This window comes from Oncorhynchus nerka, linkage group LG6, assembly GCF_034236695.1.
Source record: "Oncorhynchus nerka isolate Pitt River linkage group LG6, Oner_Uvic_2.0, whole genome shotgun sequence".
Taxonomy (NCBI): Eukaryota; Metazoa; Chordata; class Actinopteri; order Salmoniformes; family Salmonidae; genus Oncorhynchus; species Oncorhynchus nerka.
In genome coordinates this window covers 59,590,834-59,662,922 of record NC_088401.1, presented here as the reverse complement: position 1 = coordinate 59,662,922, position 72,089 = coordinate 59,590,834, and the positions used below count along the sequence as shown (strand labels likewise).

The following is a 72,089-nucleotide window of genomic DNA, read 5'->3' as shown; positions in this document are numbered from 1 at the left end:
TGCGACATTCAGGCCCCTTCCCTACCCAAGCCAGATTGCTTCTCCCAAATTTAAAGCCCGGCCCTGCCCGATACCCGCAATCAGAAATAACTTTCTCTGTTAATAAATTCATTAGCTGCTCCTCTCTATCTGTCACTCAATCCCTGCTCATGGTCGGCTCTGAGTCGTTGAGTATCCATCGCAACGGCTCTGCTTGGGCTGTTCTACTCAATGACGAGACACTCTAAACTCCGACAAAACTTAAGGAGCATTATTATTTTCTGTGAAATAATCTCTCCTGTCTTATATTTGACGAGGTTGAAGCACTTTTGACAATGTTATGATCTTAGTCAGATATGACTGTAATACGCAACAGAGCACGAGCAAATGGCTCAGCTTCAAAATGTTGGTGATCGGGTTTCCCGGGTGGCGCAGTGGTCTAGGGCTGTGCCACCAGAGACTCTGGGTTCACGCCCAGGCTCTGTCGCAGCCGGCCGCGACCGGGAGTTCTGTGGGGCGAAGCACAATTGGCATAGCGTCGTCCGGCTTAGGGAGGGTTTGGCCGGTAGGGATATCCTTGTCTCATTGTGCACTAGCGACTCCTGTGGCAGGCCAGGCGCAGTGCATGCTAACCAGGTCACCAGATGCATTGTGTTTCCTCCGACACATTGGTTGCGGCTGGCTTCTGGGTTGGATATGCGCTGTGTTAAGAAGCAGTGCGGCTTGGTTGGGTTGTGTTTCGGAGGACGCATGACCTTTGTCTCTCCTGAGCCCGTACGGGAGTTGTAGCGATGAAACAAGATAGTAACTACTAACAATTGGATACCATGTAAAGGGAGCAAAAATAAAATACACATGTTGGTGATCAATATAGTGATAGCTGAGCCCTACCCGTACCTTAGTTATTGATGAAAACATAGACCCTAACCCTATGTATAATGTTCGGCCCGTTGGGTGGCAAAGCTCTAACCATTTACAAAGCCTCTGTAGTCAGCTATAGCCTTGGGTGAGAAACTGAGCTAGAATACATGTAATTGAATGCATGATATGAATGTTACATTTTTTATATTTTGCCACCAAATTATGCTTCAGTGCTCCAACACATTATCAGCCTTGCGATATTGTAACGGTTTTCTTTAGGTGAAGTAGAGGCGGACCAAAATGCAGCGTGGTGGTTATTCATGTTCTTTCATTTATAAAGAAACTACACATGAGATAACTAACAAAAACCGTGAGAAAACCTAAAACAGTCCCATCTGGTGCAGGTACAAAGACAGGAACAATCACCCACAAACACACAGTGAAACCCAGGCTACCTAAATATGGTTCCCAATCAGAGACAATGATTAACACCTGCCTCTGATTGAGAACCATATCAGGCCAGACATAGAAATAGACAAACAAGACATCCAACATAGAATGCCCACTCAGATCACACCCTGACCAACCAAAACATACAAACATACAAAGCAAACTATGGTCAGGGTGTGACAGATATCTACATATAATGCACTAATTTATTTTCTTAAAACCTAGAACTTGATCTTTGTACTGGATGAAATTAGCTCCCACATGGCATTCCAACAGGGTAAAACAAATGAACATTCTAAGGAATGAACAGTGGTCTATGGGCGACCGCCTTTTTGGTCCATTCGTACTTCATTCCATTCTTGAAGTGGCAGCATAGCTCAGCTAATGCTGACCTCAAACCCGACTCCACAGCCAGGTCACCTGCAGTAGAGTTGTAGATGGGGATGGCAGACAGGCGTAAGCATCTGCCTCTGATTCCAAAGGTTTCAACTTTGAATCCAGCAATGGAAAGTTGTTTTTGATATTTTTGTTTTAAGCCTATCCCAAACCTTAACCCTTACCTTAACTATTCAGAGTTAATGCCTAACCTTAAGAATTTGGAGTCAATTCCTAAACTTAACATTAAACACTTAGAAATTCAAGTTCAAAATTTGACGTTTGAGAAACATGGATGAAGGTTTAATTCTGACATGAGACTGTGAGAGCTGGTAGGACTCCAAACCCCCTGGCTTGTGTGTCTCAGAGATCAACAGTCAATCATGTGTTTTTTTTGTTGAATAAAGTGAAGCTTAGGTTAGACCCCTTTGCCATTAGCTGGCTAATTGGAACCAGGGTCTGTAAAAATGGGAACTTTAGTAAAACATGCTGTATAATTCTTAAGGCTAACCATAAACTAACCGATTTCTTTCATTCCTTTAAAGGGAGCTCTAACTGAAACCTCTGTGTAAACTTTTACGAGGACCCCTGGGGTCACCAGTAAACCCGTTAATAGAGATGAGATATGAGTGGGGTACCTGGGACTCCCATTTCATTAGCATTTTTTTTTTTTTTTTGCGTTCTTTGGAGGGGTCAAGTGCTGTTCTGAGGCAAATGCAGCCTCATCCCGGATGTCATTTATATGAAAGAGCGAAACTAAAATGTTACTATTTAGACAGGACTTACCAGATAAGTGTCAACACACTAAAATAGTCCCTCAATTTCGTCAGATTTCTCTAATACCAAGTTTGTGGTGACAGCTATAGGATCCACAAACAACCATGATGGTCCTTTAAGAGGTAAGACTCACTGTTTTAGTGACCTCCATGTGGTGAGGCTATCTTTATGTTCTTCTTGAGAAGAGAGAACATGGTGGCTAAGACCCACATCTTTGTTTACATTTTAAACATTTTAAATGTTTAAACATTTCATAAGGTTTCTTGTCTTTTTTAAGTACGATAATACTGAAAGATTTGACATGGTACATGCTAATGCTGAGATGAGTTAAGGTCTAGAGGATCCATTTCTAATTGATGTAGTAAAGGCTGAGGTCACTACCCTAAAGACATAATCATGCCGTCCCAGAGTGCAATGCCTTATACATAAGCAGACACGTTGACCGAAGTAGGACACGACACCATACCTCAAAATACATGGGCAGAAATGTATCCCACCCAAAGTAAAACAAAGTTCACCTCTCTGTGATCTCAACTTTTCTATGCAGCCTCAAACAAAAAAATGGAAATATGTGTTCACAATTGCATGCCTAATTTACTTCATTCACACAGTGAGCAAAGAAATGTTTCATATCAGGGAGGACTTTAATACTTCTAGGCATTTTGTAGACTTTGACAAAGTGCATCTCAGATTTGTTACTCCCTCGTTCATTTTCGCCTGCCTTACAGTTGAGTCTTCAGCCTTTGAAGGAAACTGTCGTCTCGGCTCAGCAAGAATTAAGTGGCCGCTGAGTCATAGCAAATCTATTAGCACAGGAATGATGATGGTGCTGAAAATCCTGACAAAACAATTTGTTAATTTTACAAATGGTAATGATTTTTTGGTCAGTTGGCCCTGGGCAGCTAAAATATTAGGCCTGGTAAATCATTATGTTTTAAGAGTTCATGTGTCTGTGATGGTGTGGTCGGCCAGGGCAGCCATCTACATTGTTAAGTGTGACGTTAACAATCTCAGGTTACCTTGAAGCCTGCGCCCCAGCGAGTCCGAGACCACCCTTAGATTAATCTTCTTGTAGCGCCTTATAATTTGCCATTACAAAAGCCATTAAACCTGGAGCCTGATTCTGGACCCAGGGGACTCCTTGTGAGGAGGGTGCGAGGCTCGGATAGGCCTCCAGAAAACAGACAGGTACTTAAAACAGGGTGAAAAGATCACTTTAAAGAAAACAAGAATGATTAATGGGGGAAAATGAGGGCCCTTTAGGTTCCTTTCATCTGGGACTGATTCAGGTCTTCAGTGGGCCATTAACCCATAGGACAACTCTCCGCTGCATACGAGAGAAATGAAGTCCCAGTGCTGGGTTCAGACAAATGTTTATGCCTCAGAATGAAAGTAGAACGGGAGGGACTTTGGAGAGTTATTTCAACAGAACAAGGTCTAGTATTGACCAGTTGGAGGAAAAGTTCCACTGATATTATTAGTAATGCTGTACATGGTACAAGTTAATAAAGATAAGATTTGAACTACATCTTGGTTGTAATCATGCAGTGGATGGCTACTGATTACGTACCGTTCCTAAAATAGTTGCGCACAGCATTTTTTTTATATACGGCAACAGATTAATTTATTCATGTATTAATCCACAAAGTGTCGAATTTCGTGATTAAAATAGACAGAACATTCAAATAATATTACTATACCTTATATTGATTTCAATCTCAGACTTGGCGCAAACTTGGTTCATTTATCAACTGGACAAGATTCCCCACCTATACAATTCTATTTGGAACGTCAATCTTCATTGTGTACGTAGAGTGATGCATCGTGGAGTATTCCTATTCCTGTCATTATCATACCTAGGAACCATCACACTGTGTTCCATGCACATCTCCTTTATAGGTTCATGGGTGAACATAGGAAACATTTTGCATCTCCAAAAATGTTACGCAAGAAAAAAATTATACCACAGCATGAAGACATCACCCCGACGTCGAAACGTCACTCATCTGCTCGCATCTTGTTCAATGGATTAAAATGAGCAAAAATAAATACATCTCAGCCTTTTTTGACGAGGTCTCCAACACCTTTTTACCTTGAATTAGTCCTTTTGGAAGTTATTCTTGGTAAGCAACCTTCCTTCCCTTTTTTTTTGATGAAGTGCAAAGGCCAACCTCAACACTTATAAACGTTTGTTGAATACTTGCATATTCTGACTGGCTCATAACTTGCTAAAAATATTTCTGAAAAATTAATCTTACTTAAAATTAACACTCATGTTGCACATTTATTACATAATTCATGTTAGGTGGATGTATAGCTAAATCATTATTTCGGTACATATTTTTATTGAGCTTGTGTGGAAAAAATTGTGGTTCTGGTTAGCGACTGAATTTTCACATCCAACGTTTCCATTAAAACTGTTGTGACAAAGAGCCCAGGTATGGGTGTAAATAACCAGCTTTTGGATGGAAAAGCCAGAGCATTGGTATGGTTCGTGGCAAGTACAAAGCCCACACCTGGCTAGAAGTGAAATCAAATCTATCCTGAACTCTGCCTCTCTCACTTTGCTCTGGCAGTTTTCTTCAAGCAGAGTTCTGGGTGAACAGGCAGTCAAGTGATTTCAGTCCAGGTCACACTCAGAGACAGATTCACACAATAATGCATTTTAAAGCTGTGGCTTTGCCATGACTAAGCACTATACCAAACTGGGTTACATTGTATCTGTTTATTAGAGACTTTCCCTCTGTGTATCAGACCGTTTTTCTTTCTTTATAAAATATCACTAGTAATTGTATTTATCTTTTTAGACATTTAATTTGTATATTTTAGTAATTTAGCAGATGCTCGATTGCCACCCTTACCCTTTACATAAAGTATATAATGAGCATTAAACCACATGTTAATCATTAAATACATCCTGTAATCTGTAAGTCAGTGACTATGGTTATGTTCTGTCGTCTCCAATGATGACGTTGCTCCTGATTAAATCAAGGCCCTGATTCAATTATGGCCCTGAGATTTATCTCCCTAAATCTAGTTCCTTTCACACGGCTGGTCCCGGGAGAGAAGGCATCTCCTGCTGGGAAGGAGGAATAACCATTCATTAACCTTTGAACTGGAAGGAGTGTCAATTGAGTCACCAGAGTGTGCCTTTTCACTGTCAGCAGTGCCCACCACCAGTCAAAGCAAATTGACAATTTACACTGCGGACCCAAACTTTATTAAGCTCCGTGCTTTAATGCAGTCACTTGATCATCCAATAAAGCACGTCCAAGCTAAGCTCAGATCTGAATTACATGTGTTATGTTAGCTTGTAGGGAATCGTTGAATGCCTGTTTTTATAGTAGATTTTAGGGTAATGTGGAGAAAAACTAAGAGGAAGAGGGAAAGAGTTCACATGAATACATAAATTGTGCTCAACTTCTATGGGGTGTGCCGATCTCAAATAAATACAAAAACAAACCAAATGTCATGTCCAGTGCCAAAGCGCGTCCATGGCCCCTGTTTTGGAGAACAGCATGCATAACAAAGGCCTGGTCTGGTCTGTTAGTACTTGGCTGACCTTTAGTACGTTTACAGTTCTCCTGACATTTCTCCTGATGGAAAGAAAAATACGAGGCAAAGCTGCTAAAAGAGAAATCAGGACTTTCAGCTCTGTTTCCCCAGTTAGAGAAGGACTTTTATTGATCCAAATGTTTTGGTTTTTATAGAGGGTCGATGTTCCATGTTTGTTAACACTAACTTGTGACTGTTTTCATTTCAAAACATGACCCAGCTTTTATTCGTTTTCATGACTGGTGGCATGGCTGTGAGGAATGGACGGAATGGAAGATTATGACTGGTGGCATGGCTGTGAGGAACGGACGGAATGGAAGATCATGACTGGTGGCATGGCTGTGAGGAACGGACGGAATGGAAGATCATGACTGGTGGCATGGCTGTGAGGAACGGACGGAATGGAAGATCATGACTGGTGGCATGGCTGTGAGGAACGGACGGAATGGATGATCATGACTGGTGGCATGGCCGTGAGGAACAGACAGAATGGAAGATCATGACTGGTGGCATGGCTGTGAGGAACGGACGGAATGGAAGATCATGACTGGTGGCATGGCTGTGAGGAACGGACGGAATGGAAGATCATGAAGTGGACATGTCTACATCGCCTTTCCACAGAGAGTACTGCATGGAACCCGAAAAGGTTCAACCTGGAACAAAAAGGGTTCTACCTGGAATTGGTTCTTCAAATGGTTCTCCTATTGGGAGAGCTGAAGAACCCTTTTGGAACTCTTGTTTCTAAGAGTGTACATATCCTCTAGTTCAAACCTTTTAAAAGAAAAACCTATCAATCAAAATGATTCAAGTAAATAAATACTTTTTTCATCTCTTTTTACAGATTATTTCCCTGTCCGTATCTATAAATCTAACAATGTATTGCATTAGGATTATTATGGCTCCAATGCCACCATATCCTTGTAAGGCCTATTCTCTTCCCTCCAATCAATTCTGTGTGAGGGGGAAACCTGTGATCCAAAGATGGGGCGGGGACAGCTGCTTAATAATTCAGGAGAGCGAGATTAAAAAGTGAATTCGGACGGCACTTTATTAAAAGCCATGGTAATTACTTCAGAACGCGCTGTCACTGCCTCAATAAGAGAGACTTAATTTGGTTACAGGCGCCTTGCATGTAATTGCTGAAAATGAACAATGCCGTCTCTTACAGAATCCTATCCACATGGAATCCCCATCCCACACCTGATTCAATAAGGGGCCTTATGAAATGATGACTGCGATTTCACATAGTCTTTGACACAGCATTGTCTTTGGAAAAGATCTCATTGTATTACTGAAATGTTCGTTTGCCTACTTCATGTTTTATCATGCATCTTTCCATTCTGAAATCTGACTCATACAAATTATACAAACATTTGCTGTGGTCTGCATAATTACAACACATTGTTACACAGTACTTACACATTTAATACTGGTTTGCTATTTCGATTTGTGTAATTACAAATGCAGATATTTACATGCTTTATATTACAATGTTGTTGGACTTTTTTTTAAATAGATTTTAGTGGCACTCAATGTAAAGTCGTACTGGAATGGTAATCATTTTCATCTACACTGAGTATCAAACATTAGGAACACCCTCTTCCCCCTCAGAACAGCCTCAATTCGTCGGGGTATGAACTCTACACGGTGTCAAAAGCGTTCCACAGGGATGCTGGCCCATGAGTCCAATGCGTCCCACAGTTGTGCCAAGTTGGCTGGATGTCCTTTGTGTGGTGGATCATTCTTGATACACACGGGAAACTGTTGAGCGTGAATAATCCAGCATCGTTGCAGTTCTTGACACAAACCAGTGCGCCTGCCACCTACTACCACACCCCGATCAAAGGCACTTAAATATTTTGTCTTGCCCATTCAGCCTCTGCATGGCACACATAAACAATTAATGTCTCAATTGACTCAAGGCTGAAAAATCCTTCTTTAACCTGTCTCCTCCCCTTCATCTACACTGATTGAAGTGGATTTAACAAGTGACATCAATCAGGGATCATAGTTTTCACCTGGATTCACCTGGTCAGTCCATGTTATGGAAAGAGCAGGTGTTCTTAATGTTTTGATGCTCTTGAAATTTAATATTGATATGTTGTAAGCTAGCATGCTCATTTTCATGAAACACATGACCAAAAGTCTACATGACCAAAAGTATGTGGACACCTGCTCGTCGAACATCTCATTCCAAAATCATGGGCATTAATATGGAGTTGGTCCCCTCTTTGCCGCTACAACAGCCTCCACTCTTCTGGGAAGGCTTTCCACTAGATGTTGGAACATTGCGGCTGGGACTTGCTTCCATTCAGCTACAAGAGCATTAGTGAGGTCGGGCACTGATGTTGGGCGATTAGGCTTGGCTCGCAGTCGGCATTAAAATTCATACCAAACAAAAGTGTTCAATGGGGTTATGGTCAAGGCTTTGTGTAGGCCGGTCAAGTTCTTCCACACCAATCTCGACAAACCATTTCTGTATGGACCTCGCTTTGTACACGAGGGCATTGTCATGCTGAAACAGGAAAGGGCCTTCCTCAAACTGTTGCCACAAAGTTGGAAAAACAGAACCGTCTAGAATATCATTGTATGCTATAGCTTTGAGATTTCCTTTACAGTTGGCACTACGCATTTGGGCAGGTAGCGTTCTACTGGCATCTGTCAAACACAGATTCATCCATCGGACTGCCAGATGGTGAAGCTTGATTCATCACTGCAGAGAACGCGTTTCCTCTGCTCCAGAGTCCAATGGCGGCAAGCTTTACACCACTCCAGCCCATATGCTTGGCATTGCACATGGTGATCTTAGGCTTGTGTGCTGCTGCTCGGTCATGGAAACCCATTTCATGAAGCTCTCGATGAACAGGGTAGTGAGTGCTGCAACCGAGGAATGACGATTTTTTTACGCTCTAAGCGCTTTAGCACTGTGTGGCCTACCACTTTACTCCTAGACATTGACCAGGACAGCTCTAGCAGGGCAGAAATTTGACAAACTGACTTGTTGGAAAGGTGGCATCCTATGACGATGTCATGTTGAAAGTCACTGAGCTCGTCAGTAAGGCCATTCTACATCCAATGTTTGTCTATGGAGATTGCATGGCTGTCTGCTCAATTTTATACACCTGTCAGCAATGGGTGTGGCTGAATCCACAAATTTGAAGGGGTGTTCACATACTTTCGTATATAAAGTGTATTTCTCATTCTTGTTTTTTCAACACATTTTTCTGGAGGTCCCTGGTGATGTCACTCATTCAGTGTTCCAATCTTTTTCTGATTTAAACGTGAGCTGTAATATGAATCAATGAACCCAGTTGCTCGTTGTGTGACCACCCATCGTGTCATAAATGGCATATTAGGCACTGGGCTTTTTCCCTCTACAGACACTACATCACAAAACTGAGGGAGTTGCTACCAGATGGTTAAACAAACACATCGCCCAACTGCCCATTACTCAAATCCACTTAGCACCCCTTGTCAACATATCTTTCCCTCATCTGCTACTTCTCCTATCTTCTGTACATGGAGGGAGGGAACTAGAGAAAAAAAAAGAAGAATATTAAGTATGTGGAATAAATTCTTGCTTGGTTTGTTTAATTTTAATCAGCAAGCCCACCCATCCCCAGCTGTCTCTCTCTTTCTGTCTCCCTCTCTACTTGTCTCCCTCTCTCTCTCTACCTCTCTCTCTCTCTCTACCTCTCTCTCTCCCCCCCAGGTGTGTTGAAATGTGAGGGCGAGCTGCGAGACACCAGGCGCGTGTGAGGGTCACGGAGACAAAGCCCAAATGGGCTGTCCAACCGGGGCCTTTTTGTGAGAGCGCTCTGGAAGTCGCCCTGGACTCGGGGAAGAGGTTAAGAGTTGGGAGGTCGCGGGGTCATCCCATTTTCCTTTCCTTCTGCTTCAACCTCATGCTTAAAGCCTAAACGTCGTACTTGAGAGGGTGATTTATTATACATCATCTTCTCCAGCTTGTCTGAAGGGAATTGCTCTTCTCACTTTAAAAGAACTCACAGGCATTTTTAATTGGGTTAAGATGCTTCGTTCGGGTTTCTCATCCTTTAACTGTTTGTGTGAGAGAGCTATCTTAATCAAGACCATTCCAATGAGCTGAGTGAAAGATTGCGGAGGGAACGTTTGATATGGAATCTTTGCCATTCCTCTGCGTCTGTTAGCGGCAGTGTAGTGCGGGTGAAAAGTTGAGAGATAACTATTATCTCAGGCCCATAATAGTCAAAGGCATGGACACTTAAAGGGAATGCCACTGGTGACAGCCCAAATTGCATTTGGCTCTTGGAATGTGTAAAAGATGATTTTCAGACAGCAGAACATCAAACCCAGTTTAACTCCACCACTCCTGGGGGATGATGGGCATTGGGAAGGATTGAGGGCTGACAGGCGTTAAAAGTAGAACCAGATTTTCTGTCCTTAAAACTTTCACTTAAAGGCACAATCTGTAATCTCAACAGCCTGATCCTGCCACTTTGTGCTCATGAGTGAGCAAATGTTTTGTGTGGTTATGTGAGTAGGCCTATATTATTGTGTGAATTTCTGAGTACAGTATGTGTGAGTACAATAATGCATGTTTAAGTGTTAAATATGTTGTGTTTCAATATGCAAGCATATTTCCATTCTCACTTTCAACCACGAAAAATACTTTGTGTTTCAGTTCCCTGATAAGCTTATACGTGTAGAGTGGGTAACACCATTGCCGGCACCGCTGAGATATATTTTCATTTGAGCACTGACACATTGTGCAAGAGCATCAGACGAGTGAGAGACATCAGAAGAAATGCTAGCTGGCTAATCTAGCTCTCTTGCCATTGACTTCACTGTCATTGTTGCAAACATTATGGCATAAGAGGGAGTGCTATATAATATGAGTTGAGGAGAGAGGGAAGCGTTCTTGGATGAAATTGAAGAGTTCACCCGACTGAGGTTGTGACTTAGACCATGTAATGACAATGAAATGTTTACTGTTATTGTAAAGACAAACATTTGGCAGAACCCGCTGCCTTATTCCGTGCATTCTGATTTCATAAAGTTGTCCTGAAACGCGGGGGGGGGGTGGAGATGGGCCAGAAGAAGTGGCTAGAAAAGCCAAAGCAACAAGGACATGGCCCGAACCTGTCGTACTCCGGAGTGATACAGCAGAGGTTCTCACAGAGTAGGATGTAATTTAAAGAGCGGGTATTTATCTCAAAGCCCAAATGCTGTCGCTGCTTAGATAGCACTGCCAATGTGCAATGAGGTAATTCCCTTGGCGTGTGGTTGATTGATTCATCCTGGCTGCAGTTCTTAACGGAGGCCTGCTGGACTGGTGGGGATGCAAGGGGTGAAAAAGAAAAGTTTCCACAGATATAGACATCCAAATGGGAGAAGGACCCAGCATGGGGTTCATACCGCTGGCCCATACACTGCATACCTGTGGGCCAAGGAGTGCTGCACACTTTTAAGTCTCAGACTCCCTACAGTCAGTTTTGATGTTTCCAAAACCAGCATGTGAAGGTTTGGTGTGTGCATGCATTAGTGTGTGTGTGTGTGTGTGTGTGTGTGTGTGTGTGTGTGTGTGTGTGTGTGTGTGTGTGTGTGTGTGTGTGTGCGTGTAGTCAGAGTATGTTTACAGACATCCACTCCATCTGATGGTTCTGTTACATATCAGGGACAAGGGGAAGGGAAGGCCGAACGCTGTGATTGGAAGAGTAAGTGTCTCACAGACGGAGTCAGGGAAGCATGCTGAGATGAGCTCAATGGGGGCCCCATTCCCTGTGATGACTCAGAGTTGGGTCTACTTTACTTTAATGTCTTTATCTATGATTAGACACTGTATTAATTAAGGGGGGGTTGTATTGGTGTGCTTCTCTGAACTGGTCAGCCTCCATTGTAAGCTAATACCTTGTAAGAAATATCTAAATTGGCACAAATTCAATATTGTTTCATTTGTACATTCAAACTGGTTAATACGATCTCACATTATTCACATCAATATTGACAGGATCAAGATTAATTAGTTGTTGTTTTCCCCTACGACATTACTTGAAAGCAAATGCTTACTTACAGGGTAAATGTAAAGATTTTAAAGCCTTGCAGCACTATCCCATGTTTTAGCCAGATATTGATTAAGCTGTTACTGTGTTGTATTCAACCTAAATTAAATAATTGTGGGTAATTACACTATGGCTAATATGCTACTATTAAACTGAATGATCACTATCAACAACACCTCAAACCCCAAACGAATAGGTGGCGGAGAATACAAAATCAAAGAACAGGATTGTGACGGATTTGGAAAAGCTTTGTCTGACTTAGGGAGGGTGAAAACGCCTCTCTCCCAGAGTTTCTCCTTAGGGACATATATACACATGTCACAGTCTGACATTGCATCAATAAGCCGTCATGTTATACCTAAAATAATTTAAGAGTTCCAATACAGAAGCTGAAGTATTGAGTCGGTCCTGAGCTGCTGTGATCAATGAGTCACGCTGAGAGACACCGCCATTAATGGAATGTGATTTCCTGAATCTAGTTAAAAATCTGTGGTTGTTTTACAGTATACTGCAGTTCTGACTTTGTAGTATCCCTGGAAATGTCACGACTTCCGCCGAAGTCGGTCCCTCTCCTTGTTCGGGCAACATTCGGCGGTCGACGTCACCGGTCTTCTAGCCATCGCTGATGCACCTTTCATTTTCCATTTGTTTTGTCTTGTCTTCCATCACAGCTGGTTTCAATCCCATCAATTATATGCTGTGTATTTAACCCTCTGTTCCCCACATGTCCTTGTCCGGTATTGTTGATTGTAAGAGTTTGTGCATGTTATGTCTGACGTGCGAAGGGTTTTGTCCCATTGTATTTATTTATTTGTGTTTGTTCTCGGTGATTTTATTATTAAACTGCACCGTTGTAACATAGTTTTTGCTCTCCTGCACCTGACTTCTCTGCCGCCAGTATGCACACATTACAGGAAAGCAAATCGCCTTTAAGTTATGCAATTGTTATGGTGCAGTGCTGATGCGTTTGTTTGGCAAAAAGTGCATTACAGAGTACAAGCCTGCCTGAATTAAAACATTAGGCATGGTCAGGAAGAATGGAGGATAGCGACTAATTCAGAAAACAAAAAGTTGGCCAATTACACCCTGCCTTCAATGGTGTGACATCAATAGGATCATGTAAGAGCATATTGGCCGTTTTATCTAATCTCTTACGTGTCTAAGTAAAGCTTCATTTACGAGTGCTTTCCCAAGTAAGGGGGTGACATTGCATGCACATAGTGTGTGTGTGTGTGTGTGTGTGTGTGCGTGCGTGCGTGCGTGCGTGCGTGCGTGCGTGCGTGCGTGCGTGCGTGTGTGTGTGTGTGTGTGCAAGCGTGCAAGTGTATATATTGAGAACAAGGGAGAGAGCGGACAGGGAGAAGGGCCAGGCAGTGCTTTCACCGCAGCCCCGGCTAGTAAGACAGAACACGAGGGGCGGGAAATTGAGGTGCATTGATCTGTCCCCTGCCGTTTCTCCCTGAGCTCGTGAAATCATTAACCCCGCTGACACGAACAGTGGAAGCAACAACAGATTATCTTTTAGAGGTTAATTAAAAATAAAACCACAAGGAGCTAGGGCGGGGACGTCGCACACCAGGGACAAGCCCACAGACTTCCAAATGAGCTCCAGTGTTGGCTCAGGCTCATACCCTCTTACCCAGGAGGAGGATACCCCATAGGAGAGATGGAGGTGTCTCCAAGATTCCCTCAACCTCTGCTCCATTTAGGATGTGGACTAAGCCCTAAAACCAATATGTTACTCCTACTCATGTCTTCTTCTGCAGATATGGAAGAAAGGTTCACTGAGTTTTTCCATACAAAAAGTGATTTTCTGATACTTTTAGACTTAATAATAAATGATTAACTGGAGATGAAGAAATTAAATTGTTCTTTGATGAAGATATTGCATTTCACAGCACATCTCTCTGTCACTTTATACCTAACCAATACTTTGGATGTGGTCTATATTACAGTATGACATTAACTCGGGAGAAATTATGATGACGGAGACATTAGAAAAGCTCATATTGTTTGAAACGCAGTCAAAATGTCAATAGGATGGCAGACCAGTCTTTGCAATTAGATTTAAGAGCCATCTTCTGAATGAAACCTAAAAGTCTTCAAGCAATAACAGCAATATAATTTGTTCTGTGATTTAAAGGCATGAATCAAAGTGAATGGAACGTTCTGGAACCGTGTCATTGGAACTCTTTGCCATATCTCTTTGACCAATCTATTGAAAATACTGATTATGTCCCCTCTTAAAGACATTTAACACCACAAAGTTTCCTAACACTTAATAATCTGTCATATGTATGACTAAGACATCATTTACGAAGGCTCTGATATGATTGCTTCAATGCGCTAGCATAAATCGTTTTATTAGATTGCTGCTGTTTGTACAGCGTAAACAGGTTACTTGTTTTCGGTATTCTAAAAATGTGGCATGACTCTCCTTTATTGTTCTGTATTGAGTAGCTTTATTGCTTTCTCTGGTCCTGGGTTACAGGGGAAATGATGCTCCCCCTGTCAGATTTCTGCAGTGCTGCACAGCCCTCAACTAGCAGGCCTCAAGGTAATTACAACTAGTCTGCTGACTCAGGCCACACACACAGACACTCACACACACGTGCATGCCCACCCTTACACACACACACACACACACACACACAAAGCTCTGGTTAAACTAATTGGATAATCTATCCTCCATTACTTTTTATTCTACTAATTAGTTGTTATAAAAAATGCAACTCCTGTAATATCCAAAGAATATATAATCAATCTCCTACTGTATTAGTTGGTAAGATCGGTTAGATACTAGGTCAACTATAGGAGCCAAAGGATTTTTCTACTTTGCCATAAGGTTTCACTCTGAACGATCCCCCTAGGCTGAGTGCCTTGAGGAAATTGCCTTGTGCAAAGAGAAAAAAACAAATCATTTGTATACATCCTCCGCTGCCCTTAATGCTCATCTCAGAGTTGTCACTTAGGGCAGGGATAGATGGGGTGCATTGTGGCTCTGACAGCGCTGGCTTTGTACATGATGAATGGGACCGTCAGACACGTTGACAGCTCTGTGTTCAATACATGTGGATACAATACTGTCTACTGTCTGCATCCCTTGACAAGCTGATGGGGTTTTGTCCTGATAATCTCCATTGCATGTATTCTCTCAGCTTCCTTATGGTGAGTGTGGTCACTGATGGATATATCACAGCCCTTGAGCACACTGTCAAGAAGAAGAAAAAATGAAAGGGCAGTTTGCGATATCTGTCCAGAACTCAAAGTACCGGTTGACAATGAGAAATAGGCATAGTGCTGCAGGCCAATAGTGCCACAATGTTCACACCTACCTTTACTTTTGCAGGGCTACTCCATTCTGGATGAATTGATTCAATTGCTTGTAATTAAAAGCTGTCCTGGGTGCAGACCTGGGTGCTGCTTTGGTTCTATTGGCACCCTGCATAATAAGCAAGTTACCAGACCTGTGGTAACCATTAGACATGGCCACAGACAAGGACCATTTTGTGCTTTACATTTACAGTACTTTAGTAGATGCCCTGATCTAGAGCAACTTACAGTAGTGAGTCATCCCCTGTGGTCCCCCATACTGGTCCCCTGTGGGAATTGAACCCACAACCCTAGCATTGCAAGCACCATGCTCTACCACCTACGACACACAAGACCTGCTGTCACATTTGGAAAATATGTATATCCCTATTTAAACTGAGGAGAATGAAACATTGAAACACTCATGGTGACTAGTGATGAGTTGGCTACATGCTCATTACTGCCCAGAGGCTATGCTAACCAAATACTAGGTAAGCATGAGGATGAAAGATCACATTACACAAGTTGAAAGGAACAAGGAGAATTGTATAAATTACTTGGGCATAGTAAGGATGCTAAATAAATAAATAAATAAATACCCAGTGTTGCTAACTAAATAAACATCTTTACAACATTTCAGTAAAGCAATAATGTCTGTGTTGTGGTAAAAGTGTAGCCACTACACTTGTATGCAGTCTATCTAGTGTACGTTGGGGATCCAGGATTAGTAAATACCAATAAATTAATGCTACAACAACCATAAAAACAATAATCACACTCCAAAGAATCCCCTCCAAATCCAATTTCCAAATACCACAATCCCCTCCAGCAGTTCTTCAATTGCCAGCTTTTTACTGTAATCCCGAATATTTGAACAAGTATCCTCATTGTTGACTCCTTAACTGCATGGAAATTTGCAATCCTCTTGTGCACCTTCCTTTTATATTTATCTTTTCTCTCCTTTCTCGTCTAGGACATTTGAACAAAACAGCACAAGGAGAAAATACTACTGGGTCAGGGAGGCCTGTCAGCAAAACGAATTAGAAACCTAGACTTTCCACTAGAACACACAGTATGTCTGTTTGTTACCTGGAACAGGGCATAGCTTGGACTGAAGGCTATTTTGGGCCTAAGGAAAGGTCTCTCGCCCTTGGGACATGCACAGTGTTCTCCGAGGAATCATCGCTTATGATTTGGACTGGGTGTGAGCCTATTTCCCAGTGACAAAGTAAGTTATGGGGAAGCTTGGGCCAAGACCTTCCTCGGTAGTTTCACTCCCTTGTTATTTATGTTGCCCAACTTCCTGTCCGTTTTAGATGGAGCCCGAGTAGAATAAAAGAGAAAGGGGAGTTTGTGCATTTTCAAAAATGACAAGCGAACATTGATGTGAAAGCCAGTTAGTAGTGTCAGTGATAGATAAGTAGGCTGGAATGAAATCTATACTGCCTTAGCAGTGTTTATGCAGTGGTGTTGTTAGCATAACTTCCTACACATGCCTCTTACTTTGAAAACTGGAAGCATCAATCTGCTATTTTTCCAGAACCGAAAACCATTCTAGCTTGTGGTTCTGCACCGGGTTTAAACCAGTGTCCATGATTGTTATTACTAGGTCATTTTCAGTAATGAGTAGAACATGTAATGTAATTTTCTTGTTTGCACACATAAAGTTAACACCCCCATTGACTTCCCAGTGGCTGTGTTTTCGCTTTACAAATGTGTGGTGTTTAAAGGCTCTAGCAGGCTGGTTTTCAGTTATATTGATGCATTACTCTAAGTGGCCTATTAACCCTCTGATGTCCTGTGTTGTGTTAGGACTGGCCAGGTAGGCTGCAGAGTAACCCTTTGTTTTGGATGAAGACACTTATTAGTGCTCAGCCTCGCAGGGTGAAAGATGTTTCACAGGGGAAAGCATCGCTCTCCATGAAAGATGACTTACTTCCCGACATTAGATGTGTTTTTTTTGTCTTTCTTTTGCAGGGCTAGCCTAAACCCAAAACCAGAGGGTATTACAGTTTTGGCTCACTCAAATGGGACATGGGACGGGAAACTTTGAAAAGCCGAACCATTGTCTTACATTGACATTTTATATTCTTTAGCATTGCTTATTTGTCATTTTCGTTGACCTAACTCATATGATCCATATGTTTATGAAAAGTAGACAACATTATTGACATAATTTCAAAGTCACAGGGTGGATATAACAAGTTATATTTGCACTATCTGTGCTTATGTGGTAATAATGCTGGTGGAAGTAGTATATTATTCTTGATATTTGGACAACAGTAGTGTGCGTGCAGGTGCATGTGTGTGAGCGTCCACACACAAATCTATGAGATACACTATATATACAAAAGTATGTGGACACCCCTTCAAATGAGTGGATTCGGCTATTTCAGCCACACCCGTTGCTGACAGGTGTATAAAACCGAGCACACCGTCAAGCAATCTCCATAGACAAACATTTGCAGAGAAATTGCCCATACTAAAGAGCTCAGTGACTTTCAAATGTATTGTAAGTGCTGTTATTGTGAAGTGGAAACGTCTAGGAGCAACATTCACTACCAAGCACCCAGCTGCCTCTGGAAGCAACGTCAGCACAAGAACTGTTCGTCAGGAACTTCATGAAACGAGTTTCCATGGCCAAGCAGCCGCACACAAGCCTAAAATCACCATGCGCAATGCCTAGTGTCGGCTGAAGCGGTGTAAAGCTTGCCCCCATTGGACTCTGGAGCAGCGGAAACGCATTCTCTGGAGTAATGAATTAAGTTTCACCATCTGGCAGTCCGACGGACGAAACTGGGTTTGGTGGATGCCAGGAGAACACTACCTGCCCGAATGCATAGTGCCAACTGTGAAGTTTGGTGGAGGAGGAATCATGGTCTGGGGCTGTTTTTCATGGTTCGGGCTAGGCCCCTTAGTTCCAGTGAAGGGAAATCGTAATGCTACAGCATACAACAACATTCCAATTTTGTGGCAACAGTTTAGGGAAGGCCCTTTCCTGTTTCAGCATGACAATGCCTCCATGCACAAAGCGAGGTCCATACAGAAATGGTTTGTCGAGATCAGTGTGGAAGAACTTGACTGGCCTGCACAGAGCCCTGACCTCAACCACATCAAACACCTTTGGGATGAACTGGAATGCCGACTGCGAGCCAGGGCTAATCGCATCAGTGCCCGACCTCACTAATGCTCTTGTGGCTGAATGGAAAGAAGTCCACGTAGAAAATGCCCAACATCGAGTGGAAAGCCTTCCCAGAAGAGTGGAGGCTGTTATAACATCAAAAGGGGGACCAACTCCATATTAATGCCCATGATTTTGGAATGAGATGTCCACATATATTTGGTAATGTAGTGTACATGTCTTGGGAAAGTTTAAGTCTCAACGCTGGATATGTACTTATCCTAAATATTGTTTGACCTTCCCAGCGCCTGGCCATTACTCACCTCTGAGTCCTTCTCGCAGATGGATTTTTCGTTGCATTAATCCCCGAGATCAGGTGGGTTTTGTCAAAGTGTTAAACTTTAATACTTTGGGTCATTTATCTTTACGGCCAAACCCGGGGTCTGTCAGTGGCCAGACGAGCTATTTCCTCATTTGGTTTGGGAGCAAAGTGGCGCAGGAGTGCTCATGGCTTAATGAAATCCTGATGTGAGAAAGGGGAGATCTGCTTCAGGTCGTGGCGCTGAACCATCTCAAGAAACTATACCTCTCTGGAGAGGTGGCTTCAGTTATTCATTTTTTCTTTCTCTTTTCAAGAACTACAACACTCTGCTCGTAAAATGTTGCACCGATGCGCCCTCATTATCTCGGAACGTGTATTGGGACCCACCAGGTGCCCAAGTAGCCGTGGATAGAATTGCAAGTGATTAATTTGTTGACGGCTCCCATGGCACAGAGTGTACTCAGAGAAGCATTTATCTTCATTCACAAAAATATGTGCAGTGACACTGTGGATATGAGTCCCAGTTCAGTCCAAATTAATTATCGTCTAACAAAAAGAACAGATGTCACTAAAATGTACACACATTTCTGTTATGTTTTGAATAGGTAGTGTGTGTTAGTATAGTTATGGAAATATGGAAGCTTTCCATGTGGGCATTCATTCAGGTGTTTGTAATGACTGACTTTCTGGCTTCTTGTTTGAAGAGTACCTTTCTGACTGTTTAGTTGTATTCACAGTTCCATGAGTCATATATTCCTAAGTAGTATTACTACACAGCAGTATTACTACAAGCAGCTTCAACTTTTGACTGTCCTTCTATTTTGTTTTCTTTTGTGCATTACTTTCTACAGCTATGAATGGATAGAGTATATTTGGTATGTGATGTTGTTCTTGAGGCTGTGTATGTTCAATATTACTTTTTCAATACTATTTGAGTTAGCTTAATCTTTAGCGCATCAACTTTGGGTTTTGGTCTCATGACCCAAACTTTAACCCTAACTGTAAACCTAGCAATAAGTCCAATAAATCCTAAACCTCAATAAGTCCAATTATTTTGCCAAACATCATTATGTAAGGTTGCGAGATCAAATCCCTGATCCGACAAGGTAAAATCCATTGTTCTGCCCCTGAACAAGGCAGTTAACCCACTGTTCCGAGGCCGTCACTGTAAATAAGAATTTGTTCTTAACTGACTTGCCTAGTTAAATAAAGGTTCAGTAAATAACCAAATAAAACACAGAATGACCGTTTGTCCATGAGATCAGGTAGGCTTTATGTTGGGGTCAATTGACCAATCTGAGCTCTTCCAATTATGAGTCTGCTCCTGTGCTGAGGTTGTGAGCATGTCTCAGTTTAACATTCTAGTGTGAAATAGACACATAACACCTACTGCATCTGTCGTGTGTTTGCCTTTTACATTTAAGTCCCTCTTATCCAGAGCAACTGACAATCCGTGCAGACAAAATAAGGTTAACAACATCTAATTTGTTAACAACATCGATACACAGCTCCAAAGATCATGGAAATAAGTTGTGTTTTTTGGGGGGGAGGACAAAACCATATATCCTAATTCATTCAGTTTTGGCATTAATATTTGTTTAATTGAACTTAGTTCAGTTTATCAATGTATGGTTATTTATCAATGTGTGGATCATTATGGATAATTTCAAATGCATCAAATAGAAATGATCTTTATGGACGACAACATAGTTCTGCACATCGTCCATACAGGATAATGCTACATTATTTTGTGAGCAATACTGTACATAAGAAAACAAAACCCTGAAAATGGAATCAGACCATGGTTGCTCACCCCACATCTAACGAATAATAAATGGCTTGGGCTCAACCGCTCCATATCTTCTCATCAGTTGGCGTCCATTTGGGGGGACAGTGTGGTTCCTCCCTTTGATCTGTCCCACTTCTCTCTGTATTAGTCTACTGGTGCCATGTTCAAAGGAAAACATCCATCAAGATTGCTCTGTGTGTGTGTGTGTGTGTGTGTGTGTGTGTGTGTGTGTGTGTGTGTGTGTGTGTGTGTGTGTGTGTGTGTGTGTGTGTGTGTGTGTGTGTGTGTGTGTGTGTGTGTGTGTGTGTGTGTGTGTGTTATTGAAAAATGAAATCTGTAATTGTGGGTACAATATGTTACAGTACACAGTGAATACTGAATAGAGCCAATGTCCACCCTTTAGATTGAAGTGATTCCACATGTAGTTAATTGATGAAGAACATTCTACTACAGTGTATTGAATGGAGACATCAATTCAGACTATCTTCTGGAACTCACAGGTGTCATCCGGAAGAAAAGAACAGCCAATGTATGGGCTATGAATTTATCAAAAGTCAAATAAAAAGTCTTATAAGGCCCGAGTAGGTGTGGTATATGGCCAATATACCACGCCCGAGTGCTGTTTCTAGGCACGAGCATTGCGGAGTGCCTGGACACAGCCCTTAGCTGTGGTATATTGGCCATATACCACAAACTCCAGAGGTGCCTTATTGCTATTATAAACTGGTTACCAACTTAATTAGAGCAGTAAAAATAAATGTTTTGTCATACCCCTGGTATATGGTCTGATATACCAAAGCTGTCAGCCAATCAGCATTCAGGGTTCGAACCACCCAGTTTATAATAACTGATGTAATGTCATTATAATATAATTATATAATAATAATTATAATAATTATAATAATAATAACAACAATAATAGTTTAGGCCTATAATCAGCTATTTACAAAATATGAATACATTTCAAAGTGTTTGTCTTTGCAGTAGGACTTGTACAGTTAGCTCAGTCTAACCTATTAGTCGTGTTTGACATTATGGTTAGTTTAAAGGTGCTTAAATAGTTTCTGATCATTACAGGCTAATAAAGCCTATTATGGCCCACGGTGCAGATACATGTACTAATGCAATGTAATCTTCGTTAAGCCCTTCTGGTCGGGCGCTTGGCCTCCCACATCCTTCTTTATGATCTTAAATGGACTCCAATGGAGCATTACTGTCGAACAACACCGCTTCCCGGGGGGGTTCAAGTTCTGAACGGCGAGAGAAAATCAACTGTGCAAAGGTGATAGGGCTGCGAAGCGGTTTGGCCCTGCGCGTTTGGGGTTCCGCGTTTGGAAATCTAAACATTTGTCAACCCAGTGGCTGAAGGGAGAGAAAAAACAACAGGTACTAAACACCGTGGAATATGACACTGTCAAAGGCAATGCGCAATGTAACAGCCTAAGCACCTAAAGGCCGACGTTTACCATTGCTGGTGTTTTAGATGCTTAAGAGAGGGTGCTTGAAACCGGGATTCATGTTCTTCTCTCCATCTCTACACGCGTCAAACCCACTCACGCACGCCTACAGAGAGAATGGATGGAGATATTTTGTCTCCAAGATTACGCGTCCACCTTGCCTGTCATGTACGCGCGCACTCACAAACCTCCACTTTCTCCCTCCCCATTTTCACACACACGCACACTGCAGGGAGTTATTCTTGCGCTCACTCACTTTTTCTCTTATTCAGGGGTGGTGATGACGTGTTGTTTACTAGGGCTAGGGTACCCGTGATTATCGTTAGAACGCACGAGCAACTCAAGATCACATATACCCGAACTATTGACAGTAGTGTTTCCTTGAAAATGCATCATTGCTTAAAACGATCGCTGCGTTCAATAAAGCTTGTTTAGGCCTTACATGTTTCGGCCGGTGCAGAGAAAATAAGGGCAGTCAATAATGATGTTAGATAACATTGCAAAAAATATATATTAATATATAGGCCTACTACCATTTGAAGGGAAATCGCCTGTAGTTCGCTCTCTTGTTACGTTGGTCAACCTTGATTCCAGTAGTGACAGAATGTTGTGAATGACTGCATTATCATTAGTAGGCCTACCATTATTTTTCTTGTTGAAAATTATAATAATATCAATAATTTTAATAATAGAAATAATATACTTTTCTATTTACAGTTTACAATTGAAAAAATTGGTTATGAATTGTTATGCCTATAAAATAATGATTGAATGAGGAGGTGAAAGCCCACAATATCACAACAATTATTTCGTCTTTATTACTGCTCCATTGTGTAGCATCTTATAAAGCCCAAACCCATTTGTAATCAAAATGGTTGACTACTGATATTTTGTCAACGTGCCCTGCTGGCATTATACAATTTGATCAATGCAAGCACTTTATGGACACACTAGGACTAAGGTAATGTCATTCGAAGGCATATACATTGAAGTCACTACCCTCCTCCCCGACACCACATCAGCTTATTGTACTGAAGATTGAACCTCGGTCATAACGCAGCGTTAGGACTGTTGTAAATTCAGGGCCTGCATAGACAAATATCTTATGTTTCAACCCTGTATGCCCAGAAAATCACAGGACCTATAGGGATACAATGGGGACCAACACAACTGTTGCGAACTCAGCAAGCACCTCTATTTCACAACAAGTGTATACCACTCTCATGTGTCACCATAACTCCCACGTTAATGTGAGTGTTCCTGTATCATGTTATATTTAAGTTGTTAGTACAGCTGTTTTGTTTTGCAACAGGAGTCAGTAACGATTATAGCAAGAAGGTGATGAATAAACCATAATAGGTCTAGCTACCTTAAGGATATTCAGATGTGTCACTCGACACAGTAGTATTGCATTGGGCGCGCCACGTTTCAAACATTTTTGTAAATACCAAATAATATTGCCGATGAGAGATTATCAGTCTGTGATAATTGTATTTAAATCATGGACAGAGACCAACAGAGAAAACGTAGAAATAACCGAATCAATGCACCTGCATATGTTATGCTTTAGCACAATTTGGTAGAACTACAGTATGTTTCTCCGGTTTTACTAGTTTATTGGACGTACTTTTAGGGTACTTTTATCATTGCTCGAATATCTTCAAAGCATCAAGACAAACCATGCAGTGCAGCCTAAATAATCAGAAAATCAACATTCACAACCAACGGTTTATGTTTGCAGTTATTCCAAAGGCCAGTTCTAGACTATTGGCGATGATATTTTGATAGTCTGAATACGTCTTTCCAATAGCCAGCCCCAACAAATCTTCACTGTACCAGGAAAACTGAAAGGCCATGAGCAATATGTGACCTATCCGGGGACCATGCAGCTCTGGGAAAGGGGACTGACTGGAGATAGAGCTTTGGCGAATATAAAACACAACTCCCAGAAGAGTTAATGATTGATGATGTCAGGTGTTCTGTTTCTAATTAACGGTTAAATTAAGCCAAAGAAAACCTTTCGAATTAGCACTGCTCCGCTTGAGACCGTAAAGATCATTGGAAACATGTTTGGAAAAGAGATATCGGTGGACTTATCTTTAGAACTATCAATGCTTGCCGCGTTTGAGGGAAATATAACACTCCATTCATTCCATCGCTCCATGGCTCGTTTGCCCTCCGCTGTGTTCTTGATGGGCGTAGAGTGCAGCTGTATCTCTTTCTGAAAGGACGAAAGGACCCTATGATATCAACACCAACGTTACATTCTGCGTTTTTTCCTGAATAGGCCGAAACTATGAATTGCACCAAGTCTGTTGGCATAAATGTCAATATTTTTCATCAAGACAATATTAGCCTATGACATCAATAAGCATGGGTGGTTCGTTTCCATTTCCAAGTTCACCTGTATATAGTAACATATGTTATGTTAAAGGCTACTGCGATTGTAAAAGGTTAGCAAGGGTTATTTTCCAGGTAGAGTTGAAATATAATAACACGTGGAGAAGAACAGTATTATAATAAAATCATTGCAACCAAATAGCCCTGCTAAATGGGATCCTTGGGACCTCCCTACCCCCATTGAAGTTGACATTTTAAATGGTTACGGTAAGGGTTAAGTTTCGGGTTAAGTAAGGGTTGTGGTTATGGTTGAGGTTAGGGGTTAAGGTTGGGTTCAGGGTTAGGGACGTCCCAAAGATAGCACTGACCGCAACCAAATAGTTAAAAAAAAAAAAAAAATGAAATTGTTGATCGGCAACAAGACATTGGTTTATAGTTATCAAGCTGTAGTTTAAAAATATATATAAATTCGATGGATGGCCTAGGCCTATAATTATATTTAACTCGTCATTATTTGAGCTAGGATAAATCCTACAACAAGTCATGAGATTAAGCAACACGTTAATGACGTTAGTGTGATAGGCCTACAGATGTGTGTTATTTTACGTGGAAGAAAATGTTCATTTTACAAGGCCCAATCGATGCATCTAGCTGAGGGACCACTTTGAAATGTTACAACCTCAAATGTTGTTTGTAGTCAACAGAGCCCTTCGAATGAATTATACATATTTAATCGGAAAACCTCCCTCTCAATATTGCTAAATGACATGCAAGACAGCGGGTCTCCATCCAAGCTAATAGAATCTCGTGCTGTTTTATAACTCCTATTTGGCCTGGTTTCGTCCCTACACGAATGTCACCATATGGGGTTCTTGGCACGAACAATATGGTGTTTCTGCAAGGTTCTATTCACTGTTAATGGTTCATGTAAGAAAGACATTTATCATTTCAGTGGATTATTACAACGCAATGAAATAATCGCACCATTGGACATTAACAATAGTGTACCTCGGGTTTGAAATAGATAGTTGATGTTGTTGACACGCACGGTAGGGATGTGGGAATAAGCTCAGAATTGCCACCTCTAAATCTAACATCTTTCTACCACACTGCTGAGAGAGCACGGTGTTAATTTGCTTAGTAAAATACATTAGAAATAATCCTCCAACACTTTGTAAACATGTCAATCGAATGTTTTTATTATAAAAAAATATGGTGAAAAGCATTATATTCATATGCTGATATTGTCCTATTTCATTTAGGATAGTTCCCTTTTTGCGATTAGCCTAATAGAGTACAAATATACATTTTATGATAGCCTACGTGTGCACCATAAACAATCAAATGGAGCTGGTTTAAAAAATATGTAATACAAATTGTAAACACTTTTCTCAATATATTATATTTGAATAGGCTAAACGAAAATACAAAAAACAACATTTCGCTATGTGCATGCAGATCAAATTCCTTTCGAAGCACATTGCTTATTTTGTAATTGCAATTATTGAAACATATAGCATGCAACATAGCATGATGGGTATTTTCATACCTCAGATTGCCGTTAAACCCATTTCAAAAATCTTTGTAACGAACTATTAATGCGTGCATATTCTACAATAGGTGTTATTGTGTCAAATGAAGTAGGCCTAATAGTCTGCTCAATGGATAAACAACACACACAACCAACCTGATCCTCGATGCTTTCGAACTGGCCCCCTTTTTCATTCTCTGATCTACTCTCTTACATGGTACAGCCCGGACATCATCAGAATTTGAATTCACATCATTAACGATGGGGAGAGAATGGCACCGTGACAACTCTTCTGTGTCTCGTCTCTTTACCTGCAAGCTAAACAGATCACATAAAGTATTGTCACTGGCCACGGCGTCAGATTTATCAGCATGTTATTCTAGGACATTTTATGGAACATTATAGTGTAACTCAACACTGTCCTACAATGCACTATTTATCTCCTAATCATTCCCAGGTTGTCTATTTGGCTTGCTATACGGTTACAGGAGATAAAAGTAGGCTGCAGCCATTGTTTTTTAAAGCACCGATAGCTGATGTTCAAAAAAAGGATAAAGGTTTCAAGGGTTAACGGTTTATCGTAGTGGTTCCTCTGCCAAAAGATCCAAAACTATAAGCTCACGACAGGAAGGATAATACTAATGCTTGTTCTTGAAACTTAATGGGCATGCTAAAATGTCATGTTAATAATTATGTGGGCTTACTTTTGTATAGTTCTAAGAAAACAATTATGTTGATAATGTAGTAATAACATATACAGTCATGCCTATCAAAATAGTAATGCATTCAATAAATATTAGTAATATTGGACATTAGTAGCCTAATAATAATGCACATTTGTCACATTGTAAAAGTCATTTTACTGCATTTGAGTTACCTGCGTTAGCTTACTATATTGCATAATTGAAAATTAGACTAACCGTGCAGTGAGCAGTTTGATGTTGCCTACCCTGTTCAAGCTTTTGGGGTTGCTAGCACTCACATTATCCACCAATCCTTTTGTCTCCGAATCATAAGTGCCTTCAAATCTCTCGTATCATTTTGTATGATTAAGCTACAAGGGTGCCAATAGTGCCGTTTCTTTTTATATCACTCAATTAGGCCTACTGTGTACCATAATAATACAGAGTTGACCATTATACACAAGAATGCTTATGGCATTGTTTAAATGAACATCAACTCCCTTTCCAGAGGAATACACGGAGAGCATGTTGCCTGTGGGAAGGGGGGGCGGAAGATACATGAACATTTCAAGCCATCTCCCGCTCCTCAAACATCCCCAACATTGCTGAGGCGAAACTCCTCCTCTTCTCGCGTCCAATTAATTATAATGGTCTGGCCCTTTAAGACGCAGCAGCGGGTCAGCAAGTAGTGTAGCTAGTGTTTCTCTAATTGAACTTCGCCCAATCAACAATAACTCGTTAGCGGTTGCTTGCTTTTTCTTGTTCCTTGGGACAGCTTATTCCTTGCAGGGAATCGCCCCCAGCCAGTACAGTTATACTTTCTAAAGATCTCCATGGAACTTCGCAGAGGAACTGTCTCTCTCTGCAAGGAAATACGATTTGGTTGCCTGTGAAACTGCAACCTACCCCCGAACCATGGTTATTTTGGAGAAACATTTTAGAAAAGTGTAGTTGCATAATTCGACTGAAAGTGCTCAAAAGTGGGCTGCGAAGAAGACGACAATTGAAGGAAACACTTGTGGACGTTTGAACGACCATTTGAATGAAATAATCAGTCTTTGTCAGCAGTAATTCCTTGGGACTGCAATGACCTCCAGTAAAGACATGAAGACAGGCTCGGTGTTGCAGTCCAGCGGTGAGGAGAGGAGACGGGGTCCCTTGGACCAGCTTCCACCCCCGGCCAACTCAAACAAGCCTCTGACGCCGTTCAGCATTGAGGATATCCTAAGCAAACCCTCTGTGAAGAAGTCAGTTGCAAATCTCTGTCCGCCGAGAGTTATTGAAAAAGTGTCCGGCTCAAATGCAGCAAGGAACGGTATTAGCACTCCCTCTTCGCCGTTATGCGCTCTGGAGGAACTAGCCAGCAAAACATTTAAAGGTCTGGAAGTCAGCGTTATACAAGCAGCTGAAGGTAATGATTCATATTCAATATTGACATAACGTTTTAATATTTACATTTACAGATTCAGTGAGTGATTGTATTGCCTAAACATGCATAATCATCGAAATAGCCGTTGGTGATAACCTATCGTGTCAACTGTTATCAAACGTTTACAGTGAGTGTGGTTCTAAAGGCATTGCAATATGTGTCAAGCTATTGCCAAGCCTATTCTGTGTGATGTTATCTATCCCTGGCTATTATTTCATAGTTTAATTTTATTTGTGCGATACTTAACAGTAGGCTATAAGGAAACCTGCCATTTATTGGGGTGGAAAAGGAGGCCTCTGACATGTTCTATTGTGCTTCCTGGTTTAAAATGTAATTAAGTGTCAACGTTTTATAGGTTGTTTTATTGGGTAGCATGTTATTTATTTCAAACCTGATATTGATAAATATTTTAATCCTAATGGTGCATGGACAGTGTGAAACATGAATCTGTTTTTCGTTGCATATTGTCTCTATAGAATGCTGTATGCAAGTTATTTTCAAACCATACCCAAAATAATAATAACAATTGTTTGCAACTGCTTTACATATTCGATAAAACAAGACTTCAATTACAACGCTGCTGATTCTATCATGGCACACTTTAGGACACTTGTAGACATATTGTTCTGATATTGTTTTGGAAAGTGACTCTGTATTTCCGTTTCCCTAAAGGCCGTGAGCATGTAAACGCCTTTGGACAGAGGCAAACCTCAAAAAAGAGGAGAAAGTCCCGGACAGCTTTCACCAACCATCAGATATATGAACTTGAGAAGCGCTTTTTGTACCAGAAATATCTGTCTCCGGCCGATCGAGACCAGATAGCTCAGCAACTGGGGCTAACCAATGCTCAGGTCATCACCTGGTTTCAGAACAGACGGGCCAAGCTCAAGAGAGACTTGGAAGAGATGAAAGCAGACGTGGAGTCGCTCAAAAAAGTCCCACCACAAACCCTGCAAAAGCTAGTCAACATGGAAGACATTGACGACCTGCAAGGAAGCTCTGGAGCAATATCCCCTAGCATCTCCCCGTCGTCACAAGGACACGGAGCATTTCCTCAGTCCCCCTCCTCATCCAGAGACCAAACCACGGACGAATTCTCAGAGGAGGAAGAAGAGATTGAGGTGGACGATTGACAGTAGGCCCATGTTTTAAGAAAGCGCATTTTTCAAAACTTTTGCACGGATATTGACGTTGATAGCAGTTAAACTTTAAAGGAAAGTTTTCTTTCTCCTCTTCTCCATTTTAATTACATTCACGGGACTGTAAAAGCCTTCTAGATGTCCCCGTTTCAATTTCACCCATTTATTTGAGGAATACATATTTATTTCAATAGGTAATGAAACATACTTAGTGTTAAAGTACACGATCAAGACCGCAAAGTATGTGTTTTTCTTCTCTGTGTATCTTTTTTTGGGGGGTGCCATTTTTTAACTATTCATCCGTTTTCAGCTGCTAAAGGACATTAAAGATTTTCAACTCGAATGTCCCCAAGTTCAGATCCAATTGTAACTTTTAAAATGCCCATGTAAGTGGAGCGTAGGATCAATCTTGATGTACATTTTATTTTAAAAAAAGTGTTTCCAAGCAATAGCAGTCATGTAAAAATTCATTATCAATATCTAGTGAAACATATGCCAAAACTTTTACACGCTATACGTTCTGTATATAAATTAAATAACGAATGCCTAATTTTATTGTACCATTCTATTTAATCAATAATATGTAAATAAAGGGTATGATATTTCATGATAATATCTGCAATTACCTCTGTCTCGATGTGTATTGGTTTGGTCTACAGTTTGTGACATACCACAATGGCAAGGCAACATTTTATTATCGTGAACATTTATCTAGAATTGAATATTGTTTTCCTTATGCTAACATCAAAATATTGGTTATTACACGTGATTTCAACATCTGAATATCCTTCTGTTGATTGAAGGCCTATTGCTCTTTGTGTGGAAAGTGGCTTTCTGCGTAAAGTTGCACAATTAGCGGCAGTTAAACAAGCTCTTCCTTTTTACTCCCTCCCTGACAGTTGTCACAAGTTGGTAAGGACCCGGGGCAGCAGAAAATAATGTTGCGACTACTCCACTGCCATATGGTTTAAGAATGGTCTTTAACACAAAGTGGTCAACATGATTGATTAGGTTAACCCGCCTTACCGTACATAAAGTTTTTACTGAGCCTGCAGCAATAATGGCACGCATCTGCGTCTCTAAAAATGGGTGTGTTTTGGAAAAACGACCATGAATAGCAATTGATTAGCATGGGGTTCCTAATGAATACATCTCAATAGGAGGCAGTGGAAATAGGAGGGTTGTTGCCTTTCTCCCCCGCATCCTTGCTGTTCTAACTGCAGTCTGCTTGAATATCTCTCCGCACATTTGTAACACTTGTAACCAGATCAAGGGAGTTTCTTCAGACAGTGCACACAATTGGTGTAATCGCTTGGAATCGTTGTGGTTGAAAAGTCAACTAGATTTTTATAGGTGCATTGTGGAGTGACTCAGCCAGACCTTGCCAGATAGGCCTACAGTTTTTTTTCTAGGTTAGGGTAAAGAACAGTGTGACCCACAACGCGATATAAGGCATCTGATTCACTGCTTGCCTCATCACACACATCACTATATTTTGAAAGGGAAGCTATTTAGCAGTCTACATGAACAACAAATGTTAAAGAAGATTGGATAGAAATAATGATACATAATTGGTATGTGGCAAATAAAAACAAGCTTTCGTTTACATGTCATTCGATAATATATGTAAACTCCATATTTATCACGTGGTTACCTTAGTCTAACAACGTTAAATGAACGGCTTTCATTTGATGTTTTTCATACAAATGCAAGAGGAATGCTGGAATATCTGTACCGCAAAATAGAATAATCAGTCTTTCCGGAGGCAGTCTTTTGTTGCAAATGCTCAGATCCATGTGTTTAATCAAATGTCAGCTAAACGAAGAAGGGCGAAACGTGTGAGTGTAATAATTATTTCTAATATTAATGTATTAACAATTAAATAACCAGAGCAATACTTATTATTACAGATAAACAGGCTACTTTGTGCTCAACTGGTCAAGTCTTACATGGGCACTTTACATTGTGTCCCTAATAATTCCTGTGTGTTAACATAGTAGTTACATTGGCAGGTTCAGTGTAATTACAGTGGAGGTAGGCCTACACATTGTTAGGCTTACAAATGTTTTACTGGAGGGGTATACTACAAATAATATCAGTGAGTTACCCAGCTAACTTGCCTAAATAATGTGAAATAACCTTTCTAATTTGGGGGGGGGGGGGGGGGCAAGATAAGCCATTAATGGGCAAGGTCTAATTGACTCAACAACCAAAAACACATTTTTAGCTTAGTTAATTAACCACAAAATCTGTTATTTCTGTTGTTTTTTTTCATCCAAGTTAGCTGGCTAACTCATTTATCCTGTGTTGTAGTATAACCCTCTGGTTGTGGCATGCACAATTTCAACTATTTGCAAATGAACACTTATGGAGAATAACTGAGTGATCAAAAGTAATCATTTTAAGGGAGTTTGTTTAGGCCTACAAATCTTATGCATATGCAATATCACCACTCCCATAGCCCACTATGTCATTGGCCTGGCACCACTGTTCTTGATGGTTAGTTAAGGAATGTACTCACATATGCACATTCTATGAAGTAGGCTATGTACTTCTGATATCAGTTTTGAGATGGCACTTTATGGTATTTACTTGGAGATTGTGGTACAATGTGTACTTTCTACTAACAGTACTTCAAAGAATTCAACAAGTGTTAACGGCACGGTGCCTAGTAGTGCATGTTTAATGAATCCCAAATAAACAAGTAATAGGTCATTATTGTATCATTACAATTTCATCATTTACTTTAAGTAAATGGCTGGTAATCTCTTTAGAGCATACAGTGGATATGTATTGCTCGACACAGTTTTACACAAAAAGATGCCCATTGATATGGTTACAGATACCCATCAGTTGGTTTTAAAGCTCAAATATACTGTGCTACAAAAGATTACACACCATACATTCCATGTAAACAAAGGCCATGACTGAGAGTAACATTGACTCAACGGCACAAATCATCCTGTATGACTTAGTAATATTAGAAAGACACACATATGGCACGAGAAAAATAATTCTAAACAATGTCAAGCAGCACCATAGCAGCTCCACTGATAATGGCCCTCATGGGGATGGTCTCTCCTCAGTCAACCTAAAAGTGAAGTAATGCGTAGAATGAATCAAGTCTGCCACCTAGTGGGATGTTATCACTTAATGAAGAACATTAGAACCAGTCGTCTGACAGTCATTAAAACAAAGGTATCTCTGATGAGATTTGGGTATAGATTTGAGAATAGTGAGTTAACATCGATTCCCAATGCTGGCATGCCTGGACATCAGCTGCTCCTATCCAGCGTGACTCATCAGCACAAACCATAAAGGGGCTGTAAAATAGCATCAAGTATGTACAGAACATCAGTTCCACTGTATATAGTACAGTTCATGAGCGTCTAAGAACAAAAATATTTACCAGAATTTAGAGTTCAGTGTTAGTTTTGCACTACTCCAATTTGATAACTCCGGACTTGCACCACTGAAACTTCAACTTTGCACAGTTCCATTGATAGTTGCTTCCATTCCATGTTGATGTTGGCTTCCCATAATTGAACATAGCAACTGTTTAAAAGAATTCTGTGCAAATCTCAGTTTTCAAATATTTATTTTCAAAAATACAAAACAAGCAAAATATGTACACACACTATTAAAATAGAATATATTTAATACAAAATATATACAGCTGCTGAAGTCATTAGAAAGGGGGAAGTCCTTGCCTGACATCTCACCCCAAATGTAATTCTGAGGCCGGAAGCAGTGCTTTGTGAGGATTCTGAATGGTCAGCTAGCTAGCAACAAAGAAAAGAGTTGCCCGTGTGGGGAATCATAGGTGGCTCGTTTCAGCTAGTTTTATCTTGTTCTTGATACCATGTCTTGTTTTGAGGTTTGACTGATTTCATGTCAATGCTAATGGCAAAAATTCACTAGCTAACCAACAACTAATGTATGAAGAGAAGTGCTCATTGTTTATTTAAAACAAATTTGCACATGGAGACTAGTTTACGTGTCAACAATCTAAGCCAACCTTGTCTGTTTTGCCCCATAGTCGCACACACACGTCGGTTGTTGCTAAACAACCAATGAGTCTATCGATCGCTACATACATGGTCTGAAACTGCCATCCTAGAAGTTGTTTGTCTGACTTCAAAATGAAGGCCTTTGTACAAAACAAATTCAGTGATTGGATCATCTAACAAAGAGTAGCAAAATTGATGACATCATGTAGGCCGGCTCTGGCCCAATCCCTCGGTTTCTGGGACCAATTAGAATGTGTGTGCATTCTAGAAACTGTCGGGGCGGGGCAAACCCAAACTCATGGTGGACAAGAAACATCAGTTGGCCGGAGTGATGTGGATGGGTAGCCAGGCAAGAAAAGTTCTATCTTGTCCTTTTGTCCTTAATAGTGTAGTGAAGGACCAACGGTTGAGCCTGGAATAATAAGAAACAATTGATTACATGTAATCCTACATGAACATAAATCGAACTAATCAGAAAGAAGCTCCCAAATCAATTATAACCCTGTTTACAGGATTTGAGGTAAGTCAAAGTATTTTCTCTTCTCGCACTATAATTAATTATTTGGATTTATGAAGGAATATGTACACAGATCAACATCAGCATGATTTAACTTTTTAAATATGTATGCCCTATTTGTCTTACCCCCAAACAATGTCGTTTTCTAAGTAACATACAATTACTTTCTTCTTGTGCTTAGAAAACATGTTTGAATTGAGAGTAACATTTCCATAGACATTGTATAATTTGAAGTCACTACAGAATATTGATTTGGAATATTATTTCCTTAAATTCAATACTGCTGTTTCCACCGCAGAACGTCCAAATGGAAAAAGTTAAAGTGTAAAGGAATTCAGTGTGAAATTGTTGGCTCAACTTGGGAGGTACCTTGCCAAACCAGTGAGAGATCCACAGCCGTTTCATGGTCATGTGATCTGGAAGGGACTCATTATTGAACAACATCTGGATCTGTGATGAAATGGAGACCACACAGTGAGGACAAAACATGACAACTGGTCCTGGGTCAACTGTACAAGCTCCCATATGCTCCATTTCCAGCTCTCTGAAACATTCACATGCAACTAACCTGTGTATAATACTCAAAGCACTCGACTGAAAAGTTGCACAACAAGGGATTATCTAATAGGCTACACTTTTGTAGTCATAGGACATGGTTCCTGTGTTGTCGTTTTGGACTGTTTGCAAATAGGTACACTGCACATGTAATGTAAAATGGTGCTGATATGTCCCTCTTAAAATGTAGTCTTCCTAGACAATCAACTGACCTGGTGCTTCTCCACATTCAGTCGATGACACAGCACTTTACGCAGGTGTCTCACCTCGGCTCGGACCGAGCAGCGCACAAACTTCTGCTGCAGACACGAGGCAGAGCAACATTACTACAACTCCAATTCCACACGTGATTCCAAATGATTACAGAATTAAGATGGATATACCCCCCAAAAATGTGGGCAATTCTACTAGGGACTGACAGATACACTCAAATGAAATACAATTGCAAAAGCATTGCTTGTGGAGACCCGATCCAAACAGAACAGACCACTGCAAGTTAAACTAACAGAGACCTCTGGTGGCATAGTGGGGTTCCATTCCACACACGACTTACATGAAGAGTCAGTTTGGTCTTATCTTTTTTTTCAGACAGTGATGAACTGTAGGGACAAGAGAGTACATGATTAAGCATGAGACACGGAGGGATTTTAAGGGGCATTTTGAACGGAAAGAATTTCAGGAAACATTTGTGACGGGGTTCTCATTTTAAAATGTGAATTTTACCGGCTATATCTAATAAAAACCCATTTGAATGCCACCGTGTGAAGGTTAAGCTTGTTTTTTTAGGAGTGCTCACTGCCAATCAGTGGTGTAGTGGTATAAGCTGTATACCCAGTTATTTTCCAGTGGGTATTGCATATACTCCTTAATCCCCACAATGTGTGTCAAAGTAGTGTAGGTACACGCTGTAGCAATGGAACATGATCAGAATGTTTCTTAAAATGTTGATAATTATTTATTCGTTTTAGGCTCTGCAATGTGCAGTGCATTCAAAGTGTCGACCCCTTGACTTTCCACATTTTGTTACATTACAGCCGAATTCAAAAATTGATTTAAAAAAAAAAATCCTCAATCTACACACAATACCCCACACAATACCCCACACAATACCCCATAATGACAAGGAAAAAACAGAAACACCTTATTTACATAAGCATTCAAACCCTTTGCTATGAGACTCAACATTTACCTCAGGTGCATCCTGTTTCTAGAACTTGGGAGTCAACATGTGGTAAATGCAATTGATTGAACATGATTTGGAAAGGCACACACACCTGTCTATATAAGGTCCCACAGTTCATATCAGCGCAAAAACCAAGCCATGGGGGTCGAAGGAATTGTCCGTAGAGCTCCGATACAGGATTGTGTCGGGGATCAGATCTGGGGAAGGGTATGAAACAATTTCTGCAGCATTGAAGAGCCCCAAGACCACATTGGCCTCCCCAAGAACCTGATGGTCACAGAGCTCCAGAGTTCCTCTGTGGAGATAGGAAAAGCTTCCAGAAGGGCAACCATCTCAGCAGCACTCAGACAATCAGGCCTTTATGGTAGTGCCCAGAGAAGCCACTCCTCAAAAAAAGACACTGAAAGGAAGACAGCGAATAAGATTCTCTGGTCTGATGAAACCAAGATTGAACTCTTTGGCCTGAATGCCAAGCATGTCTGGAGGAAACCTGGCACCATCCCTACGGTGAAGCATTGGTGGCAGCATCATGCTGTGGGGACATTTTTCAGCGGGAGGGACTGGGACACTAGTCAGGATCGAGATTAACGGAGCAAAGTAGAGACATCCTTGATGAAAAACTACTCCAAAAGTGCTCAGGTCCTCAGACTGGGGCGAAGGTTTACCCTCCAACAGGACAACAACCCTAAGCACACAGCCAAGAGAACGCAGGAGTGGCTTCGGGACAAGTCTCAATGCCTGTGAGTGGTCCAGCCAGAGCACAGACTTGAACCCGATCAAACATCTCTGGAGAGACCTGAAAATAGCTGTGCAGTGACGGTCCCCATCCAACCGGACAGAGCTTGAGAGGATCTGCAGAGAAGATTGTGAGAAACTCCAAATACAGGTGTACTAAGCTTGTAGGGTCATAATCCAAGAAGACCAGAGGCTGTAATCACTGCCAAAGGTGCTTCAACAAAGTACTGAGTTAAGGTCTTAATACTTATGTAAATGTGATTTCAGTATTTTTTTTATACATTGCAAACATTTCTAAACCTGTTTTTGCCTTGTCATTATGGGGCATTGTGTTTTAATTGGGGGGGGGGGGGGTCAATTATAGAATAAGGCTGTAACATAAATGTGGAGAAAGTCAAGGGGTCTGAATACTTTCCAAATGCACTGTACACAGAGGTAGGCCTATGTGCAAATGTTACAAAATACAATTTGAAAACACCATTAAAGCAGTTTCATGGGCAGAGATAGAAATATCCCTTTGTTATTTTGAAAGAGGCGAGCTAAAGATAACTATGGTGAGTTGCTAAAATGACTAGGATAATACCTTTGGCTGATAGACAATGAAAGAAGACCCATAGTACATGAACATGAGGTCTTCATCAAATAATTGCCTTCACATTTCTATGGTGGGATTTTGGTTATAGGCTACTTTGAAGCAAGGTAAGACATGCCTCAAGAAGTAAAATGTCCAGGTTTCAACAGCATATTGACAAGCCAGCAGGACACATGCATTTTTCATGGTAGGCTATTATAGCTCAATAAATCATTGTCACCAGTTTGCAAAACATCATAAAATACTGTAACACTTCTGCCCCTGTCACACTGACTCACAGGCGCAGGAAACTCTGCAGGCCGGTACCAGTTGGTATGTTAGCGAGAGCTCAAGACAGACAGGCAGAGTATATAGATGATGCGATTGAAAGACAATCTGAACCAATTTCCATGCAGAGCCAATGCAAACAGGATATATTCTAGGGTGGCAATGTTTTAATTTGTTGGCTTTTATGCATTTTTATTGGACAATAGCTGACAATTACTGGAAACACTGTGGGGGGGGGGTAGAACCAAAACTGAATTTAAGCACTAAGTATCAGTGATAATCCACCTGCGGTCTGAGAATAGACAGTAGGCTACTTACTGTAGTTGTGTCAAGGCATGTCACAAAATCTTACCTTTGCCTCTCTAGACAAAGCGAGACCTGCTCGTCATATCTGTAGAAGTGGGCCTTGGAATGGTCAAAGCTGGTAAAAGGTAATCCTGTATCTGGTATGGAGTCTAGGGGTGACACACAGATACCATGTAAAAGTAGAAGCTGTAGATAGACAAAACATGAAAAAAAAAATTGAAAAAAATTGAAAAAAATTGTATTAAAATCTAAAGGCTTACCTTCCCCAGGCGGTTGGACAACTCTCTCAAGCCCACGCGACTGATAGAATTCCTTTATTCTCTTGTCTTCACCTGTTTACAAAGAACAGAAAATAAGGACCTTAGAAACACTACCACATTAAAAAAATATATTTTATCAACCCACGCTAAATTAATGTAATGACGCAGGTGTTTAAGTAACGCTGTTACACTAGTTCTCATTGCATGAGAACTTTACAAATGAGATGATTAGGAGTTAGAAAAACGCTCTTAAGTAAGCAGGAGAAACAAAATCAAACCATTAAAGTACTATGTAACAAAAATCAGAACAAGTATTATTGTATGAATTTCAATGTACTTACTTTCTTGAAGTCCTGGAACCAGTTTGTAGACAATGTCTTGCATCACTCTATCCAATTTCAGGTTCAATAAAGGCTGGGTTTCATGGATCTTTATGTTGCACATTGGACAATACTTGCTGGTTTGGAGGTATTTCACGATACAACTTTTACAGACTGAAATAGAAGCAGAAGAGACTTTGGCCATTAATGTCCCCGAAAAAGGATGTTATTTTATAGTAACATTAAAATGCACGATACAAACTTGTTTTATTACTATGTACACTACATGACAAAGTACGTGGACACCTGCTCGTCAAACATTTCATTCCAAAATCATGGGCTTTAATATGGAGTTGGTCCCCCATTTGCTGCTATAATAGCCTCCACTCTTCTGGGAAGGAAGATGTTGGAACATTGCTGCGGGACTTGCTTCCATTCAGCCACATGAGCATTAGTGAGGTTGGGCAATTAGGCCTGGCTCACAGTCGGCATTTCAATTCAACCCAAAGTGGACCGATGGGGTTGAGGTCAGGGCAGACCAGTCAAGTTCTTCCACCCTGATCAAAAAACATTTCTGTATGGACCTCACTTTGTGCACAGGGGCATTGTTATGCATTAAAAGGAAAGGGCCTTCCTCAAACTTGCTACAAAGTAGGAAGTGTAGAATGTCATTGTATGCTGTAGTGTTAAGACTTCCCTTCACTGAAACTAAGGGGCCTAGCCCAAACCATGAAAAACAGCCCCAGACCATTATTCCCCCTCCAACAAACTTTACCGTTGGTACTATGTATTTGAGAAAGTAGTGTTCTCCTGGCATCCACCAAACAGATTTGTCTGTCGGACTACCAGATGGTGAATCTTAATTCATCACTGCAGAGACTGTGTTTCCACTGCTCCAGAGTCCAACGGGGTCAAGCTTTACACCACTCCAGCCGACACTTGGCATGGTGATCTTAGGCTTGCGTGCAGCTGCTCGGCCATAGAAACCCATTTCAAATTAAGCTCCCGACGAACAGTTATTGTGCTGATGTTTTTTCTAGAGCCAGTTTGGAACTCGGTAGTGAGTGTTGCAACTGAGGACAGACGATTTTCACATGCTACGTGCTTCAGCACTTGGCGAGCCCATTCTGTGAGTTTGTGTGGCCTACCACTTCATGGCTGACTCGTTGTTGCTCCTAGACATTTCCACTTCACAATAACAGCACTTAGTTGCCCAGAGCAGCTCTAGCACGGCAGAAATTTGATGAACTGACTTGTTGGAAAGGTGGCATCCTATAACCGTGCCATGTTGAAAGTCACTGAGCTCTTCAGTAAGGCCATTCTACTGCCAATGTTTGTCTTTGGAGATTGCGTGGCTGTGTGCTCGATTTTATACACCTGTCAGCAACAGTTGTGACTGAAATGACAGAATCCACTCATTTGAAGGGTGTCCATACACTATATATACAAAAGTATACTGCACTTTTGAAGCTAGAAACATAAGTATTAAGCTGCACTTGTAAATCTGTGTACGAGACCAACAAACTTTGATTTGTACGCATTCACAGGCAGTAAGTAGGCTAGTCCACAAGTCTATAAAAGTTAACCTATTTCTTAGAGAGATAACTTCATAAACCAAAACATAGAACACACAGGCTAGGCCCACTTACATGTATGCAGACACTCGGTAATAGTTGTGGCATCGATGAAGTACCCGGCACAGAGATAACACACTATGTGCTCGTTCAGGTCTTTGATCTTCAACTTCACTTCCTCCTGCAACAATATTAAGTTGCTATTGAAATCTCAAGAATATAAAGTATCCCATGCAGTTTCGTTACATTGTTGCTACTTGGTGTAAAGTTGTAAAAAAAAATATATATATATTTTTTTTTAAATAACAGAATGACGATATTCTAGAGGAGCCTGGTGAGTTGATTGTCGATTGCGCGTGCTCTTTTCCACTACTTAGAGCAGGTGGGTGTGTCAGGTGACTGCAACATTGTACCTAGTTATGATTGCTAACACAATGGCAAATAACAGTGTAGCATCTAACTTTACGTTATATCTTTATAAAGTTATAGTTAGCAACCCAGTACGCTACACACGGAATTGCAAATATTGGACACAGGTAAGACAGTCACTTACAAGCAAGGTTTGACAAACCAGTCACGAGAAGCTAGCTAGCCTAGCAAACACAATTAGCTGCTACTAGTTAATAAGTGTAAAAACTTAAACATCACTCAAAATATTTTATCCATGCAAAACGCACATTAGTATTTTAACAAACAATGCACCGCGTTTCTGGTGTAAAACGCGGGGAATGGGTCGTTTGAACTGTACACATTTGCACGAATTACCTGCCCAGAACAACAACACGGGTAGACTTCCGCACACATGGTAGGCAGCTCTCTCTCCATCACTTAGGGACGGGAGAAAGCGCTCGCATTGCTGCCTTTCCTTGTCGTAACTAGTTATGCGGCTAGATCCAGCCCTGATCAACTCAAACAATTCTCACTGGTCTATAGAGTCCGAAATTAATTGGTACCTACCTCATTTCGTAACGGGTCGAGCTTATATACGGACTGGAGTTGATTTCTTAGCCGCATAGCTATCGCCATTGGCCCTTGCTCCGCCATCTTTGGGAATTATTCGTATTTCCGGGTGGAAGGAGTGTTCAAGAGCATGCTCCAAGTCCGTTCTGTGGCTGAATTTCAATCACCTTTCATCGTGCCCTGCCCTCTAACCCTTCACTCGCTTCCTACTCTGTTTTCTCACTCGCTTCCTACTCAAAACTCACCATCAAACGTCAGTGACGTTTTTCTGTGTTAAGTATTTTAAATAATAACACCTCGAAAAATGCAGAACTAAAAGCAGAACACAAATGACAGAACGGTGAGTCCTGTTACTCCTCTTGCATTTCTTAGCATACAGCTTCTCATGATGGGTTGTAAAAGCTGCGTGTCGATTGCTATACTACTTTCAACAATAAATCATATTTGCATGGAGAAATTAAGTAGGCCTACTAGTGACAGCACTGGCACCTTCTATGACATAAGAGCTCACTGTTGGGCTCACACACAGAAACGTTTTTGAATAGCCTTGAATGGTAGGCTCTGTGCTACCAGTCTCTTGTCAGTAGATGGCACTGGAAGCATACGACTCAATATTGTTAGACAACAGCAACATTTCTTGGGTAGAAATTGTCCGTATAAATTGTTTTTCACGTTAGTTGTTGGCCAACATCTTAGTTTGGAGATTGCAATCACCACTACGGTTATAGAGCATAGGCTACTCATCCACGGGGGTAGGCTACACTGTGTGACATATTTAGAAGAGATGGTGTTCCCAGTAACAACAGTCCTAGTTTATAAGACTATATCAATTATGTCCTTAAATTTAACCAATTTTCCCTTAGGTGAATCTTTAGACATCACCACTACATATTGCCTTTTAAAATATGTCATTTGTACCATATGGAAAGATATTGTATGGTCACTTTGAGCGCAGGTTTGCTGTGACAAGTTTCAGAGAAGTAGCATCTATAAAAAATAATAATAATGTAAGTTAACTTTTGAGTCGCTCCTTCATTGATGGAAAGTGCTCTGGGCTGTCTTGAACGTTTATTTCGAATTTGTAGTGAAATCCCCCAGTGGCTTTCTATCTGTGCTCCACCCAAATGTTGTCTTGAACAAAAGCTCATGTCTCACCCTTTGTAATATGTCAATGTTGCACTCATTCAAAATATGTGGCACATTGTCTCCCACTCCATGGTAAAGCACCTTGTTGTTTGGTAAGCCAATGGAAGATACGCATGCAGTGTCTTTTGCACCCCATTTGGTGCAATGGCAAAAAACTGTAGGCCTAATAGGTGCATTTAATTGATTCTGGGAATATGTACATGATTTACACATAACACGTTTTACGTTTACAGAGGAATTTTACTGAAGGTTTAAAAAGGCTTCTAAAGTTAGAATTTTACAATGCAGAGTAAAAGAGCAATAAAAGCAATAAAGAGTAATAAAATATATAGGGCCGTTATTGTGTATTTTATTCCTCTTGTGTTACTATTATTATTATTCTTTAACTGCATCGTTGGGAAGAGTTCGCAGGCAAGAATTTCAAGGTTAAGTACACCTGTTGTATTTGGCACATGTGACAAATACTATTTTATTTTATAACAGAGATACCTGTCTAAACTGTGTTCTGGACCTGAAAAGGAAAGACGAGTATCCACCAGATCCAGATTTGATCCAGTCAATCTAAATTGGGAGATGGCAAGAAAAGGACAAGCAATACTTAATTCTTGGCAGCCCTATGTGGTTGAAAAGCCGTGGTGATCAGCCTCGCTTCACTGAGCCTTTATAGTCAACCTTGTGTCCCCACTGTCTGCCGTTCCCTCTTGCTGTGTAATGTCTTATCTATGAGGCCTGCTAGGTCAGTGCTTATCTGATTGACAGAGCTTTTGACTCCATGCAATATCCAAATTACCTGAGGGCCCGGAGACAGGGGATCACAGTATGGCAAAACACGTCAGCCAGGAGAGAGAGGGATGGGAAGAGAGAGAGAGGGAGATGTCAGAGAGGGCGCACTGAGCCTTTCATTTATTCTCATTACCTCACATAGGACATGGACAATGGGGCCCTTTTTTTCTTGGACAGTCTGTAAATCCGCTTGACTTCTCAGCCCTTTTATTTGAAATTATGAGTTTATCTGATTCAAACACCTGCCAGGCAAGACGGAGAGGTCCAAAGATGAAACACCATCCATATAAGTGGACCGCGTGTAACATGTCACCCGACAATTTGCATAGCAAGAAGTAATAGATAATAAATAGGTTTATAGACAAATCTCATGGTTAGAAAATCCAGACTATAGTTGTCAGGAAATACAGTGCACCTTTATTTCTGATTTGACATATGAAATGGCTAGTTCAGGTGTGCACTGTAGTAAGGCATTGGCTCAGAAAGAGGAAACATGTTTGTTGTTGAAATAGCACTAGAACATAGCCTGCAGCATATCGTTGAGTGTGGTCTCGTCTCCCAATTGAATATTTGCTTAAAATTAGTATCGTGGAATGTCAACGTCCTCATCAAAACAGGAAAGAATCCTCCAACGTTGCACACTGAATCAATTGACTGACATCCAATAACTGATAAAGACCCAGTCCTGGACAGCCTGTGCCAAAAACAGCCAAACAAACATTCTGCGGGGGAATCTGCGCTCTGCCATGCCAAAACGAGGCCCCATCCCGTCCCAACCCGGGCACATAGGTTTTTTTTTTTTATCCCCGGCCCTCTCGGAGCAATCAGAGCATGCAGGGGTGGGCGTGGCTTTTGTCTCCGCTGCTCCCCCGCAATTGGCCGCCAAGTGGCAAGCTAATGGCGAACGCCCCCAGGCAGCGCTCCAAAGCCCCCAGGCAGCACTCCAAAGGCTGTTTTTGAAGTGGAGGGCAGAATGGATGATGTAGTTCAAGGCCCTTTAGGCCTCCCTGGCAGGAAACCCACAGCACGTTGTCTGCTACGTACTCTTAGAACATACATGCTCTTTTGGTGGGTATATATAGCCTATTAGCTCATTGGTCAACCAAGCTGGACTGAGTAGTCATATCTGATTGTAATCCTTGACAAGCAGCCCCAAAGTTACAGGTAGGTGGATGAGTGTGTGTGCAAGTGCGTGAATTTAGTGAGTGAATGAGTGAGTGAGTAACTTTCTGCCACTGAGTCCTGAGGGACCAGTGGACTTGCTAAACTTCAAACAAGCCTATAGAAAGGTTGGTAGTTCAGCACCAAAACCAAAGTGTGCGCAACTATGGGGCAAAACAGACAGGGTTGGCTTAGGTGGTTGACAACATGTAAACTATATATTGTCTCCAAATGTTTGAAAACATATTGAAAACATAAATACATTTGCACATTGAGAACTTGTCTCTCAAATACATCGTTACAGGGGTTGGTTAGCTAGCTAGCTAGCGAATTTGAGCCATATTAGCATTGACATGAAATCAGTCCAAACATCTGAAAACAAGACATGGTATGAAGAACAAGATGAAACTAGCTGAAATCAGCCACCTATGATTCCCCACATGGCAGCTTCTGGTCATTCTTGTTAGCTAACTGACCGTTCAGAATCATAACAAAGCACTGTTTCCGGACCCATCGATGTGCACGCATCATTTTCATGACGGTGTCAGCCAACCTGTCTATTGGCCGTGTGTTTGTTAGTTTTCTCTCTAGTGGAGGACCTAGTGGGAGGACCTAGTAGAGGACCTAGTGGGGAGGACCTAGTAGAGGACCTAGTGGGAGGACCTAGTGGGGAGGACTTAGTAGAGGACCTAGTGGGAGGACCTAGTGGAGGACCTAGTAGAGGACCTAGTGGAGGACCTAGTGGGAGGACCTAGTAGAGGACCTAGTGGGAGGACCTAGTGGAGGACCTAGTGGAGGACCTAGTAGAGGACCTAGTGGAGGACCTAGTAGAGGACCTAGTAGAGGACCTAGTGGGAGGACCTAGTGGAGGACCTAGTGGGAGGACCTAGTGGGAGGACCTAGTAGAGGACCTAGTGGGAGGACCTAGTAGAGGACCTAGTGGGAGGACCTAGTAGAGGACCTAGTGGAGGACCTAGTGGAGGACCTAGTGGAGGACCTAGTGGAGGACCTAGAGGGAGGACCTAGTAGAGGACCTAGTAGAGGACCTAGTGGAGGACCTAGTAGAGGACCTAGTGGGAGGACCTAGTAGAGGACCTAGTAGAGGACCTAGTGGGAGGACCTAGTGGAGGACCTAGTGGAGGACCTAGTAGAGGACCTAGTGGGAGGACCTAGTGGAGGACCTAGTAGAGGACCTAGTGGGAGGACCTAGTAGAGGACCTAGTGGAGGACCTAGTGGAGGACCTAGTAGAGGACCTAGTGGAGGACCTAGTGGAGGACCTAGTGCAGCAACACTTTGCCATTGTTTTCTGATTTCTCTGGCTCGTGTGTGAAACCCCAGAACTCCCCAAATCTCTTTTTCCCTCTTCGTCATCTTTCCCTTCTGGGCTTGTCTTACCTCCCTTACATGAAGGGAGTAGGTTGTCTCTCACAATCAGGTCTTGATAAGGTGATTTGTTACATGTGCCCAGAGTTCATCAACAATTCCTCTTCGAACAGAATTCCACCCCTGCGCTGCTCTCGTCTCAAACGCATTTCTCCACGGTTATCTGGGAGAGTTGTGCTTGTTGACCATCTAAGGTATTGTAGCATTTCAACAGGTGTTATGCTATAATAATCATGTCATGGTGAAAGTTTGGTGTCCAGCCTGCACTAGACAAGGCCACCACTACATACCTCCACAGAGGACTCCCAACATCACCTCTCTTTCGTAAAACCCCAAAAGGAACATGCATCACACTTCCCATCTGCTGTATCTCCACACGGAGAACCTTCTCAATTACCCCACACCCATCTTATCTTCACAGACATTTAAGAGGATGGGGGGCCGAGGGAAAACATGCTCGACACAGAACCTGAGGGAGCAGCAGCCAAATCCCAGGCAGCATGCAGGTTGAGCAGAACACGGTTACTCACCTAGCCCAATTACGTTGCGCTGACGCGTCCAGATAATCGGCACATCAAAGCGTGCAGAATCACAGAGATGCCCCCCCCCCAAGAAATGTTGGGAGCTTGGCTAAGAGATAACGGCAGTCCTTTGATGCTGCACGAGCCAGTAGCTGTAGCCTAGCACATTATTTTCTTTAGGGCCTCCCGTAAAGAACTTTGATGGGGTTTACAAAAAAAGGGCCCTTATTGCCTGCACTGTGTCAATAATGGAATTGTTTTGGAGACATGTATTCTCTCTGTCTCATCTTCTCTCTAGTCCCTACATGCAGGCTGTCTTTCATCTTGTTTCAGTATCTCCTTCCGTAGCATGCGACTGACTGCTGAGAGCCATCGCCGGCCCTGCCACTTAAAACTCCTTAAGGAGAAAATACCATTTCCCATCACTCTTTGTGTTTTCCAGTATGCACACTTCTAATTCCATTAAAGGTGTGCATACTTCAGCTCCCAGATTTCCGTCATTCTCATTGTTCAGGTCACTTCATTCACATTCAGACTCGATGATTGATATTGACAATGCAATAAAGCAACCTTAGAGTCATAGAAGTTAATAAACATAAACACACATTTACTTCTTTATTTATTTTACTCAAGGGTGAGCAAGCCGATTTGCCCATTAATCTCAATAGCGTCATGACAGCATAGTCCAATTTCAATTCTGCTCTCAAATGCATGGACAGGTGTTGTAAGATGGACCTGACCGCTGTGTCTTCCCCACCACACCACAGTGCAAAATGAAGAAATCGTTAGAGCCTTTTATAACTGTTCTGGCAAAAAAAAAAGCAGCCACTTGAAATAATGACAGGGAATCACAGGCTAAGTGGTGGGAGATCAAAAGCAGGCATTCTTGGGTAATCTGGTGGTGTTGCAAATCTTGGGTAATCTGGCCGCCTTGTCCCCACTGTTTGACATCTATTTACTGTATGAAAGGGAATGATGCCATCAATTATGGCCCCGCAGTGCTTTTGTTTACTTTTTCCCAGGCCTGAGTGCGGGGCCTGCTTTTGTGAACTATAGATCCCCTTGTTTGCTCTTCGCAGGCAGAGGTGTGTGCCTCTGCGTGCTTTGCTCGCCCTTGGCTTTAGGGTGGGGGCTTGCGGGGGTATGGAGGGCTTCCTGTGGTATGGGAAGAAGGGAGATTAGGGCCCAGACAGACTATTTGTTCTGCATTTAAATGTGAAAACGGAGGGCTTTGCTCACCTACGACTCACACACCTTGCTGTTTGGGTGTCTGGTGTTATTATAGTGGGATCTCTGACAACTAAACACACAAAGTGGGTACTTTAGATAACAATTGACAGTGTGTATATATTTAAGACAATATTTCTAGTTTGTCTTCTCCCCAGTCATAAATTTATCAAAACTACTACAACTGCAGGGCTCTCCGGAGGGTGGTGCGGTCAGCACAACGCATCACCGGAGGCAAACTACCTGCCCTCCATAACACCTACAGTGCCCGATGTCACAGGAAGGGCAAAAAGATCATCAAGGACATCAACCACCCGAGCCACTGCCTGTTCACACCGCTACCATCCAGAAGGCAAGGTCAGTACAGGTGCATCAAAGCTGGGACCGAGAGACTGAAAAACAGCTTCTATCTCAAGGCCATCAGACTGCTAAACAGTAATCACTAACTCAAGAGAGACTGCTGCCTACATTGAGACCCAATCACTGGCCACTTTAATAAATGTATCACTAGTCACTTTAAACAAAGCCACTCTAAATAATGGCACTTTAATAATGTTTACAAACCTTACATTACTCATAATTCCATGTATGTACTTTTTTTTATACCACCTACTGCACCTATGCCGCTCAGCCAACGTTCATCCATATACTTACATGTACATATTCTCATTCACCCCTTTAGATATGTGTGTTTTAGGTAGTTGTTTGGGAATTGTTAGATATTACTGCACTGTAGGAACTAGAAGCACAAGCATTTCGCTACATTCGCATTAACATCTGCTAACCATGTGTATGTGACAAATTATCATTTGATTTGATTTGATTTATACGATTTTAATACAGACAAACAGATAGAAGGCATGGCAATGAGGCATGTGAAAAAAAGTTTTTTTTAAACAATTTGCTAATGCTCAAAGCCTATTTGATCCAAAGAAGAAAGCAGGAATTTGTACTTGCGGGCTGGATCTTTGTTCTGTGTGTGCATGTGCAGCGTGGCTTGGCACCGAGCTAGAATGGTGGAACACTGGAGAGGACAACCTGTGCGCAACAGTGGCCAAATTTACGAGCTAATGGAGAACTTGTGAGTCAAGAGCCTTTAATATCCTGATAGGTGGGTGGATCAAAGTTATGATCTGATTAAAGGGACCAGGACAAAAGGAGGCTGGTAAATATTTGGACAATGGATTCTTTCAGAAGCTTGCCTTGGTTGTTTTTTTGTTCTTGGACAGGAGTTATAGTACCCTATATTATGATGAGGTAAGAGATATGATTAAAATGCTTCATAGTGCAGACCTTGGAGCATTGTGCTTTGTGGCATTTTCAGAATTTCTCTCTAAAGTTAGCCATTCAGTTTGAAGGTATTATTTGAAACTGTTTTACTACTACTGTTATGAAGAGGCAAGGTAAAGAAGATGATGCCAAGGTTGCATCATAGTGACCACCAGGGTTTAGTCAAAACATCCCACCCCTTCTCTCATACCTCCCAGACTCTCATCCTCTGATTTGTTTCTAATGATCACCTCCCTTGAGTCTGTCCAAGTTCCCCCAACACACACACACCCTTCCCATGTGTGCAATTTCTGGCCCGAGAAGAAGCATCGGAGCAGCCTAGGGGCTCTCTGCTCTCCCTGCCCCGGCCACAGAGATGATGAGGTAATCTGATGCAACCTCATTTTCCCTCAAATTGCACCTCTGATCAGCGCAGTGTTTCCTGCCACAATTAGACTGACCCCAAGTCCTCATCAGAAACGACTGAGGGGAAAATGTCGAACAAAGACCACTTAGGCTAAAGAGAAGAGAGTTTAGTCGAAAGAGAGGCTTTCTTAAAAATGATCTCCCATCAAGTCTTGGGGCTCTCCTTTTCACGTCACCTTCTCTGGGCTGATTGCAGGAGGACTGAGGTCCGGCTCCATGTAGTAGAGATTTGAAGATGTGTGTGGTTGATCTGGAGGGTGTATGACCACAGAGGCATCATGGCCATAGGGGGAACATAGGCACGTGCCCAACCTCATAACTAGCTACCAAGAAGCCATTCAGACTATCAATTAAGTTAGAGTAGGGGGGGGGGGGGGGGAAATTGTGTTTTAAAATGCAATAAAACATTTTGGGAAAAAAAAGAGTGGCTGAATTCAGCCAATCAATGAAAGAGGCTGAAAAATGTGATTGCCGTAAGAAGTCTCCTTTTTCTATATCCTATTCATGTTCTTCAATTAACTGCACGATCACTAATACAAGCAGTAACATTTTCCCCATATTGGAATGGGGATCAACTGCAGAAGCCTTGTTCTTTGCACTGAACCATGAAGACTGTGACCAGATTGACTAAGACTGGACTTTGATCAAACACAAACTGCTGAAAAGTTCACATAGTTTATGGACTAGTAAAAGTCCATTCTAATGCTTTTATCAGTTAATGGCTGTAATGACAGTTGCATGTTTCTGCAAGAGGGAACAAATCATCACTAAGACATCAAGCTTTGTGATTTCTGCCTGTAAATGAAAAGTGCAATACAAATCAAATGTATTATTACGGGTTACAAATGGTAAATTACCACATATATGGAAGTAAACTTGAAACAATTGCTTTTTTCTTGACTTTTGTTACTTTATTCACATAGCGAACAATTTGCTGTAAATAATCCAAATACCTCAGTGTGATAAACTGTGGTCTGTCGTCTGACGTGTGCCTTTCCCAATGCATGGATTTTCACATTTATCTGCTGAGCGGCTCAATCAGTCATAGCAATGTGTGAAGAGCACAGCACCCGTGGAGATAGGGGTCTATATATCAAGAGACAGATTTGTGGTGATGTGAGGAACTGGTGGTGTTTAACCAATTAGAGCATAGTGTTTAGGACGGGGCTTTGAGGAGATACGTGTCTAAGGCAGTTGAAAGAGCCCAGTGAGCTCCATATCTCTATTGTTGCTGTAGGGTAGTATGACTCCTAGAGTTAGATATGACCTTAAAATATCGCCCAGCCTAGCAGGAAACCGCAATAGTAGTAAAGTGCATCTGTAATGATTACTCATTGAAAACCAAACATTTAGATTTTAATCGATGCATGCATTTTCTCTGCACAGTGGAAATGTTATTTTTGCGCAATGCTGTGCAGTGTTCAATTGAATTCCATCCCTCTGGTGATGCAGCTGAAAGACACTTGTGGCAATGTTTACTGGATGAAAAAGCCGCGTGCCACTCCCCATACAAATAAACAACAGATTGACATTTCTGAGTAAATATTCTAATTACAAGAGCTGAACACACACACACCCACACACTCTGAGGACATCATGCACCTGCTCCTGTTCTTTGACTAGGGTGCAGGACAGAAACAGTGCAGGTACAGTGGGGCAAAAAAGTATTTAGTCAGCCACCAATTGTGCAAGTTCTCCCACTTAAAAAGATGAGAGAGGCCTGTAATTTTCATCATAGGTACACTTCAACTATGACAGACAAAATTAGAAAAGAAATCAGAAAATCACGTTGTAGGATTTTTTATGAATTTATTTGCAAATTATGGTGGAAAATAAGTATTTGGTCAATAACAAAAGTTTATCTCAATACTTTGTTATATACCCTTTGTTGGCAATGACAGAGGTCAAACATTTTCTGTAAGTCTTCACAAGGTTTTCACACACTGTTGCTGGTATTTTGGCCCATTCTTCCATGCAGATCTCCTCTAGAGCAGTGATGTTTTGGGGCTGTTGCTTGGCAACACGGACTTTTAACTCCCTCCAAAGATTTTCTATGGGGTTGAGATCTGGAGACTGGCTAGGCCACTCCAGGACCTTGAAATGCTTCTTACGAAGCCACTCCTTCGTTGCCCGGGCGGTGTGTTTGGGATCATTGTCATGCTGAAAGACCCAGCCAAGTTTCATCTTCAATGTCCTTGCTGATGGAAGGAGGTTTTCACTCAAAATCTCACGATACATGCATGGCCCCATTCATTCTTTCCTTTACACGGATCAGACGTCCTGGTCCCTTTGCAGAAAAACAGCCCCAAAGCATGATGTTTCCACCCCCATGCTTCACAGTAGGTATGGTGTTATTTGGATGCAACTCAGCATTCTTTGTCCTCCAAACACGACGAGTTGAGTTTTTACCAAAAAGTTATATTTTGGTTTCATCTGACCATATGACATTCTCCCAATCTTCTTCTGGATCATCCAAATGCTCTCTAGAAAACTTCAGACAGGCATGGACATGTACTGGCTTAAGCAGGGGGACACGTCTGGCACTGCAGGATTTGAGTCCCTGGCAGCGTAGTGTGTTACTGATGGTAGGCTTTGTTACTTTGGTCCCAGCTCTCTGCAGGTCATTCACTAGGTCCCCCCGTGTGGTTCTGGGATTTTTGCTCACCGTTCTTGTGATCATTTTGACCCCACGGGGTGAGATCTTCAGATCGAGGGAGATTATCAGTGGTCTTGTATGTCTTCCATTTCCTAATAATTACTCCCACAGTTGATTTCTTCAAACCAAGCTGCTTACCTATTGCAGATTCAGTCTTCCCAGCCTGGTGCAGGTCTACAATTTTGTTTCTGGTGTCCTTTGACAGCTCTTTGGTCTTGGCCATAGTGGAGTTTGGAGTGTGACTGTTTGAGGTTGTGGACAGGTGTCTTTTATACTGATAACAAATTCAAACAGGTGCCATTAATACAGGTAATGAGTGGAGGACAGAGGAGCCTCTTAAAGAAGAAGTTACAGGTCTGTGAGAGCCAGACATCTTGCTTGTTTGTAGGTGACCAAATACTTATTTTCCACCATAATTTGCAAATAAATTCATTAAAAATCCTACAACGTGATTTTCTGGATTTTTTTCTTCTAATTTTGTCTGTCATAGTTGAAGTGTACCTATGATGAAAATTACAGGCCTCTCTCATCTTTTTAAGTGGGAGAACTTGCACAATTGGTGGCTGACTAAATACTTTTTTGCCCCACTGCATCAGCTACAGCGGTCTGCTGATTATCATTATGATCATCACAGTGGACTTGAGCAGAGACACTCCTTCGTGTGGGGCCCGTGGTAGGATACTAAGCTCATTCATCACCTACACGCAGAACCCTCACACTGTAAATGGAACTCGGTCATATTTAATTTGCGCAGCGCTCAAGGCCAAATGGCTCCCACTCGAGCCAGTTTGATACATGAGTGTCCGTGTGTTCCAGACACATGTACCCTTCCTATCAAATCAAGCTGTATTTATAAAGCACATTTCAGACACAGAATGCAACGCGATGTTCTTCACTGCAAAAAAAAACAAAAACAAAACAAAAACAATGAAACAGTGAAAAACAAGCTAATTGGAAATGTAATGGTTGGAATTTTAAATCAGTGAATGTTTCTCTAGTGCTGCACCCGTTAAGGAGACAGGGAAGAAGAAACACATTTTTAACACGAGTCTAATGCCGGGGGTTTTAGTGTTGGCCGGCGGTGGTGATGATAGCAGTAACTTTTGAGTTATTAATAGTCTCATGTTCTCTGAAAATCTGCTACAGATCTTTTATATGGGTGTATTTTTTATGTTTTATGAACAAGTTGTACACAACCTGGTTCTAGATAATCCTATAGACTTTCAGTTGGACTCAATGGAATATAACATATTATCTTGTAGATGTAGATGTTAGTAATGTCATAAAGGATACAACACAGGAAATGGCTCTGTGCACTGGGCTTTCTCAATAGAAATTCTGTGATATGGAAGTGATATGGAATTGGTTCACTCTTCACCAGCAGGTGGCAATGCAAAGTACTAGCTTGCAGTTCATATTTTCAGCCATGTGTATTTTGACCCCCCCCCCCTTGTTCAGTTTATTTTAACATGTGTAAATGTTTGTATGAACATAACAAGTTTCAACAACTGAGACATGAACTGAACAAGTTCCACAGACATGTGACTAACAGAAATTGAATAATGTGTTCCTGAACAAAGGGGGGGGTCAAAATCAAAAGTAACAGTCAGTATTTGCTGTGGCCACCAGCTGCATTAAGTACTGCAGTGCATCTCCTCCTCATGGACTGCACCAGATTTGCCAGTTCTTGCTGTGAGATGTTACCCCACTCTTCCACCAAGGCACCTGCAAGTTCCCAGACATTTCTGGGGGGAATAGCCCTAGCTCTCACCCTCTGATCCAACAGGTCTCAGACATGCTCAATGGGATTGAGATCCGGGCTCTTCGCTGGCCATGGCAGAACACTGACATTCCTGTCTTGCAGCAAATCACGCACAGAACGAGCAGTATGGCGGGTGGCATTGTCATGCTGAAGGTTCATGTCAGGATGAGCCTGCAGGAAAGGTACCATATGAGAGAGGAGGATGTCTTCCCTGTAATGCACAGCGTTGAGATTGCCTGCAATGACAACAAGCTCGGTCCAATGATGCTGTGGCACACCGCTCCAGACCATGACGACCCAGAGTACAGGACTGTGTAACGCTCATTCCTTTGATGATAAACGCAATTCCGACCATCACCCCTGGGTGAGACAAAACCGCAAGGCACTTCAGAGGGTAGTGCGTACGGCCCAGTACATCACTGGGGCAAAGTTGCCTGCCATCCAGGACCTCTACACCAGGCGGTGTCAGAGGAAGGCCCTAAGCATTGTCAAAGACCCCAGCCACCCCAGTCATAGACTGTTCTCTCTACTACCGCGTGGCAAGCGGTACCGGAGTGCCAAGTCTAGGACAAAAATGCTTCTCAACAGTTTTTATCCCCAAACCATAAGACTCCTGAACAGGTAACCAATGGTTACCCGGACTATTTGCATTGTGTGCACCCCGCCAACCCCTCTTATGCTGCTGCTACTCTCTGTTCATCATATATGCACAGTCACTTTAACGATATCTACATGTACATACTACCTCAATAAGCCTGAATAACAGGTGCCTGTATATAGCCTTGCTACTCTTTTTTTCAAATGTCTTTCTACTGTTGTTTTATTTCTTTACTTACCTACACACACATACCTTTTTTTTGGCACCATTGGTTAGAGCCTGTAAGTAAGCATTTCACTGTAAGGTTTACACCTGTTGTATTCGGTGCACATGACAAATAAACTTTGATTTGATTTGAAGAGCACTTTTTGCCAGTCCTTTCTGGTCCAGCGACTGTGGGTTTGTGCCCATAGGCGACGTTGTTGCCGGTGATGTCTGGTGAGGACCTGCCTTACAACAGGCCTACAAGCCCTCAGTCCAGCCTCTCTCAACCTATTGCAGACAGTCTGAGCACTGATGGAGGGATTGTGCATTCCTGGTGTAACTCGGGCAGTTGTTGTTGCCATCCTGTACCTGTCCCGCAGGTGTGATGTTTGGATGTTAAAACGAGAGGCTGCCTGGATCTTTAATTTAAAGACCCTTGCGCCCTTCGGTCTCAACGTAGACTTTGATCTGAAGCCATTCTTGTGATTATTGTGACTTTGCCATTGTAATTGTTTGTAAGCTTGTGTAGTCAACTTAATCTATGATCGTATGCTATCCATGTGTTGTTTGTATGCTGTTCTTTGTATGACATTTTAATATTTGATTATTAACCAATGATATTAAGCCACTCTTGGCCATGATTACAGACACCTGTGTCTTTTGACACTCTATAAACGAGTCATCCCGCAGTGTTTGGGATTATACCCTAATGAAGACAGCTTGGCTGTCGAAACGTTGGTAATTACATTTTTGCATCTGAGCTCCTAGAGTGTGCGGCTCTCTTTTATTTTCAAGTTTTCTACTCCGCTAGCCAGCAACTCGTCTTAATAGGTGTGTGTTGCTTTTTCTTCTAGATTGTGATGTTTGGATGTACCAATCCTGTGCAGATGTTATTACACGTGGTCTGCCACTGCGAGGACGATCAGCTGTCCGCCCTGTCTCCCTGTAGTGCTGTCTTAGGCGTCTCACAGTACGGACATTGCAATTTATTGCCCTGGTCACAGTCCTCATGCCTCCTTGCAGCATGCCTAAGGCACGTTCACGCAGATGAGCAGGGACCATGGGCATCTTTCTTTTGGTGTTTTTCAGAGTCAGTAGAAAGGCCTCTTTAGTGTCCTAAGTTTTCATAACTATCAACTTAATTGCCTACCGTCTGTAAGCTGTTAGTGTCTTAATGACCGTTCCAGAGGTGCATGTTCATGAATTGTTTATGCTTCATTGAACAAGCATGGTAAACAGTGTTTAAACCCTTTACAATGAAGATCTGTGAAGATATTTGGATTTGTACAAATTATTTTTGAAAGACAGGGTCCTGAAAAAGGGATGTTTATTTTTTTGCTGAGTTTAGTACCAGTCAAAAGTTTGAACACACCTACTCATTCAATGTTTTTTCTAATAATAGTGAAGATATAAAAACTATGAAATAACACATGGAATCATAAACTAACCAAAAAAGTGTTAAACAAATATATTTTATAGTTGAGATTCTTCAAAGTAGCCACCCTTTTCCTTGATAACAGCTTTGCACACTCTTGGCATTCTCTCAACCAGCTTCATGAGGTAGTCAACTGTAATGAATTTCAATTAACAGGTGTGTCTTGTTAATTTGTGGAATTTCTTTCCTTCGTAATGCGTTTGAGCCAATCAGTTTTATTGTGACAAGGTAGGGGTGGTATACAGAAGATAGCCTTATTTGGTAATAGACCAAGTCCATATTATGGCAAGAACAGCTCAAATAAGCAAAGAGAAACAACAGTCCATCATTACTTTAAGACATGAAGGTCAGTCAATCCATACCATTTCAAGAACTTTAAAACTTTAGAAGTTTCTTCAAGTGCAGTCGCAAAAACCATCAAGCGCTATGATGAAACTGGCTCTCATGAGGACCGCCACAGGAAAGGAAGACCGAGTTAACTCTGCTGCAGAGAATAAGTTCATTAAAGTTAACTGCACCTCAGACTTTAGCCCAAATAAATGCTTCACAAAGTTCAAGTAACAGACACATCTCAACAGCAACTGTTCAGAGGAGACTGCGTGAATCAGGCCTTCATACTTGAATTGCTGCAAAGAAACCACTACTTAAGAAGAAGAGACTTGCTTTTGGCCAAGAAACACAAGCAATGGACATTAGACTGGTGGAAATCTGTCCTTTGGTTCTGATGAGTCCAAATTTGAGATTTTTGGTTCCAACCTCTGTGTCTTTGTGAGACTCAGAGTAGGTGAACGGATGATCTCGGCATGTGTGGTTCACACCATGAAGCACGGAGGAGGAAGTATGATGGTGTGGTGGTGCTTTGCTGGTGACACTGTCAGTGATTTATTTAGAATTCAATGCACACTGAACCTGCATGGCTACCACAGCATTCTGCAGTGACACACCATCCCATCTGGTTTGCGCTTTTATTTATTATTGTAATTTTTTATTTAACCTTTATTTAACTAGGAAAGTCTGTTACAGTGGCAAGAAAAAGTAAATGAACCCTTTGGAAATAACTGGATTTCTGCATGAATTGGTTATAACATTTGATCTGAACTTCATCTAGGTCACAACAATAGACAAACACAGTCTGCTTAAACTAATAACACATGTCTTTATTGAACACACCATGTAAACATTCACAGTGCAGGGTGGAAAAAGTATGTGAACCCTTGGATTTAATAACTGGTTGACCCTCCTTTGGCAGCAATAACCTCAAACAAATGTTTTCTGTAGTTGCAGATCAGAGCTGCACAACGGTCAGGATCAATTTTGGACCATTCCTTTGAACAAAACTTTTTCAGTTCAGCAATATTATTGGGATGTCTGGTGTGAACTGCTCTCTTGAGGTCATGCCACAGCATCTTAAATCAGGTTGAAGTCAGGACTCTGACTGGGCCACTCCAGAAGCCGTATTTTTTTTTCTGTTGAAACCATTCTGTTGTTGATTTACTTCTGTGTTTTGGGTTGTTGTCCTGTTGCATCACCCAACTTCTGTTGAGCTTCAATTGGTGGACAGATAGCCCAACATTCTCCTGCAAAATGTCTTGATAAACTCATTCATTTTTCCGTCAATGGTAGCAAGCTGTCCAAGCCCTGAGGCAGCAAAGCCATACAAACCATACTTTACAGTTGGGATGAGATTTTGATGTTGGTGTGCTGTGACTTTTTTTCTCCACACATAGTGTTGTGTGTTCCTTCCAAACAACTCAACTGCAGTTTCATCTGACCACAGAATATTTTGCCTGTAACGCTGTGGAACATCCAGGTGCACTTTTGCAAACTTGAGACGCACAGCAATGTTTTTTGGGGGGCATCAGTGGCTTCTTCCGTGGTGTCCTCCAATGAACACCATTCTTGTTTAGTGTTTTACGTATCGTAGACTCGTCAACAGAGATATTTGCATGTTCCAGAGATTTCTGTAAGTCTTTAGCTGACACTGTAGGATTCTTCTTAACTTCATTGAGCATTCTGCACTGTGCTCTTGCAGTCATCTTTGCAGGACGGCCACTCCTAGGGAGAGTAGCAACAGTGCTGAACTTTTTCCATTTATAGACAATTTGTCTTACCATGAACTGATGAATACAGTATCAAGGCTTTTAGAGATACTTTTGTAACCCTTTCCAGCTTTATGCAAGTCAACAATTATTAATATTAGGTCTTCTGAGATATCTTTTGTTCGAGGCATGGTTCACATCATGCTTGAATAGAAAACTCAAATTTTGTGAGTGTTTTTTATAGGGTAAGGCAGCTCCAACCAACATCTCCAATCTCGTCTCATTGATTGGACTCCAGGTTTGCTGACCCCTGACTCCAATGAGCTTTTTGAGCATTTGATTACCAATTTATGCAGAAATCCAGGTAATTCCAAAGGGTTTACATACTTTTTCTTGCCACTGTAAGAACAAATTCTTATTTACAATGACGGCCTACAATCACGGCACTTAGTGGGACTATCATTTGTTTTTCAACCGGACAATGACCCAACACACCTCCAGGCTATGTAAGGGCTATTTCACCAAGAGGGAGAGTGATGGAGTGCTGCATCAGATGACCTGGCCTCAACAATCACCTGACCTCAACCCAATTGAGATGGTTTGGGATGAGTTGGACCACAGAGTGAAGGAAAAGCAGCCAACAAGTGCTTAGTATATGTGGAAAACTGTTGGAAAAGCATTCCAGGTGAAGCTGGTTGAGAGAATGCCAAGAGTGTGCAAAGGCAAAAGGTGGCTACTTTGAAGAATCTCAAATATAAAATATATTTTGATTTGTTTAAAACTTTTTTTGGTTACTACATGATTCCATATGTGTTATTTCATAGTTTTTATGTCTTCACTATTATTCGATAATGTAGAAAATATGAGTAGGTGTGTCAACTTTTTTTTGTGTATATTTAAAATAATAATTTATATATATATGAACGTATTAGTCTGCTGATCTAAGAAAGGAATTTCAGTAACCCCTCTCCAATACCAAAGCTCAGGATTTAGGTTGGCTGAGATGATTGTAGATATGTGAACTGAAGCATAAATTCAGATCTAGAAATGTATTTGAATACATTTATTATCAGTTAGATAATTACTTGTATCTTTACATGCTCCGTATGTCATGAGGGCAAAGCCTGTAACACAAAATGACACACGGCATGGCACTGCAACACAAAACAACAACAACAACATGCATGACTAGATATTATATAATGCAGTCGTTGTACAAATAATTATAATTTGGTGTCCTCAATTAGCACTCATTTAGAAAGTTGCTGTCTCTACCCTGACTGCATATTAAAACTGTTGAAAAAAATGTATCATCGGTCTTTGTATCAGTGTTTTACCTCGCCCAAACAGAATGTCCATGATAGAATTTGTGAACTTCTTTGCATTCCTTACCTCATGGATTGATTACAACTGATAAAACACATGCAATATGCTTGATGACATTCCGAGAGGAGTATTTATGACTTTTTGTAAGATGTAGTCATAAATATGTAGAGATAATGTGCTGGTAGACATCGTAGTATTTTCACTTGTGGATGTGAAATATATTCATGTCTTGGGTATGTTTCTGGTTTCTATGCAGCTTTCAACTTGGTGTTCATTGTTTGTTATATTTGCAAATCTCTTTTGCCAGATCTCTCTCTCACTCACACACACACACACACACACACACTCCCTAAAGTGTGTGAAGGAAAGCAAACGGTGTAACATTCCCACCACCACTCCTCATTTCACTCCTACTCAGAGGCCCTGCACATGTATGTTCACAACCTATCGGCTCGTCCATCTCTGCAATGCATTACTGGTAAGAGCAACCAAGGGAGAAGTGGCCTGGCCAATTCTTGGTCATTTGGATGGCTCCTTCTCGTGAATTTCTCCCAAAAGGACCAAGCCTCAGGCCTTATTGTCGGCGATGGGGAGAATAAGAACTGAAGCGTTTCGAAGGTCCCACAGAAACAAAGTGGAGAGAAGCAGAGAGAAAAGAAATGTCCACTTTATTCTGGGGTCCTTCTCAGCCTTAATAGGCTCTGACACAGGTATGGGGTCTTGCGGAGCCTTCGGTGGACCCCCCTTTGGCGTCTGTGTGTGGGTTTGGCGCAGCCTCTGCTCCCTCTTAGGTAATGGAGCAGGCCCTTTGTTTCTGAGCTCCTACTACATGGTGAAGAGGCTGTCAGAGCCAGGCTGGGCCGGCGAGTTGGAGAGATCTGGCAGGCCTTGAAAGATCGTAGGAGCATTCAGCTGGCTAAAGAGTGAAAAGGCCTTGCCACAGAGTAGAAGACCGTGTGAAGAAGTCAGGACATGTGATTTCACTATTGGAACCGGTACTTCCTGGCAAAAAAGACTGTGTCGCAAACAGAGGAGCTGGGTCCGAATGAAGAGATGACACACTCTCAAATGGTTGAGGGAGAGGATCGAAATTACAGACCAATTATTCTATCCATGTAATTGTAGCAGGGGGGGGAACAGTGACAGGTCTGGCTCTGTAATGATTTTATTGACTAACATTGAACGGACACCTATGCAAAAGCTATGATGCACTTTTGTTATAATGGGGATCTGATTAAATCAAACCTGCCACAGCAATGTTTGTGTTGCTTGTTTGTTTTCCCAGCTGCTACACACACCTATTTGATTAGTTTCTGTATTGTGTTTCTGTATGCTACTTGTGCCAAGACACATTTCCCCATTGAGGATCAATACAGTATTCATTCATCCATTTCTATTGTTGACCTTTTTATGTGATGATGAATGTAAGCTGTATCTTGTACCATAGGAGTGGTTGCCACACACAGCCTCAGGGAACAGATCTATTTCCGCAACAACCTGTGTGTTGTAAACTAGGCTACGTATTCAGCTGTGAGGAACTATACTGATTTTGAACTCTCAAAAACGCAAGGGAGCCATAGGAAATAATTTACGAAAACGTAAGGTCCAGTTCGTAAATGTGATGTACGCAGCAGGGAGAAGTGATAATCATTTCAAGTGATATCTATGTCGACAACATTGTATATGTTACCTATAGAGAATAGATCAAAGTTGTTTTAGCTGATAATTAGCTAAAACTCCTTTTGAAGAACTGCCCTCAAACATCTGCCTTAACTCAAGTCTTCACCATGTTACCTGGCCAGCATGCTTCAGCTATCATATCAAAAAGTGGGTGTGAATTAAATAAATATTTGACCTTTGCAAAAGATAATTCTAACATATTTGTCTGATGACCTAGCTTTGGCAGCAATCCTTAAAAAAGCCTCTGGAAAACGAGCTCTCTCTGAGTATGTGGAGATGACAGTGGATCTAATGTGTCAGAACAGTCTTCTTCTATGTTAAGCTCAAAGTTTATGTAGCTGTGATGGCCTAAGGCAGGGCTTATACAGCCCTCACCTGCAGAAGGTGGGTAGTAACCATAGAGATAGGTAGAGGACTCTAGTGCCCAAAAGCCCATTTTAGCATGGGCAGCGCCATTGAGGACTTTCACCATTTTGAAGTAGTCAACTGGGTGGGACTTCCTATGGGTTAAGGAAGGATCACATAATTCCATCCAGGCCATCAGGAGAGATCAGCCAATTAATTATACTTATGAGCAAATCGCCAACCCTGGCATTATACCTGTTCAAACAACACACTCCAGGTGGCAGTGTGCACCCTTTCAGTTTGTTTACCAACTTACAGAAGTAGGAGAGGACAAATATGTACTACTTCAAAATGGAGATGGCCTTAATGGCGCTGCCCATGCTCTCACAGACACCATAATAGGACATATAGCAATATTGTGTCCTCTAACTATCTCTATGGAAGTAACTGGGAGAAGGTGTAGCTACATTGTTCACAGAGGGGGAAAGAGAAGACCAGATGTCAACTTGGTACACTCCTACAGCTAAGTTTTCTGAACAGTCTAATCATGCATGAGCAACCTGCTTTCAACATGAGACAGGGGCACGCTGCACTTGCTAACACAGAGAACATGTTAACACAGAGAAAGATCTGACATGAGACAGGCTTGCTTGCACGTTGATATTTAACATTTCATCACAGTTTAAAAAATGTTTACAAGTTCATTAATTAAGGTTTTATTAAATGTTGTTTTGTATGGGATTCATGCTGAATCTGTGAGAATCAAAGTAACCTAATTCAACACTCAATTAAAAATCTCACTGCATATTGGGCTAATACTTGAATTGAAAACTTGATATGACTTAAATATGCTTGTTGAGAGACAAGTTTGACAGCTCTAGACTAGCTATCTTGAGAATACAGTTTTCTAGTGAAGACAGTTCCAACTGAATCTGAATCTTCTAGAAGCCGTGTCCTTGCAGTTAGCACTCTGTCATCTCAAAACTAAGCATGTGGTGATTGTTATGCAATAAATGGAATTGCTCTGCTGACTATATGGCTTGTGACAGTTTGGAATGCTCATGCACTAATGTTATTCTCACCATGTTAACACTGTGAGTGTTCCACATTTAGTTGCTATTATTTCTGCATTAATGACGTTGTTGTTACATGGCACTTCAGCAATTGCATAGTAATGTAGTCGAGTGATAATTAAACCATTGTCAGTGGCTGTACGCTTTCATGTGATGATGAGTCCCTGCATGTTTCATTATAGACATGATTCACATCCTAGACTGATTCAAAGATGCCAATGTGGTTTTATTTTACGAAGTTCTAAACACCCCTCTTGCATGTGAACCTAGAGTACATCCTGTCTTGTACACATTCCACGTTTGGTGACTCATGAATTGCAGTGAATATTTGTACTAGTTCAAACAGCTGTTGTAGCTTTGGAGTTATCCTCCTCCTCATCACATGGTACAAGCAGAGGATCAACATTACAAATCCAGCTGCTCCAATTATAGCTTTTATGAAGGTTCATTTGTTCAGCTTCCTGCAGAAGTACTGATAGGTACATCTGGCATTGAAATTACAATTGGTTGTAAGGGAACCACTTTGGGACTTTGGGACTGATTGGCAACAAGGGTTGGTTTGCTGAATCCCAAGTCTAAATTATGGCGACCAATCGTTGACTGGTGTATGGTTTGCTCATTGCGTTGTTCGCTATATTGAGAAAACATCAACCCAGGTAACTTGGCCCTGGGGGGTTGCCTATAGTTGCACCATATAACTAGATCTTATCCAGATCTTTCATTTGATACTCATCATCTCATACCAGATTTCAAGGTGGAATCAAAATGTTGCAGGTTTACTCTGTCGGGAGGCTTCGCTGCACACCCTGTATACAGTTACAGTCCAACCTCTGGTGCCATGCCTCCCAATCCCACTGCTTTCACAACCACTTCATTTTGACAAAATATGTCTGCCTCAATCTGCCTATTCAACCACACAAAAGGCTGGCAAAGATTCAAAAGTGCAAAATAGCCTAGGCATGTCCTCCAATGATGTATGTAAACCCTGGATTGCTGATGCTACATTGCCTTCGGAAAGTATTCAGACCCCTTGACTTTTTCCACATTTTGTTACGTCACAGCCTTATTCTAAAATGGATGAAATAAAACCATTTCCTCAGCTACCTACACACATTACCCCATAATGAAAAAGCAAAAACAGTTTTTCTTTTTTTTTTGCATATGTATTAAAAACAAAAAAAACATAAATAAATAAGTATTCAGACCCTTGCTATGAGACTTGAAATTGAGCTCCGGTGCATCGTGTTTCCATTGATCATCCTTGATTGGAGTCCACCTGTGGTATATTAAATTGATTGGACATCATTTGGAAAGGCACACGCCTGTCTAAATAAGGTCCCACAGTTGGCAGTGCATATCAGAGCAAAAACAAAGCCATGAGGTCGAATGAATTGTCCGTAGAGCTACGAGACAGGATTGTGTTGAGGCACAGATCTAGGGAAGGAGACCAAAACATTTCTGCAGCATTGAATGTCCCCAAGATCACAATGGCCATCATTCTTAAATGGGAGAAGTTTGGAACCACCAAGACTCTTCCTAGAGCTGGCCGCACGGCCAAATTGTGCAATAGGGGGAGAAGGGCCTTGGTCAGCGAGGGGACCAAGAACCCGATGGTCACTCTGACAGAACTCTAGAGTTCCTTTGTGGACATGGGAGAACCATCCAGAAGGACAACCATCTCTGCAGCACTCCGTCAATCAGGCCTTTATGGTAGAGTGGCCAGACGAAAGCCACTCCTCACTAAAAGGCACATGGCAGCCTGCTTGAAGTTTGCTAGAAGGCCCCTAAAGACTCTCAGACCATGAGAAACAAGATTCTCTGGACTAATGAAATCAAGATTGAACTCTTTGGCCTGAATGCCAAGCATCACGTCTGGAGGAAACCTGGCACCATCCCTACAGTGAAGCATGGTGGTGGCAGCATCATGCTGTGGGGGAGGGACTGGGAGACTAGTCAAGATTGAGGTAAAGATGAACGGAGATCCTTGATGAAAACCTGCTCCAGAGCGCTCAGACCGGGGCGAAGGTTCACCTTCCAACAGAACAACGACCCTAAGCACACAGCCAAGCCTCTGAATGTCCGTGAGTGGCCCAGCCAGAGCTCAGACTTGAACCCAGTCTAACATCTCTGGAGAGACCTGAACATAGCTGTGCAGTGAAGCTCCCCATCCAACATGACAGAGCTTGAGAGGATCTGCAGAGAAGAATGGGAGAAACTCCCCAAATACAGGTGTGCCAAGCTTGTAGTGTCATACCCAAGAAGACTTGAGTCTGTAATTGCTGCCAAAGGTGCTTCAACAAAGTACTGAGTAAAGAGTCTGAATACCTACTATGTAAATGTGATATTTCTGTTTATTTTTTATTAATTTGCAAAAAAAATCTAAAATCTTTTTGCATTTTCATTATGGGGTATTGTGTGTAGATTGACGAGAAAAAAACCCGATTTAATCCGTTTTAGAATAAGGTTGTAACGTAACAAAATGTGGAAAAAGTGAATACTGAATACTTTCCAAAAGCACTGTATGTATTGGCCATTTAGAGGCTTTGAAGCCACCGGTCGGCCATATTGGCACACCCAAGTAGGAGCAGTCCTTTTTTATTGTATTAGACTCACTAACATTAGTGATCTCCAAAAATGATGCTGTTTTTATATATTTAAATATATATATTTTGATGTTTAGCTCACATAATATAATTTCAAAGTATGCATTAAGGTGTATTTAATAGAATACATGTGGCAGAAATGAATACAGACATGAATAAATGCATTTCTATAACTTCCAAAATATTTTTTAGAATGGTTGGGTAGTGGCAAGATGGAGGCACGGTGGCTTCAAAACAGCACCCCCTATCAGTCACCGAGTGTATACATAAATGAATGATATCCTCACTGCTCTCTGATAATAAGTATAAACAATACTTTCTTCTTAGCTGATGATCTTGACCTGTGATTCATCTCTCTCCTGCATTACAACTTGACTTCAGCTTTTGGGTGTCTGTAAACCGTTTGTTAGGCTTTTTGTGTTGCTGTCATATCATTCAACGTGTGCGTTGATCGATTGCCTCCCGCATGCTTGTACTTATTACCTGACTGATACCTGCGTAGGCTGAGCTGCCAACTGAGACAGTTGTGCCATTGTCATCTGAGACACTGGAATAAAACATTTAGCAAATAGTTTGTAAGCAGATATACGCTGGCCTCGCTCTCCCCTGGTTTCTGTAGCAGAAGTGAGCTTAGGGACTGGTGCTAGAAGCGCTTTTTGTACCATAGGAGCTGCAGCAGCTGTATCCAGTCACTGTGTGAACAATGGGAGAAGAAAAGGCCCCCACACTAGCAGGAAAGGCACTTAACACACACTTACAAACTCTCTAACACACACTCATACATACTTAAAGACTAGCCCATTCAAACACTCACAAGTAGCAAACGATGCCACTATGCAAGTTCATTGAGTTTATGAAGGAACGGCGCCACTGGGAGCATCTAAGTGATTGAGTGGCCTGAACAACACCCCTCTCAACACACACACATAGATTTGTATTGGTATCCTTGTGGGGACCAAATAATTGTTTCCCATCCAAAATCCTATTTTCCTTAACCCTAAATCTAACCTTAAGCCTAACCTTAACCCCTAACGCTAACCCTAAAACTATACCTAACCCTAAACTTAAACCTAACCGTAACCCCTAACCTTAATTCTAACTCTAACCCTAATTGTAACCTAAACCCTAAACCTAAAATAGCATTTTTCCTTGTGGGGACCTGCAAAATGTCCCCACTTGTCCAAATGTTCCTTGTTTTTCTATCCTTGTGAGGACTTCTGGTAAACAAACACACACACACACACACACACACTAATACAAACACAAACACACACAGTTAGGGGATACCCCTGCACATGATAACGGAGACCCTGTTAAAGAGTTGCATAGGGAAGGGTCCCTGAAATGAATGACCTATGATTTAATGCTATGACTGAGGTAGTCTGGTGTCCCACATAGTGAAAACAGTGGCCTCACAGGCGTATCAGGCTCGTCCATCCCACCAAGCACGTCTTATGGGTAATGCCATCATGTCTCAGAAAACGTCGCTGTGTGGGAGCGGACAGAGAGTTGTCGAACCGAACGGAAAATCGATATCAGTGCCAAACCAGGTCAATAAGTAATGACTCGAGGTCCTCTGGACGCAAATGTTGCAGTCGACCTGCGAAGCTCTTGGACTCCATGACATCACTGCCAGTATCACGTCACGCCCAACCTCAGGCCATTGTGCTAATCAGCAATAGATCGGCACGCGGCCACACAATGACATCGCTGTCATGTGGGAAAGCATCCAGAGAGGACATGCCCTTCACTGGCTAGCCTATTCCCAGCATTGTAGAAAACCCTCTCTCAAACCTTCTCTCTAGCCCTGGGACAGAGACACAACTTTGGGACTTCTAACTCTGTGGGACTTCTAACTCTGTGGGACATCTAACTCTGTGGGACTTCTAACTCTGTGGGACTTCTAACTCTGTGGGACATCTAACTCTGTGGGACTTCTAACTCTGTGGGACATCTAACTCTGTGGGACATCTAACTCTGTGGGACTTCTAACTCTGTGGGACTTCTAACTCTGTGGGACTTCTAACTCTGTGGGACTTCTAACTGTACCAAATAGGGACCCCCCGCTGCAGCCTAAAGGCGTCCACATGCTTTGCAGACAAAAAAGTTTGGTAGAGTTTATGACAACATTTTGTGATGTTTTGGTTCGTTTTGGACTTTGGTTTTTTTGGGGGGGGGGGCTGTTTGTGCGCACAACATTTTTTCTGGAGGCAAGCCCAGGTTCAGAGCCAAAGTTTATGCCCCTTCAGCGGTGATTGGTCAACAGTCACTGCTCTATTATTTTTTTTGAGGGGGGGGGGGGTTGATCAGCTTTAATATTGCAAGTAGATTGTGGCTTCTATCAATGTAATTGTCTGCAAAATTTCCAATCCCCCATATATATGTTTTATAAATATAAATATATTATTGTAAATATATACAGTACCAGTTAAAAGTTTGGACACACCTACTCATTCCAGGGTTTATCTTTATTTTTTAAAACTATTTTCTACATTGTAGAATAATAGTGAAGACATCACAACTATGAAATGACGCATATGGAACCATATAGTAACCAAAAAAGGGTTAAACAAATCAAAATATATTTTATATTTGAGATTCTTCAAAGTTGCCACCCTTGCCCTGACGACAGCTTTGCACACTATTGGCATTCCTGAGGTATTCACTTGGAATGCATTTCAATTAGCAGGTGTGCTTTCTTAAAAGTACATTTATGGAATTTCTTTCCTTCTTAGTGCGTTTGAGTCCATCAGTTGTGTTGTGACAATGTAGGGTGGTATACAGAAGATAGCCCTATTTGGTAAAAGACCAAGTCCATTTTATGGCAAGAACAGCTCAAATAAGCAAAGAGAAGCGACAGTCCATCATTACTTTAAGACATGAAAGTCAGTCAATCCGGAACATTTCAAGAACCTTGAAAGTTTCTTCAAGTGCAGTCGCAAAAACCAGCAAGCTCTATGATGAAACTGGCTCTCATGAGAACCCAGAGTTACCTCTGCTACAGAGAATAAGTTAATTAGAGTTACCAGCCTCAGAAATTGCAGCCCAAACAAATGCTTCACAGAGTTTAAGTTACATACACATCTCAACATCAACTGTTCAGAGGAGACTGCGTGAATCAGGCCTTCATTGTCGAATTCCTGCAAAGAAACCACTACTAAAGAACACCAATAAGACGAAGAGACTTGCTTGTCAAGAAACAAGAGCAATGGACATTAGACGGGTGGAAATCTGTCCTTTGGTCTGATGAGTCAAAATTTTAGATTTTTGGTTCTAACTGCCATGTCTTTGTGAGACACAGAGTAGGTGAACGGATGAGCTCTGCATGTGTGGTTTCCACCGTGAAGCATGGAGGAGGTGTGATGGTGTGGGGGTGCTTTGCTAGTGACACTGTCAGTGATTTATTTAGAACTCAATGCACACAGCATTCTGCAGTGGTACGCCATCCCATCTAGTTTGCACTGGGACTATCATTTGTTTTTCAACAGGACAATGACACAAAACACACCTCCAGGCTGTATAAGGGCTATTTGACCAAGAAGGAGAGTGATGGAGTGCTGCATCAGATGACCTGGCCCCCACAATCACCTGACCTCAACCCAATTGAGATAGTTTGGGATGAGTTGGACTGCAGAGTGAAGGAAAAGCAGCCAACAAGTGCTCAGCATATGTGGGAACTCCTTCAAGACTTTTGGAAAACATTCTTCATGAAGCTGGTTGAGAGAATGCCAAGTGGGCAAAGCTGTTGTCAAGGCAAGGGTGGCTACTTTGAATAACCTCAAATATCAAATATATTTAGATTTGTTTAACACTTTTTTGATTACTACATGATTGCATATGTGTTATTTCATAGTTTGTATGTCTTCACTATTATTATACAATGTAGAAAATAGTTTTAAAAAATAAAGAAAAACTCTTGAATGAGTAGGTGTGTCCAAACTTTGACTGGTACTGTATATATTTGTGAAAATATATATTCCATTATTATTTTCTCCTAAACCTACCACCCCTCTCCTAATTGGAGTAAACTAATGGACAACAACACTCAGGCTTCTACTTCCAGCTTTTACTTTTATACACATTCTACGGACACAGTATATTTTACATTAGTTATCCTTTGTTTGTTTTTAGTCCTATCGTTCAATTAAGTCTTTGTTGTCTCTTGTTGAATGACAACTCATTTTCATGCACATTTTTCCATTGAGAAAAACCGCACTGAACATCTTAGATGTCAAATTTGTGACTAAGATCTTGACAAAAACGTCAATATTAATGACAGGTTCTTGTTTTTCAAGCAAAGGTCTTTTGAAGGGAGTATGCAGCACACTCATTCAGTTCGGCTATTTTACTTTTGCTATGCGCCAGTCGAACTGAAGCATACTGATGCCTTAAGGGGCCATAAACTGACACAACACATCTCTGTTGCTAGGCCAGGTTGTAAGGATTGCCTTATCAAACTATGGGGTCAGCCAATCACAGATCCCCAATGACTTGCCTCTTTCTCTCAGTCTTCAGCAGCAGAGTGAGGATCTCTGCCCTGCAAACCAACAGCTGGGCCACATCCCATGGACCTTCCTCCTGCAGCCCTGGACTCTCCCAACACACGCTAATGTTAGTGTATCACTGACCTATGTAAGTGAACTAGGACACTGCTATTTATCCATGTTGTGTATGTGTAGTTTGACTGTTATGTTGTTATGTAGTAATAAACTACCTATTGCCCAACCTAAGATAGCATCCCCCATGGTCATATTCTAGAGGCCTACTGTTCACATATTAGCATTGCCACTAATTGTAAACGGCATATGTCACTATGCCCCAATTTGTAGCCTAGCATGTAATTGTATATACTATCGTGTGCTATATTAGCCCCAGCAGCCAACACGTTTAGCCCAGCCCTACTAACAGTTGTATCTGTACATGCTGTTTATATTAGTTGCCATGTTAGCCTTCAGCCATTCTTTAATTCCTTCTTTCCTAGAAACCACTTCTACTAGTCCCCTCTTGCTACGTTGCTGTGTGTGTTCTGTACATTTGTCTTCCTACTGGTCAATACCACTATCAGGTATCAAGGTAAGACCCAGATGCAGACCTTGTCGAGGTAACAGTATGTATTACAGCAACGGGTGTAAAGGTACAGGACGGCAGGCAGGCTCAGGGTCAGGGGCAGGCAGAGTGGTCAGGCGGGCAGGTACAGGGTCAGGAAAGGCAAGGGTCAAAAACCAGGAGAACAAGAAAAGAGAGACTGGGGAAAAGCAAGAGCTGACACGAAAATGTTGGTTGACTTGACAAACAAAACAAACTGGCAACAGACAAACTGAGAACACAGGTATAAATACACAGGGGATAATGGGGAAGATGGGCGACACCTGGAGGGGGGTGGAGACAATCACAAGGAAATGTGAAACAGATCAGGGTGTGACAACCACGCCTTCTAACAGAGGTGCCGGGATGATTGTACAGATGTCAAGTTCCTCGCAGGAGGAAAATAATCTTGCAGCAGGAGGATTTGAATATCTGAAGAAATACTTAGAATTGGCGCAAGGGACCAGCTGGAAGAGGTGTTTGTATACAATGCAGTACCATACCTTATGTAGGCTAGATGCAGGCTACAGTGTGTCTCCTGTGAATTCTTATGTGGATTATAATACATTGACATATTTGTTAGATGTATTTTTCATTTGGGAAAATACTGTATTTTTTAATCAATTGTTTTATTATATGTTTAAGGAAAGCAATAGGCAGAATAAATTATCTTGGATGCATCAGTGCATGTGTGGTCTTGCGTACAGCCACTGACCTCAGTACACATACAGTATGCCAGAGTCAGCATGGATTTGAATCCGGTCCACTATCCTTTGACACATAGATTTTTTAAATTTTATTCAACATGGTAACAGGGTTAAAACAGCAACAACACAAAAGTTAACAATTTAGGCATTCATTTCCTAGTGGATAAGCTTAGGGCTGTGGTTTTGGGAAGGCTTTAAAAAAGAAATATGGCACACCTATGTATCATCATTATTGATAGTTTACTGAGTTTGTATTTTTTTACTAGGCAAGTCAGTTAAGAACAAATTCTTATTTTCAATGACAGCCTAGGAACAGTGGGTTAACTGCCTGTTCAGGGGCAGAATGACAGATTTGTACCTTGTCAGTTCGGGGATTTGAGCTTGCAACCTTTTGGTTACTAGTGCAACGGTTTAACCACTAGGCTACTCTGCCGCCCCAGGGTGGTGTTTGCTAGAGAACATTGTGAACTGCCATAGCATAGTGGTCTAAGCCAGGGTTTCGCAAACTCGGTCCTGGGGCCCTCCCTGGGTGCACATTTTGGTGTTTGCCCTAGCATTACACAGCTTATTCAAATAACCAACTCATCATCAAGCTTTGAGGATTTGAAACAGCTGTGTTGTGCTAGGGCAAAAAACAAAATGTGCACCCAGGGGGGGCCCCAGGACCGAGTTTTGGAAACCCTGATCTAAGCAGCGCACTCCGTCTCCGAGTCTCATGAGTGTTGGGAAAACTAGTGACCAGCCTGAGCCTACATTAGGCCCACAAGTTAATTGCATTTATCTAAATCTTTTCAATAAGTGAAACGAATAGTCTGATAATTTACACATCAAAGGAAAGTGTCTCAGCTCATCAAAATCGCTTTATGTAATGAAATATTAAAGCCACACATTACAGGCTTTCAATCCACACCAAAGAACAGAACTACAGTGCCTTGCGAAGGTATTTGGCCCCCTTGAACTTTGCGACCTTTTGCCACATTTCAGGCTTGAAACATAAAGATATAAAACTGTATTTTTTTGTGAAGAATCAACAACAAGTGGGACACAATCATGAAGTGGAACGACATTTATTGGATATTTCAAACTTTTTTAACAAATCAAAAACTGAAAAATTGGTCGTGCAAAATTATTCAGCCCCCTTAAGTTAATACTTTGTAGTGCCACCTTTTGCTGCGATTACAGCTGTAAGTCGCTTGGGGCATGTCTATCAGTTTTGCACATTGAGAGATTTAAATCTTTTCCCATTCCTCCTTGCAAAACAGCTCGAGCTCAGTGAGGTTGGATGGAGAGCATTTGTGAACAGCAGTTTTCAGTTCTTTCCACAGATTCTCAATTGGATTCAGGTCTGGACTTTGACTTGGCCATTCTAACACCTGGATATGTTTATTTTTGAACCATTCCATTGTAGATTTTGCTTTATGTTTTGGATCATTGTCTTGTTGGAAGACAAATGTCCGTCCCAGTCTCAGGTCTTTTGCAGACTCCATCAGGTTTTCTTCCAGAATGGTCCTGTATTTGGCTTCATCCATCTTCCCATCAATTTTAACCATCTTCCCTGTCCCTGCTGAAGAAAAGCAGGCCCAAACCATGATGCTGCCACCACCATGTTTGACAGTGGGGATGGTGTGTTCAGGGTGATGAGCTGTGTTGCTTTTACGCCAAACATAACGTTTTGCATTGTTGCCAAAAGTTCAATTTTGGTTTCATCTGACCAGAGCACCTTCTTCCACATGTTTGGTGTGTCTCCCAGGTGGCTTGTGGCAAACTTTAAACGACACTTTTTATGGATATCTTTAAGAAATGGCTTTCTTCTTGCCACTCTTCCATAAAGGCCAGATTTGTGCAATATACGACTGATTGTTGTCCTATGGACAGAGTGTCCCACCTCAGCTGTAGATCTCTGCAGTTCATCCAGAGTGATCATGGGCCTCTTGGCTGCATCTCTGATCAGTCTTCTCCTTGTATGAGCTGAAAGTTTAGAGGGACGGCCAGGTCTTGGTAGATTTGCAGTGGTCTGATACTCCTTCCATTTCAATATTATCGCTTGCACAGTGCTCCTTGGGATGTTTAAAGCTTGGGAAATCTTTTTGTATCCAAATCCGGCTTTAAACTTCTTCACAACAGTATCTCGGACCTGCCTGGTGTGTTCCTTGTTCTTCATGATGCTCTCTGCGCTTTTAACGGACCTCTGAGACTATCACAGTGCAGGTGCATTTATA

At 41.7% G+C, this 72,089-nt stretch overlaps 2 protein-coding genes across 6 annotated transcripts; one reads left to right on the top strand and one right to left on the bottom strand.

Moving 5' to 3' along the window:
• The first annotated feature begins 27,258 nt into the window (after window positions 1–27,258).
• On the top strand, window positions 27,259–29,786 carry lbx2 (ladybird homeobox 2). Its single transcript, XM_029662221.2, has 2 exons — window positions 27,259–28,004; window positions 28,695–29,786. Exons 1-2 carry the CDS (start codon window positions 27,680–27,682, stop codon window positions 29,153–29,155), a joined length of 786 nt encoding a protein of 261 aa, XP_029518081.1. The 5' UTR covers window positions 27,259–27,679; the 3' UTR covers window positions 29,156–29,786.
• A 2,956-nt stretch (window positions 29,787–32,742) lies between these two features.
• Window positions 32,743–40,893, bottom strand: LOC115130774 (polycomb group RING finger protein 1-like). Of its 5 annotated transcripts, none has more exons than XM_065019752.1 (9): window positions 40,438–40,893; window positions 39,556–39,658; window positions 37,928–38,080; window positions 37,587–37,658; window positions 37,373–37,475; window positions 34,797–34,842; window positions 34,456–34,542; window positions 34,058–34,138; window positions 32,743–33,583 (listed from the first exon to the last, which is right to left on the bottom strand). In XM_065019752.1, the coding sequence occupies exons 1-9, from the start codon at window positions 40,522–40,524 to the stop codon at window positions 33,533–33,535; spliced, it is 783 nt and encodes a 260-aa protein (XP_064875824.1). In that variant the 5' UTR covers window positions 40,525–40,893; the 3' UTR covers window positions 32,743–33,532. The 5 variants fall into 5 exon arrangements, with proteins under 5 accessions (XP_064875824.1, XP_064875823.1, XP_029518079.1 ...); XM_065019751.1 differs by having other exon boundaries at window positions 39,556–39,665; window positions 40,439–40,893; XM_029662219.2 differs by having other exon boundaries at window positions 39,556–39,661; window positions 40,438–40,551.
• Window positions 40,894–72,089: the final 31,196 nt, after the last annotated feature.

What these genes read in the sequence shown, in the direction of transcription:
- lbx2 (XM_029662221.2), top strand. Translation starts at nt 27,680, where the DNA reads ATGACCTCCAGTAAAGACATGAAGACAGGCTCGGTGTTGCAGTCCAGC. An exon ending in CGTTATACAAGCAGCTGAAG is followed by an intron (nt 28,005 to 28,694) that starts GTAATGATTCAT and finishes GTTTCCCTAAAG; the next exon opens with GCCGTGAGCATGTAAACGCC.
- LOC115130774 (XM_065019751.1), bottom strand. Translation starts at nt 40,524, where the DNA reads ATGGCGGAGCAAGGGCCAATGGCGATAGCTATGCGGCTAAGAAATCAA. An exon ending in AGACCAAACTGACTCTTCAT is followed by an intron (nt 34,543 to 34,796) that starts GTAAGTCGTGTG and finishes TCGTGTCTGCAG; the next exon opens with CAGAAGTTTGTGCGCTGCTC. An exon ending in TCTCTCACTGGTTTGGCAAG is followed by an intron (nt 33,584 to 34,057) that starts GTACCTCCCAAG and finishes TTATTATTCCAG; the next exon opens with GCTCAACCGTTGGTCCTTCA.